The sequence below is a fragment of the Phocoena sinus genome, chromosome 7 (genome assembly GCF_008692025.1).
Source record: "Phocoena sinus isolate mPhoSin1 chromosome 7, mPhoSin1.pri, whole genome shotgun sequence".
Lineage (NCBI taxonomy): Eukaryota > Metazoa > Chordata > Mammalia > Artiodactyla > Phocoenidae > Phocoena > Phocoena sinus.
In genome coordinates this window covers 56,770,396-56,842,484 of record NC_045769.1, presented here as the reverse complement: position 1 = coordinate 56,842,484, position 72,089 = coordinate 56,770,396, and the positions used below count along the sequence as shown (strand labels likewise).

General features: G+C 38.2%; 1 long non-coding RNA gene across 1 annotated transcript; it reads right to left on the bottom strand.

Annotated features, from left to right (window-relative positions):
* Positions 1-14,576: 14,576 nt before the first annotated feature.
* Positions 14,577-58,853, bottom strand: LOC116756683. The gene is made up of 3 exons (XR_004350733.1): positions 58,251-58,853; positions 17,638-17,744; positions 14,577-14,651 (listed from the first exon to the last, which is right to left on the bottom strand). It is a non-coding gene; the product is annotated as an uncharacterized LOC116756683 (long non-coding RNA).
* Positions 58,854-72,089: the final 13,236 nt, after the last annotated feature.

Sequence of the window (72,089 nt, the reverse complement as noted above, 5' to 3'; positions counted from 1 at the left end):
TCAGTCGTGGTCCTGGAAGAAAACAGATGCATACACGAAAGAGAAAGGAAGAGTTTCACGAAGGGATGATTTTCAGTGGAGGGGCAGGGTTAAAGAAAACCAACGAGGGACTTGATGTCCTCTGGAACTGGAACAGGGCAGCGGAAGGAGTTACTGCCCCTGTGCCTGAAGGGTCAAGGGGAAGGAGCTGGGGGGAATTGTCCCTCAGGGGCTCTGACCTAGAGAGTCACCAGCTGTGGCTATGGGAGACAGCCAGCAAACAGAAGCTGTGGCCTTTACGGAGGAACACAGCCACTGCCAACACAGGGCCTGGCAGGGAGGGAGCCCAGGAACAAATACCACACGTTGTCTTGCTCTGCTCTTCGCTGGCTGGATGCAGAGGAGGGGGAGGGGGGAGCCCGGCTGATGCAGGACACACAAGACAGTCCCTCAGAGCAAAAGCAGGGTAGACAAGTGTGGAGAGTGAATGTGCCGGGAGAAACTAAGAACGCAGAGCACAGCAAGAACCCTGGGACAGAAGGATACTGCAGCCCATAAGTCACGCTTTGGACCCCCAGGTTGGAATCCACAGAGTGTGATTGCTTCTAAGCCCACACAGAAGTGGGCAAGTGGGAGGGAGGGTCTTAATAATTTAGTTAATATTCTCTCTCTCTCTCTCTCTCTCTCTTTTTTTTTTGTCAGTTTGGCCTAGGTACTGGTGCTGGTCCAAACACACAGGTGGGAGTCATCTACATTTAGCTAGTGGAGCAAGGGAGGCAGAGGCATGGAAAATAAGACAGGGATGACCGGCTGCTACAGCTCCAGGTAACCCATTAATCTCAGAAACATGTCAACTCTAACACTTGTACTTGGCTCTCAGGATACCTTCTAGTGGGTCGGGTCAGCATTATCATAGTCTAAGCCCTGTTCAGAAACCTGAGGAAATTTAGACAGCCCAATAAGTTGACACCAACTCCCTCACTTGCAAGAGTATTGGCCACATGAATCACACACAAAAAAACTTTATTAGAAGAAAAACAACTACCATTAGAAGAAATTTCTGTTCAAAGTTAAGGAGCCCAGGAAGGCTCCTTCATCGGCAGAGACCACACGTCCCTCACTCTGGGCTAGAGCTGCTCTCACCCGGCAGGGTCACTGACCCCAGCAGGTGTCTGTAGCCTGGACTGTGTTTCCTCTGCCCGTCCCCACTCACTGCTCATGCTGGAGAACACGCAAACAGCCACTGCTGGACAAGGCCAGGGCCGAGGCCACTTCCCTGGTCACTGGGTGGCTCCCCAGAACCTCCTTTCCCCAGCCTTAAAGTTTCTTTTAAAGCTCCCAATCCAGTGGGTTCCCTTACAGCTCCCCATGTTGCAGTGTTTGTCTGCTTGCTTGCTCACTTAATTAGGCTCATTTAGCTTCTAGGCTGTAGCGGAAGGTCAAACCACAGTAAGTCATTCAAGCCAGCCGCCCTCCTAGCACAAGCAGCAAGCGCCCAGCATGAAGTCCAGGCACCTCCACTCTGTCCTGCCTTCCTTCTCCACCAGGCACACGCTCAGAGGCTGTAAAGAGCCTTTCTCTTCTTTTTTGTTTGATATTTCAGACCTGGTGCTAACCATCCATTTTAGCCTTTCCCATCACTAATTTTACCCACTGGGGTTCTTCAGTAAACACAGGTTTTATGGATGCTTTACAAACGTGTTGAGAGAGAATAAAATGGTATAGTCTCGTCTCATCCAGATGCTACACAGCTTGATAGGCTAATAATTAGTTTGACCCAGAGAATCTGAGACCTTCCAAAAGGGCTTTCAGGAAGAGCAGCACAAATCATCACCTCATAATAAAAGCCACCATTTGTTGAGACCAACTAGGTCTCATACATTAATCTGTGGGGGTTATCTGTTTATACTTTAATCCCCATATAAATATGTAAAGGATATACTTACCCTTTAATGCAGCAGCCCAAAGTATTATGTATTCTTATCTCCATTTTAGAAATTAGCTTAGAGTGTCTAGGTAATATGACCAAGATTAACAGCTAGGAAGGTGCAAAGACAGGATTGGAATTCGGGTAGCCTGGACAAGCTAATCTGAGTGCCTGCAATGCCTACTAACCCATTATAAGCCCCTGCTGAAAGAGGGGGCTAAATCACCTCATAATGTAGAGCTATAGGAATATGTTCATTTAAAATAATAACAATGTCAAAGCATGGAATTCACAGTACCACAGATATGAGAATAAATAAGATATATGGGTCTGAGTTTTCACCCACTCACATCTGTGTATTCTTAGATGCATTTCTTAGGTGCATGATTTTCCCGGCATGCTGTATAATTTACGTATTTACTTTTCATACCACTTATGGAACTACTGAAGGTATAGGACAATGACTCTTCTCACAGCTTTATTAATACACTTAATTATTATAGAAATTATTAATTCAGTATTTGTGTTTAAGGCTGGCAAACTCCTTTCCCTAAAGCACCATTTCCAATTTCTGATCTTAAGCACATTCAAAAGATCTTGTGACCACCATCCATATGGGCCCTCCCTGATGTCATGATACATTTCCCTAGCTTTCCTGATATCCCACTCTGATGTGTACTCTTTACTTTCTAAGATCCATAGACATTAGCAGCAGGCCTTGACCAACTCAATTGTAGGAGGACCTCTCTCCTGAAAGACCTTTTCTAAATGTCTACAGCTTGATCCCTTTACTGCCCAAAAGAACACCCTTCCTGCCCCATGGGGGCCTTTCCTCTCCAACCAATCCAGAAAACACCATTCACATTATATTCCATTACTATTGACTATTTACTATTATGTTACACACCATTTGCTTATTCTTTTGTACCCATTAGCATTTTCTTAGCTTTCCCTGAATTATGATACTTTAATTGGTAAAGAAAAGAAAGGAATCAACCATTCAAGAGTATGAAGAAGACATAAAGAAGGTGGCACAGGGTGTTGAGCAGAAGGTACTTGGGGAGTTAAAATAATGGCTGTCAATTCAGGCAACCAAGTACCCTCGCTGCTGACTCCAAAGCTCGTGTATATACTATATGGCAGCACAACCTATGTCCATGCCCTGCCTCACTTAAGGTTCAGCCTTCTGGAGACTCTAGCCCAAGGTCTCTATTACAGAGCTATGCTTGGAAAAGAGAGCAGGTGATGATGAGTGCCAGGGGAAGCAACCAGGGCCGATGTCCTTTACAGTGATGACTAAAGGACGATATTCCTGACATCGTCCTTTAGTCATCAGGAACATCAGCAGGGATGAGCAGTTCCCTTGGGAAGCCAGGCAATAGACAGCCTCCCTTCCCTAGGCCAAGACAGGCTGAGTCCAGAGCTTACAAATTAAGTGCCACACAGGCAGAGCAGATGATGTAAATGAGTGAGGTGACCAAGAGAGCAGCAATCAAGAGTGCACACGTAGGGACTTCCCTGGTGGTCCAGTGGTTAAGACTCCATTCTTCCAATGCAGAGGACGTGGGTTTGATCCCTGGTCCGGGAACTAAGATTCCACATGCTGTGCAGTGTGGCCAAAAACAAACAAACAAACAAGAATGCACATGCAAACTGTAGAACTCCTGCCTAAGCAGAAGGAGCCAGCCACCTCTCATCGCATTGTAGGATTGTGGTCAGTGGTGCCAGCTCCTCTGATTTTCCCAGAGAACTCATAAACCCACATTTTAATGCGAAATATCTCAATTTTTAAATGTTATTGACAATTTTAATATATTTTTAAACTATGTGTGCCCTTGTCTATGGACATGCAGATGTGACCTATGGACTGCAACCCCTGCCTGATGCCTGAACGTTAAGATTAGCTGCTTCTTTCCTTTTACTAGATTGTTCCTTTAAATTGTACCCTCCCTGCAGCCTCTACCCCTCCTCCTTGGCTTTTCCTCTACCTTCTCTTCTTTTCCTTCCACTCACATCATCCTAATTCCTTCAATCCAAACCCTCACTCCCTTCTCTAATGCTGTCCACTTATCTAAATTCCATTATAATGATTATATTAAAAGACCCAACCCCCCCATCAAATAAAGCAATTTATGAAAAATCAAAATGAGCAAAACTTTTAAACCTTGGATTAAAAGCCACCTAGTAGATTCCTCTGTCCTGAGGGAACTTCAGGCGTATTAATAATTCAAAGGTTCATACTTGACTGAACTTATTTTTTTATTCCTATTTAATATTACCTCATACACATGCTGTGTTTTCTCTTTAAGCTCTTGAAGTGAAGAGCCCTGTCAGCTTCCCCTGTTCAAACCACTCCAGCTCCCAAATGCCCCTCCTCCTCTCCACAAACATAGAACTGCTAACATTTCAGACCTCTCTCTTTGGAGTTAGCTGACAGTGGTGCCTGGAGCCCTCCTTGGACCTCCTGGGGCTCTAACCCTCTGTGAGGAACCATGGCCATGGCTGGAAGGTCTCTGAAGGAATTTTCTAGATATTCATCTAGCACTTCAGCAACCCGACACTCCGCCAACACTGAGACATTTTCACCCCTCATTTTCTGGATTAGACCCAATTTCTGGTCATTTTATAAGACTGAGGTGTCAAAACAGGGCCAATCTTGAGTCTAGAGAGAGTAGGTAATTACCTACATACGGAGATTTACCAAATACAATAAAAACTGAAAACGTCCCCACCTGTTCAAAACAGCTGAAACCTCAGGCTAAGCTTTTCATTCCATCTCCGAGGTACAGGAGACTGTGTCCCAGGAAAAGCTTCAGTAAACTTCAATCCATACTGAGGGATAACTACCGGATGTCGGATGTTGGGCACATTCCTCAAAGCAAGGTTAGGTGGGAGAAGAAAGGAGAGACCTGGGGCCATGTCGTTGGTGGGAGGCCCCACCGAGGCAGGGACGAGGTACCTGAGGTGGGAGGCGTGGCAGTCACTGCACTATTTTGCCTGATTTTCCTTCCTACCCTGCTCCCACTTTGCTCCTCCTCCAAACTGCAGCACAGTCAGTATTTTTGCCTGCCACAATCAGAGAATTTGGGGAAATACTTGAACATATCCTCCAGTCATTAACACAAGATCAAAATCCTTAACCCACCTCCCACCCCCAATGACTCCTGCACCACCCCAGCATTTACAACGTTTACACAGACAACTCAGGAGACCATAAAATCTGCTGGAGTGTTACGCTGGTAATTCCTGAATCTGAAAACTTGAGGCAAGTCCTTTCTCATTCAGGAATTTCACTTTCCTCATCCAACAGAGATACAGCTCAGAGGGCACACTCCCATGTTGGGTATAATTCTTTGGGTGAAATGTTTAGAAGAGTCCTGCCAACACAGAGCAGCAATTTCCATGCAAATTCACGCCTGTGGGGAAAAATGCAATTGGTCCAACTATTGTACTGATGGGACACCCCTTTCCCACTCCACTGGGGTGTGGAAACACGAAGGAAGAGATCTATCTGTTTGTTCAGCCTCTGCGCGTGCCAAACATAAACGACTCCTGTGTTGCAAAGGAGGCCTTAGCTCCACACTGCTGCTCAGTGGCAAGGATTGCATAGAAATGAGAAGTTGTGTTCCCCTCCTTCTCAGCGGGATTGTAAGAACAAAGGCAGTGTTTTTCAGAAAGAATCAGAAAAACAAAGCCAGGGCATTTATGTTTTGTGAAACAAAAAAGGTTGGTTAACCATGTGGAGTTTACAAAGAAAAATAATAATAATCTACTCAACTTGGTTAATTCCTGGGGTGACAGTGTTTCAATCCACCCACCTCAATTCCAATAGCCTGTGGCCACGCTGGGGCAGTGATGGATACAGTGGCGCAGAGTTCAAGACCCATAGATTGTTCTGGTCTCTGCCACTAACTATCAAGATGAACTGGGGCAAATTGCAATAAATGAGCTGAAGTAGCTCAGTGGTCTTCAAACTGGGGTGCAGCGACATCTGCCCTAGTGCATGAAGCCTTTCTGAGGGCTTTCCAGGGGAAGGGAGAGCTTTGGGGAATCAACTGCCAAATCTTCAACTTCCACATGTCCTCTTTCCTGAAATGAATCTGCTAAAATCATGTCTCAAGGACTCTTTTTTTCCTCCAATAATCCTTTTCCTTCTTTGCAAAAGAAAAGCACACTCCTCCAATAATCCTTTTCCTACTTTGCAAAAGAAAAGCACACTCTTCACCCACCACAGTCCTACTCGGGTGCATTGTCCTGAGGTGTGAAAACCTCCAGAGCTTCTTCCTGAGGGAGGGTCCTTTGAGAGAAAAGCAGGAGCGTTTCAAAAAGAAACACTGAGGGGAGGTGAAACACTCATGGCAAGTCTCTTTCTTGGCTTCTTCTTTCCCTCACTCTCTTTTTTCCTTCCTTCGTTTCTTACAGTAGGAATCCAGAAGCAAGACGGTTCCAAAGGGTCACATACTAACACATTCATTTGAATTAAAAAATGAAATAAGATGTTTTTTTCTGACAGAAAGTAAGTCCAATTTGGCAGAATGGTTTGACAATAAGGACTAGCTTTGCCAATTAATTTATATGATGGACACTCTCCATAGATTTAATGAGCTAAATCTGCAGCTCCAAAGTTTTGATAAAATACAGTTTTAAATCATGGATATAATGTTCAGTATATCAGCTAAAATATACTTTGTAACTATTTAAATTTATGATAAAAATTTTAGATGTCAACTCACAAAGGATCTTTCCAAATTATTTTACAGACTACATGAGCAAAAAAGACTGAAGCCACTAGTTTAGGAAGGAATTCCACTAGTCTGGAGCTCTTTCCAGGTCAACTGCATGTGGAAATTCTTGGTCTTTTCTCTTTATCCCTCTCTCTGCACCCAGCCATATACCTGAGTCTCCTAGCCTTGCCATAATGCTTTATCAATCACAGTATTTGAGAGGAGACTTTGTTACTAGTGTTCAGTATCCCTTCAGCTACCCCCAAATAAAACTAGCCTGAAAGACCCAGAAAAGTCGAGGGAGAAGCTATGGGAGCCAGGCAGAAAGTCCCCAAAGCACTTTCCATATGTCTTGACCATCTTACAGATGAGGGGACTGGAATGAACAGACTGAGCATCTCAACTGTATCGGTAAAAATAATAAACTGGTCTGTCCCAATCTCCCCACAGCACTAACTTAATATTTACTTCCCACTCATAAGAAAGAGAGATGATATTCAAGGTCAAACAGCAACAATTCTTTTTAACTTTCTCTTTGTAATGCATTTAATTGACACAATTCTCATATTTGTCCACAATGATCACTCCTGGATGTGAAAATGAGAAGAAAAAAATACATAGATATAGAGAGATAGAGACAGAGAGATAGAGATAGAGACAGAGAGATAGAGATAGAAATATATAGAATAGCTCCCATTCCCTTTGCTTGATTTATAGAAGGCCAGAGTGGTAAGAATCTCTATTGTTACCAATAAACCTCAGAAAAGGAGATAATTTCTTCAGTGACTCTGATTAGCTATACTAGCCAGCTGGTTTTGCTTTAGACAAAATTTCTCTAATTTTTTTGTGCCATGGCCGCCTTTAGCCATCCAGTAACGTCTATGCAAACCCTTTTTTCTCCAGAGTGGCTGCACCACTTTTTTTTTAAATTGTAGTAGCACTTAACAGGATATCTACCCTTTTTTAAAATATTTATTTATTTATTTGACTGCACCTGGTCTTAGTTGCAGCATGTGGGATCTTGTTCCCCAACCAGGGATCAAACCTGGGCCGCCTGCATTGGGAGCGTGGAGTCTTAGCCATGGGACCACCAGGAGATCTACCCTTTTAACAAATTTTTAACTGTACAATACAATCCTGTTAACTATAGACACTAGAACTGATTTATCTTGCATAACTGAAACTTTATGCCTGTGGAAAAATAACTTCCCATTTCCCCCTCTGCCAGCCCCTGGTAACCACCATTTTACTCTCTGCTTCTATGAATCTGACTGTTTCTGATTCCCCAGATAAGTCAGGTCATATAGTACTTGTCCATGTGTGCCTGGATTATTTTACTTAGCATAATGCCCTCCAGAACCAGCCATGTCATCGTAAATGGCAGGATTTCCTTCTTTTTTAAGGCTGAATAATATTCCATTGTATATATAAATCTCATTTTCTTTATTCATTCATCCATCAGTGGACATTCAGGTTGTTTCTATATCTTGGCTATTGTGAATAGTGCTGCAGTGAACTTGGAAGTGCAAGTGTCTCTTCAGGATCCTGATTTCAATTCTTTTGGAAGTGGGATTGTATGGATCCCTTTGCAGAATACACATAAGAAATGAGTAAGATTGCAAAAGGAGACAATCATCTAGAAATATTGTTATAAAAACATTTTTAAAAGCAATTTTGTGGCATAGTAGTATTTGTGCTTTTTTATTAATATATTAAATAGCAAGTGTCAGGAGCAAGAATAATATTTATCATAAGTTTAAAGTAGTGATTAGTATACAAAGTATTTTGAAATATCTGCAACGACTATAATATGTTATTTAAAAATTTATGATTTGGCGAAAAATTCACAGATACTGCTGATATAATTGGGGTTTGCTGCTTATATACATAATAAAAGGAAATGTTAAATTTCAGTTAGAATTTAGTGAAAATACTTAAGTTTTTCCCATTCAAATCCACAGATCCCTTGCTCTAGACAAATTATGACTCAGGCAATATTTTGAAGGCCTGTCCACCTTCCTTTTTTGGCCCTCTTTACTCTTCTGGTTGGCTCTTCCTACCCTGTATACCTACCCTATGGTAGTTTTGATAAGCTGATGTGATAGCATAGCTCATGTATAATAACTACCATTCATTGACTGTCTACCATTTTGCATACCTTATTTATGTGCCTTATGACAACCGTCCAAGACATTTGATGGAAAAAATTAAAAAACACAACTGAAGCTCAGGAGGTTAAATAACTTGCCCAAGGCAACAAAGTGGAAGACTCGGTATTTAAAACTCAGGTCTGTATGGCTTAAAACTTACTCCCATTTTCACTACACTCCACTGCCCCCTTCTGGCTTGGAGAAATTTTGCATTTTAATAGGGAGTCTAAAAACCAAATACCTCCAAGAAATAGATTTCTGATGGAATTTCAGGGCATCAGAAGAGAGCTATTTGGAGATAAAGAGTCTTTAGACACTCTTTCAATTTTGCAATACAAGTAATTCTTTTCATCCACTGCCCTACTTCAGATAGATAAGGAACTGAATCAAACCACAGAAATATATCCCTAATCCTCGTGAGGGCTGCACAAATTTCAGAACATTGTGGACAAACAGAACGCTTCAGTACTTTTGAAGGGAAAAGGGAGATTGTGGGGAGGATATTTTACCCAGCTGCCACTGCAAGCATTGTTCTAGATGCATTCTGGAGTTTTTTAATTACTCCAAAGACAGTAAAGAAACTATGATCCTTACTTGATAGAGGAGGAACTGAGTGCCAAAAAGGATGAAGAAAAGGGAAGGAAGGCCTCTCCCCATCTGTACAACTTCCCAGTAGCTTTCTGTTGTTATAAGCAGATTCCCCAAATTCTAGAAGGAAGAAAGTACTGGGCAGGGAAAGGACAGCATCTAAAACATTGTTTCACAGATGAAGTACAAAAACAACTTGAAGGCAGCGCCCTCCTTCTAGACTGTAAACTCCCCAAGGGAAGGGACCGCATCTTTTACACATCTACTCTCCTGAGCAGCTGGAATGGGGTCTGACACAGGAGAGGCTCACAGTGATTCTTTTAACCATACAAGGCAACACTGGCCTGTGAACTTCCTCTGTAGCTCTTTAGAGGATCCAAGGCATTCTGTCAGTATCGGACACCCAGTGTTTTTAGCAGCTTGATTTTCCAGGCAATAAACTTCGGACAATGCTGTATTCATTAATCACTGAAATGATGCACATCTCTATCTCTTCTCGTTATCCTTCTCTCTTATCACGCTTTCTACTATTTTAAGGCAGAACTGGTAAGTATTGTACCCACTGCAACCACTGGATGACAGGCTTCATCTGGCTTTTTACTAATATTTGTCAAGTTCAAATATATGGTATTCTATTGAGTGCATTAGAAAATTAAGATGGATGGGAATGGATTATGTCTAACATCTTTTATACTACAAACATTATAAAAAGTCTCCACTAGTCTCTAACTAGATCTTCTCCCTTATCTAGTGTTAACTCTAAGAAGCCATTTCAACAAATACTTATCAAGCACCTACTGTAAACTTTGTCCTATTCTAGGTGCAAGGAGTAGGGAATACAATGTGATGAGTCAAAGCAGCAGTATAAATAAGCTCTCTGAATCAACCAAGAAGTAACTCATTTTTGCAGTGCTTCCTACTTTTTAAATTGCTTTCACAATACTAGCTCATATTTTTCTTAAGTTCACATCCTCCCCTAGGTGGTAGGTAGAGCAGGTATTATTACCAAGTATTAACAAGTTTGCAAGACTTGCCCAAGTTCTGACAGTGTATCAGTAGGAGAACTAAAGCTAGAGTTCAAACCACAAAGATCTGGCCCAGGACTTGAGTCTCCACTTTCACGATCTATTCCTTTTCCAGACAGACTGCTTTCCTATATAACCAACGTCATTCAATAACACTGTGATACATATTCTGAGACCTCACAATCCAACTCATGATGGAGATCCCTGTTGTTCTACATCTCACCCCAAAGCTCCACATGCAATTATTCCACCAGGTTAATGAGTAGAAATGGTTAATGAACTATGAATTCCATACCTAGGGGTTCCACTTATCTATTGCTACATAAATTATTCTGAAACCCAATGGTTTAAAACAACAATTTTACTATGAGTCATGATTCTATCTATCAGGAATTCGGGCTGAGCTTATCATCTATTGATTCATCTATTCCACGTGATGTTGATGGTGATCACTCAGCTATATTCAGCTGGAAGATGGCCTCAATCACATGTCTGACACCTTACAGGGGAAGGAAAATGGCTGTAACACTGGACTTAGCTGGGACTATCAGCCAGAGCACCTGTATGCGACCTTTCCAGTATGGCAGCCTCAGGGTAATCAGACTTTTTACCTGGAGTCTCAGGGCTCAAGAGTGATGAGGTAGAAGCTGCATGGTCTTTTGTGACCTAGCCTCAGAAGTGACATAGCATCACTTCCATCATATTCTTTTGGCCGATGCAGTCACCAGCTTGCTCAGATCCAAGGAGAGGAGACACAGACCCCTACCTCTCCATGAGAAGAGTGTTAAAGGATTCATGGCCATGATTTTAAACAGTTCCACATGGGTTTCTTATATTAACTTATAATTCCTCCTCTTAGCCAATGGTGGTCAAGAGAGCTGTCTCTGTTCCCATGCCACCCATTTCCTCTTCTCAAGTCACCCAAATTTGCTAGCCTTCTGTCTGTTCTGCACGCTCGGCATGTTCCTGTCCCCTGCAGTGTTGTGTTGGATGGTCATTTCCTGGATCAGGGCCCTCGTTACAAAAGGTTCTCAGTCTTCATCCATGGCTGCATGAGGTATACACTAAGGGACTGAGTCCTCATTACTTTTATTAAAAGGCGCTGGTGCTGGTTGTTTAGTGCCAGGAATGGCTTCTCTCTCCACTAGTGCTACTTTTGTATCGTTCAGTCCCTGAGGCACTCCTGCTGTTTCCTTGTATGTATGTCAGCTGTGCACCAATCTCTGCCAACTTAGAACTGAGCTCTCAGAGTAGGGTCTTTACCTGTCCTAATAGGATGTTTTATGTTCCCAACAGTACACTTGAGACCGAATTGCAAAGTAGATAAGAACACAAGCTTTGGGGTCAAAAAGCTCTGGATTTCTAATCCCTGCTCCACCACTGTGTAATCTTGTCCAAGCTACTTCATATCACTGAGCCTTAGTTTCCTAGTCTGAAAAATGGAGACAAAGATATCTACTTCCTGTCAAAGGGGTTAAAAGGTTCTATGTAGACAAAGCAATTATCACATCACTGGTACTTAGTAAATACCCACTAAATGGTAACTACAGTAATAGTAGCACTACCAGTAGTAGCAATGGTGGTTAACAATATCTGACAAAGGACTATGATGACATAAAGTAAAGGACTCATGAGCATGCAAATGAATTCCTTTTTCTACAGATATATAAACTGGACTTAAAATATGTATGGATATGAGTATAAACATACATACACATGTATAAGTTAAAATATTTATATTTTCCCTAGGTATATTTTATTTATATTTTTTAAATGTCCACATGGGTATTTTCTGTCATTCATTCATACCAGCTTTTCAAGTAACTTTTACCAAGAGAATCTACCTATTTTAAAAAAGCTTTCAAATGCTGTGGTTGGGCTTGGCATATCACAAAGAATACAGCATGATGAAAATGTCTCTAGAGCATCATAAAGAAACACTTCAATATTTAATATGGGTGGATTTACTCCAAGGGCTGAAACAGTCTGCCTATCACCAGTTCAGTTTTGAAATACAGTTCTTGGCTCCACTCCGCAGTTCAGTGAATGTGATCAGTGCAAATTCACAAGATGAATAAATCTTAAAGATATTGAACTAAGTTATTTCCCAACACAGGGGGCAAGACAATCCTGATTAGACGATGCCTGAACTAATATTTCATCTTGGACTAGATGTTGTAAAGTTTCATGTTATTGACTCCCTGTTTGAATCTTCTTTGGAGAAAAGCAATATTCTACTCTGAATTGGTTATTATCACAACACCATCCCCATAGTTAAGATCTGTCAATATTCCTTCATCTGGGAGACGCTTAAGGTCTAAGGTTTTACTGGTCCTGACATGAAGTAATCTGTATCACAATTCACATGCAATTCACATCACTTATACAGTTCAACCTTTCTGAACAAGTGAAAATCCTCCCAACAGAGACTATATATACCTGCCATTCATCTACAACTGTGCAGAAGAAACTGGGTGGAGAATAGAGTTAAGGGCATTTTAGAGGGTCTGAAATTTTACTTCCCAATAGGCAGCAAAGGATGGGATGAAACATTGAAAGTTCCTAGGTTTGGTATAAGTACAGTGTATTAATTTCCTAGGGCTGCCATAACAAAGTACCATAAACTGGGTGGCTTAAATGAGATTTACTGTCTCATGGTTCTGGAGGCTAGAAATCCAAAATCAAAGTATCAGCAAGATTGGTTCCTTCTAAGAGCTATGAGGGCAAATCTGTTCATGGCTCTCTCCTAGCTTCTGGTGGCCCCAGGTATTCCTTGGCTTGTGACAGCATAACTCCAACCTCTGCTTCCATCTTCACATGGCTGTCTTCTCCCTTGTGTGTTTACATCATCTTCCCTCCATGTACATGTACCTCTGTGTCCAAATTTATTTTATACAAAAACATTTGTCATATTGGATTAGGGCCCACCCTTATGACCTCATTTTAACTCAGTTACCTCTGTAAATGCCCTATTTCCAAATAAGGTCATGTTCTGAGGGGGTTAGGACTTCAACAGATGTTTTATGGGTGACACAATTCAACCCCTAACATTCAATATGCAAAATTGAGAGCAAAACAGAGCAAGGAAATGGCACAGCCATATTACAGCAATGTAGGACCAGGAAAAATGCCAAAGTAATACAAAAGATTATCATTCGTGCCTTCCAAAATTCTTTTTCCATTGTTTAGTCTCCTTTTATGCAAGCTACCATTGTTTCACTTTCAATCTCTGTAATTCAAAGCACAGAGAACAATTTGATAACCTTTTTTCCCAGATCTGTCTTGGGATGTCTAGTTCCCAAATAGGTTCTTCTGTTAGGTACAGGATTTCCCTGAGCTTTCTATATTTGTTATTTCTTTAGCAAAAGGGTTTGGAATAACTTGCAGTCAACTGTTCTGTATCATATTTTGCTGAGAATAATAGATGTGTATGGTGATTATCATTAGACTTGAGTTAGTTATAAATTGACAAAATCCTTCCAAACATTGGAAAATTGATCTCATCTTTCTCAGAAGAATGTTTTTCCTCTCTTCACCTCTGGCCTCCAGCTTCTTAGAACCAACACCATTCAGGGAGGGTTTAAATAAAGAATCTACAGTATTTATGATGTTCTTAGGCCATAAATAATGCCTCTGCCAAGGACTGGGCTCTTAGAAATGGACTTTTGCTTTCTCTCAAGTATACTGCAAGGAGGAACACTATGAATCTGGGAATATCTCCTTCCTTTGCCAAAAGTATATGTTTTAAGCTTTGGAACATCCTAAAGGACTAGCCGGCAAATACTGTATGAGAAACGTAGGACAAGAGACCAAGTAATAGAAATCATATCTGAATCCAACTTGGGATATGTGTGAAATTTTGAGATTGTACTCTACAGTAGAAGCAATACCATATAAAGTAGAGCCAATGTAAGAAATGCTTAGACTAATCTTTGTAACTGCATTTTCCCCCTAGATTGGGTGGAGTTTTGAATATTCCAAAGTCAGAAGAGGAGCCACGATTCAAGAGATATGTAAAGAAACCTTGGAAGAAAGTGTCTAGTCTCCAGAACTAAGAGTTAACAGAATTATAACTAATTCTAACAAATTTGAAAACCAAATACCAGAATCAGAGGACCATATAGTGGTATCATATTTTTACCTGAGTAATTGATATTATAGAAAATCAAGTTGTGGAAGATACCTTTGCAGCAACCGCAACCCTAGATTCATGTTCAACATGTGGATTTCTGGATCTTTCAAAGGGGGCCAACATGTGCTAAATGAAAGAAAAAGAAATATTAGAATCATCTTCCTCAAACTTGACCTACTAATTTCAGAGATAAAAGTCACTTAGCTTAATGGTTGTTTGGCTGCTTGGGCTAGAGTAGTGGCTTTAGATATTTTTCTTTCAAGTGAAAGTGTAGCTTTACTGTAATACATTTTATGGCATCTCATAACATTGATATGGTGTAATAACTATAGTTGTGTTATATGATCTCAAAACTAGGACAGCCCTTAGAGATTGTCTATCTTTTCAAAGTAGCTTTTACATACATGATCACTGTATCTCAGGTTACTAACTCAAAAGAATACGGAGGTCCAGAATGGATGTGTGACTTGCCCAAACTCACCCACAAGGCAGAGCCAGGACCTTGCCCTCCATGCTCTCTGCATCCTCTTTTCCATTTCTATTTCACATCCATATCACCTCCAAACACTTTGCTCAAATACTTCAGCATCTAAGTCACAGTTGCTCTCTCTCCCCAATCTTCAGCCATCATTCTCAGTAACAGAATCATCCAAGCTGATGACCAGAAAATTTCTCAACAACTCTCATCCTCAACTCCATCACACTTCAGCCACACTTGGATTTTCTCATCACTAAGAACTGCTTACCTCTGAAACCTCTAGTCAGTTTTCCTTTTCTGGCACAATTCTGGCACGTTCCTCTCACATATCTACTTAATCTGCCTATTGCAATAATCAGTCAGTCAAAAGAATACCAACCGAGAACCTACTGCACCCAGGCCTGGGAAATCAGTGTAAGCCCAGCTAACCATGGGCCTAGCACCCTCTTGGACCTCTTGGTCAGGTAGCAGCTCACTATATACCAGTGCACACCTGCTCTGAAGGCCTCAACTGTCTCCTCAACAATGGATGGCCACCCTCTCTAGCATCCTAAAATCCTTCAGTTCACTGATCGTCCATCATTCCAATCCCCAAATCCAGGTCACTTCATCGTTCACATTCTCTGCTCCCAGACTACCTTGCTACTAGATAAGATCATAAAACTACAATGACTAGTTCCACCACAAATACAAATTCTTCAGCTTGATCTAAGAAGTTTAAATTACTTCAAAAGACCCAGAGAGAACCAAAAAATGGATGGAAGTCTTAAAGATGCAGATTTTTGTTGACACAAGATAGCAATTTATAACCAGGTCAGCTAACCAGGAACAGAATAGTAATGAGCTCAGTATTGCTATTGGTAGCATAAGTAGAGTTCAAATCAAAGGTTCCCAAACATGACTGGCTTTAACACCTGAAGAGAATTATTAAAATACAGAGTCCCAAGTCCTACTTCAGACCTACTGGATCAGAACCTCTGGGAGGCGTATTTCTAAGCTCCCTGATAGATTCTGATACAGCTAATTCACAGGCTGATATTAGGGTCCCACTGGGCTACACTCTTGGCCATACTTTTTTCCAGGACACAATGAGAGGGATTTCTTCACTAAAGAGGAGTCTGGACTGAATTGTCTGCCTTTATATTTTATTTCTTCTTCTTTCTCCTCTACCTGAACCTGAAATCTGTTAATGTTGTCTGTTCTCTGTCCCACATATGGCTCTTAGAACTCAACACACTGATGCAACTCGGGAGCACAATCCCTGCCCAGATCAGCTGTGTGAGTCCAGGGTTCCCGCCAGTCTAGAAATGACAGTGGTGGATGCACATGCAAATCCTACTTATTCCACCTCTGCAGACATGAAGCACCACAACTTCTCTTAATTTTCCCCCTGACAAGGACGGGCTGCCTGCTCTTTATTCTCTTCTGCCCTCTTGCCTCATTTGTAATGACTTTATGTAGCCAAAATGAAAGTTTCTTCATTTCTGCCCTTCTAGCAGAAGTAAAAGCAAGATGAACATCACATCTTTGCTGGACTAAACACTTAAATACATTTGTCGCTGCAGTGGCCTCTGTGGACTCTGCCAAGGTGCAGCTTATGTCACTGTTTTGAAACATCTTTATGGTCAGTGAAAAGATCAGCATTACCTCCAGTGATGGTAAGATTCAAATAGCCAGTTCCAGTAACATCCCTGAAGATAAGTCATAGTCTGATCAGTTGATTTATAATAAATCTCCCCTATGTGTATCTTGATAAAAGCAGACTTTTCAGGATTTTTTTAAGTTCCCTATCAAGGCTTTCCTTTTCATATTTTTCAGTTGACAAATTATATAAAATTATAATTTTCCTCATTTACTATGGATATGATTGACTACATAGTCCTTAAAAAAGTTACCTGCAATTAAAATTACTTGACCCCAATTTCATATACACACGAAAAATAGATAATACTCTAAATGCTATCTCATCTTGTCGTTTTTCGTTGAATTACAAAAGGTTTCACACAGGTCAGCATTGCTGGTGCCTCCTTACTTTCATTTCTGTAACAATCTTCTTTATTATTAATAAGGTGATGGCAATAAAAGTAATAATAATGTCTGCATTTTTTTCCCAAGAGCACAAACGTCTTGGCTCTGAGTACCAACATGCACTAAAATATATGACAGATGCTGTGTATCTTTCTTTTTTTTTTAGCATCTTGAATGTCTTAAACAATTTTCCTTTAGTTACTATGGAAGTTCCTAACAATTCCAGTTACTAAAGGCAAGAGATTGGTAAAAAAAAATTAAATTTTCCTTCTTTCCTTTTGTCCTTTTAACAGAGCAGCCTCACATTTTCGATCTTTCAAGTCTCATATACACATCACAAATTATTTGAAATTTGAATGTTATTAGAGAAATAATTCTGTTTTCTTCTCAAGGAAGAATAAAAACCTAATTTATGTAGGAGTTTTTCTAACAGGAGAAAATGGTCATGACTTATGGAAATGTAAGCTATGTCTTTGAGAAAAAGCTGGACTTCAGGCCCACAGTCTGGACTATTCTCTTCTCACAGATTCATTCACCGTATTCCCCTTATTAAATCAGCCTTTTGGAAATGTTACTTCTCTTTGAGTCATCTGGTAGACCACTTACCATCAAAGAAATAGACTTTGATTTGTTGGTTATTTCTTTCTAGGCACCAAACTCACGAATCCAGAGGCAGCCACAAGACGAATGAGTCACCAGGTGCACATCAAGTTCTGAAGTACAGAAAGATAAGAATGATTAAATAAAAGCTCCCATTTGGTTCAGATTTTATTTTTTATTCATTTCAATTTGTTAAACATTTATAGAACTTTTAGTGTCCTGGAATAAGTTCCCTTGAAAATTGAGCCCGGGCAAGTCTTAAATTCTAAGCTTTACTGGGAGATATAATTCCAGGGCAGTGTGAGTGATAGAAAAGAGAACGGAAGCAGGTAAGATTGGGAAGCACATACAAGGTACTGTGTTACAAAATTAGTCATTTCACAAAGAGACACAGTCTCTTGGGATAAGCTATACAGAAAGCTTTCTCTTGGTATAGTCCATCAAGGGGTGGAAAAGAGAGAGAAATTAACCACTAGCTTCCTCCCATCTATTATATCCCGCAACCATAAGTTGCCATCTAGCAACTGGAGTGGAAGAAGAAATCCAGAGCTCTAGAGAGACATAAAGGCCAGAGAATCTGAGGTGGCACAAAAGAGGTGTCTTGATACATTTATCATGTACAATGAAAGTCCTTTTATAGTATATTTCCTAGTCAAATATGACTATCAAAATTAAAATTAAATATATCCTACCTGTATTTTCAAATCACAGCTAAGAAAAAAGTAACTTTTGATCACTGGTTGCCTTTGAAGAAGACATATGTAATAGTATATAATTTTTTTAGGAATTGTTTTTACCTGTGAATTTCATTTCTAGTATTGCTAAACAATAAATGTCAATCAAAGAAAAAACAGTTGAGGGCTTCCCTGGTGGCGCAGTGGTTGAGAGTCCGCCTGCCAATGCAGGGGACACGGGTTCGTGCCCCGGTCCGGGAAGATCCCACATGCCGCGGAGCGGCTAGGCCCATGAGTCATGGCCGCTGAGCCTGCACATCCGGAGCCTGTGCTCCGCAACGGGGAGGGGCCACAACAGTGAGAGGCCCGCATACCACAAAAAAAAAAAAAAAAAAGAAAAAACAGTTGATTTTTCTAGAGAAGACTGCTGAAGCCCCTCTAGACTAGCAGAATTAAATAAATATTAAACAGAAGCTTCTAAGGAAACATTCAAAAATCAAGTGAGTTCTCTAGGTGGTCACCTATGGGAAGGTGGTTAGGGATGACTCTAACTTCCTTAACAAAATGTGAGTATCATGTCCACTGTTATGGGAGAAGGAGGGAGAAATTTAGGAAGAACAGATTACTTCCTTCATTAGTATGCAAATAAATTATTTATATGCAAATAGTATGAGCAGCACTGTGGTTATAATACTTGGTCTTACAAAGAAATCATTTAAATTCATCTGCCTGGGGGAAGAAAAAAAGCTTTTTTTTTTACTATTCTACCAAACTTTCTACTGAATTATTTGGGCCAGAATAACTCTGCATCTGATGTAATCTGAACCAGTATTGTTGGACATATCTTTAATTGTGATTAAAACACTTTAGCTCAGTCTAATTTCTTTCTGCTTCAAGGGTGTCCAAATGTCCTTAAGGACAGATAACTCCATCCACAACTACCATCACCATTACCATCATTAAGTATTTGGATAACATAATATCTGATGTTAAAGAAGTCATTTATTTGAAAAGCATAGAAGACAACTTAATTCTGCTATGTACCAAGTCTTACTTGCCACGAATTAGCAGTTCAAGGTGCTTACACTGTTAACCCCAAATCTTTGGACTACTTTTATTTTCAGTTCATCCAAAAATTCTCGAAAAAAAATCTATTACTTACATGTGGTAATTCTCTACCTACAAGGAGAATAAGGAGTCTGCTCAGGCCATCCAAAATAGTAATAGAGGACCTTATCTTGTTATAGGACTACTCCACACAAAAGATGTCCTAGTTTGCTAGGGTTGCCATAACAAAGTACCACACACAGACTGAGTGGCTTAAACAACAGAAATTTATTGTATCATTTTCCAAAAACCAGGAGTACAAAATCAAGGTGTTGGCAGGGTTGTTTCCTTCTGAGTGCTGTGAGGGAAGGATCTGTTCCAGGCCTCTCTCCTTGGCTTGCAGATGGCCATCTTCTCCCTATGTCTCCTCGCAATGTCTTGCCTCTATGCATGTCTCTGTGTCCAACTTTTCCCTTTTGGTAAAGACAACAGTCATATTGGATTAGGGTGCATCCTAATGATCTCATTTTAACTTGATTACCTCTGTAAAGACCCTCTCTCCAAATAAAGTCACATTCTGAGGTACTAGGGTAAGGACTTCAACATATGAATTTGTAAGGGGACACAATTCAACCCATAACACTCCCTAACACTCTTGCATTTTGGTTATATGATCTGCAAAGATGGGTTCCACTGGGGTAATGGCAAAGGTCAGAATGCAAGCTCCAGTGTCCAGTCACAGCCCCTGGCTAACTGTGAGACCTCAAACGAGTCACCCAACCTCCTTAAGCTCCATTTCTTCACCTGTAAAATGGGAATGATAATAGTTCCTACCCCACAGGGTGGCTGTGAGGAGTGAACTGTCAACCATGTGAAGTGCTTAGCCCAGTGTCTAGCACATAGTAAGTGCTCCTAATACACTAGCTATTATTAGCATGAATTTTTTAAAATTAATTTTTTTGGAGTATGGTTGCTTTACAATGTTGTGTTAGCCTCCACTGCACAACTATTAGCATGAATTATTAACCTAAAATGATCAGTCTAAACTGAAAAGTAAAGCTCACAAACCCAAGGGTGGGAGAAAACAGTTTCGAGCTTTCCTCTCACCAATTTACAGCCCCCTCTACTTAGGCTGCCTTTTAGATTAAGGTGGACTTTCAGAGCCAAGCTCTCAGGAATGGCTGATTTAGAATTACAGTGGCTGATCTCCACATTATTCCACCTTTAATGCTACAAGATTTCCTAAGAGGCAGAGCTGAGGTCACTGAATTTACTGACCAAATGTCCTACTTTACATGGTGTCCTTTATACTGAGATATTATGCTACACAGCTTTCTTCTCATAATAACTGCTTTTCCATATCTCAGAAAGTCAGCTCTACTCTACATATCCTATTTCAAGCAGTTCATATTTTCTCTTTTGTTCAGCCAAAATTAGAGTACCAATTTTTTTGCATATGTGTGATTGTGGTTGAAGTTTTTTCCCCAAAACCTTCCTTTACAAATTCATTAATATTCATGGAGTTTATATATTAAATTTACATAAGTCTGTGATAAGAGGGAAGTCTCTGCTCCCAAGATTCTAATCTTACATTAGGAGGCTCTGAGGCTTGTTATAAATATTTGTTTTTATTGTTTTGTCTTCATGCTTGGCTTATCTCCTACCTTTTCATGGAGCCAGGAATAAAAACAGAAAGATCCGGGCAGTGGATAGGTCTCTGACCACCCCAATGAGCCTCCTTTCTTGGTGTATCTCAGGAAATGGTGAATCTCAGAACTACTCAGTCTGACATGCTCAAGAGATGTGCTTTCTGGGAGAAAGTCTACAACGTTATTAAAGCATCTAGGGCTAATTTATGACTTTTGTGGTCCCCTCCATTAAAAATAATAATAATAATAACTATACTTTTCAACTGCACTGGTATAAGGATGTATATACTAATGTTATATACTGAAATATTTTCTTCAACCTAAAAGCTTATTTTATTCTGATTTTAAAAGAAATTAAAACAATTTCATGGGCCCCTAGAAGTATTGTGGGCCCTCGGCACTGTATCTACTGTGCCTAATAGATGTCGGCCCTGAAAGCATGAGAGGAGCTATAGTATTTCATTTAAGGTTCCTAGTTGTTGACTACCTTAACCAACACATTATATGGCACCAAAGATGCACTTGACTTTTATAACCCTTCTGTTAGTGGCTACAACCTAAAGTCCTATAAGAAAGAAAAGAAGACACAGGCCTATGGGGCTCTGTATTCCAGCATACAGTTAGAGCAAGGATTACACAAACTCTCTGCACATATTCATACTTATCACATCTCAGTTTTAAATTCTCTCTGAATTTCCTTTATAGTTGTATAAATATAAAAAATAGCATTTGCTGCTTTTTAAAGTATACCTTTCATGAATCAAAGTTACTGATGAAGAGAGGAAACTAACATTTCCTGAGAACATACTATGTATCAGGCATTGTCTTGGGTGCATTCACATAGATAGTCCAGGGGGACAAAGACTATTATCCTCATTTTTATGTATAAGGATGGAGACTAACTAGGTCAAGTAACTTGTCTAAGATAACAGAATTTAGTAATGGTGGAGCTAGGATTCAAATCCAGATCCTTTTGATGTCAAAGTCAATGCCCTTTCCATATACCCTGAGAAAACCATAATTCAAAATGAGTCATGTACCATAATGTTCATTGCAGCTCTATTTACAATAGCCAGGACATGGAAGCAACCTAAGTGTCCATTGACAGATGAATGGATAAAGAAGATGCAGCACATATATACAATGGAATATTACTCAGCCATAAAAAGAAATGAAATTGAGTTATTTGTAGTGAGGTGGATGGACTTAGAGACTGTCATACTGAGTGAAGTAAGTCAGAAAGAGAAAAACAAATACCATATGCTAACACACATATATATGGAATCTTAAAAAAAAAAATGGTTCTGAAGAACCTAGAGGCAGGACAGGTATAAAGATGCAGACGTAGAGAATGGATTTGAGGACATGGGGAGGGGGAAGGGTAAGCTGGGACGAAGTGAGATAGTGGCATGGACATATATACACTACCAAATGTAAAATAGATAGCTAGTGGGAAGCAGCCGCATAGCACAGGGAGAACAGCTCGGTGCTTTGTGACCACCTAGAGGGGTGGGATAGGGAAGGTGGGAGGGAGATGCAAGAAGGAGGAGACATGGGGATATATGTATATGTATAGCTGATTCACTTTGTTATAAAGCAGAAACTAACACAACATTGTAAAGCAATTATACTCCAATAAAGATGTTTAAAAAAAGAGGTTACTGAATCCTTAAAGCATATATTCTCAAGGAAGTAGTCTTAAATAAGGTCAAAGGTTTATATACAAGTATTTTTGCCACAGTGTTATAAAAGCAAAAATGTTTCTAAAACATGGAAACAACCAAAATATCCAAATATAGTAAAGTTAGTTAAGTAAATGATGGTATTCCCAATTCAATAAATTTCACGAAGCCACTAAAAATAATCTTTTTGAAAAATATTTAGTGACATGGAAAATGCTGGTAATGCAATGTTGAGTGAAAACGCTGACACAAAACTGTACATGAGTTTGACCCCAATTAGATAGAGAATTTTCTTAAGAATACTGTTGTGATTATCTTCCCTTAGGAAGAGACCATTAGTCATAATGAACATGTTTTAGTTGATAATGCTCTGCTTTCAGCAAATAAATTAGAGAAAACTTTCATGTATCAGCATTACTTGGCTTAAAGAATGTTTCAATTCCTACTATTAGTTCCCTAAGCATAAGAAAGGAGGTGAGTCAATAATAATTGGACTCCACTTCTCTGAGTAGGTCTTAGGAGTAAATAAGCCAATGAAAAGTAACACGCATTTCTGATGTAGTAACACTGAACCAGTGGGGAGCCAGCGACTGCTCATGGACCCCTTGCAAAGCCAATGTTCAAAAGAAAATGAAAAATTATACATCTACCCCATCTAGAAAGAAAGAAATCACAGTCATAGCAGTAGTTATCTCTGAGAAATGGCACTATGGATAATTTATTTCATTGTTATGTTAATAGGCATGTGTCACTTTGATAATTATGGGAAAATTGTTTTTGTTTAACTGGGTTTGTTTGTTTGTTTAAATAAAGGAGCCAGTGCTTAAGACTGTGGAGTGCAAGAACAGAAAAACCAAAAAAGACTCAGAAATGCCTTCTGATTCAGGATATAAAGGCTTGATAAAATATAGTTTACAGTGTAGTCATATTTCATAGATTTTCCAAATAAAGAGGATTATAGACATTTTAGACATTAAAGAAACCTAGGTAGGTAATTTTCTTGGGCTTTTCCCAAAGACTCTGTGTAGAATAAAGTAGAAAAGTGAAACAGTGCAATCTCTCTAACAAATCTTCCTTAAAATTCTAAGATGGCTTTCAATCAGCACTGTCAGTATAATAATGCAATACAAGAACATTTCAAAATTTCAATTACTAGTCCAAAACAAGCAAAACACAAGTTATAAAAAAGGAAAATACACAGTATTGCTGTGACAGTTCTGAAAGACACTGAGTTCAGGCCCATCCTTTTCTTACGCAAGTTCTCAAATCATCATTCTATAGATCTCGACACTACAGCTACTTCATAAATGCTAATCGGACTATAATGTTACTATAATGATTTGTAAAAATGAAGATGGAGTCTCCTAAATTAGCAGTCTCCACTTTCTGTCAAAATAGTCAACAGGTAAATTTCATTTTGCAATAAAATTTCTATTTCTATTATTTCAGTTGTTAAACCAAATGGTAATGAAATTAAAATTTACAATGCCTGATGTGGCCAGAGTTAACCCAGTCCCGCCCACAGTCTTCATGTGGAATTGACTGTGGCCTTCCTCCCTGCTCCCAACTTTCCCAGGAGAAACGGGCACCTGTGGACCTCCCAAATCTTCTTGTCAACTCTAACAAGAATTTCCCTGGATAATTATGTGAAGCTCAAATAAAATTAAATATAAATCAGACATGCTCTGGAAATCAGAAATACTGATAAAAAGTAACTACTAAGAGAAGTTTATACCACAATCTACAGAGCATTTGTTTCTATTGTAGCAAAGGATGCATAATATATGGAAAGGGGTTAACAAAAAAATTCATATTATATGTTTTTGCAGTCTTTGACATGTTCATGGTTTTTTCTGATCTCACGCTAGAAAGCTTAGTCCTCCTAATTTGTATTTAAACCTTTGCATTGCTAGGTGACCTGAAACTGACCAATTAAGCATCCTGAGGCCCAATGGCCTTATCAGAAAAATTTATTTAGCAAATATTTATTAACCAGTCACTCTGTGAAATGCACTATTGAATAAACAGGTGTTGAAAAATATTCATTTATTTAATCAGTGGCAATTTTAAAACAACTTATTTGTTTTCTGTTGCCCACTAGCCATTCTTCCTCAAAGCCTTCACTACCCAATAATATATGAAAAGTAATAAAATCCAAATGTTAAAAGATCATTACCATAAAGTTTTTAACTTACTCATATTTTCGGATTCTATTTTCAAGTACAGAGCTTGAGAATATATACGGTATAACAATGCTATACTTCAAATCAGTGACGTGTCAATTAATGAATGCTTAGAAACATTTTCCCCCAGTTTTATTGAGATATAATTCATGTATAACACTGTATTCGTTTTACATGTGTAACATAATGATTTGATATATGTATATATTGCAAAATGATTACCAAAATAAGTTTAACATCTATCATCTCACATTTTTACAATTTTTTTTTCTTGTGGTGAGAACTTCTAAGATCTACTCTCTTAGCAAGTTTGCAATGTATGATACAGTATCATTAACTATACTGTTAACCATATTGTTAACTATACTGTCACCATGCTGTACATTATATCTTCAGAACTTATTTCTTTTTTTAATTAATTAATTTATTTATTTATTTATTTATTTTTGGCTGCGTTGGGTCTTCGTTGCTGCTCACGGGCTTTTCTCTAGTTGTGGTGAGCAGGGGCTACTCTTCATCGCAGTGCGCTGCTTCTCATTGCCGTGGCTTCTCTCGTTGCGGAGCCTGTGGCTCTAGGCATGCGGGCTTCATTAGTTGTGGCTCTCGGGCTCTATAGCGCAGGCTCAGGAGTTGTGGCGCACCGGCTTAGTTGCTCCGCAGCATGTGGGATCTTCCCGGACCAGGGCTTGAACCCACGTCCCCTGCATTGGCAGGCGGATTCTCAACCACTGTGCCACCAGGGAATTCCCAGAACTTATTTGTTATTTCTTATAACTGGAAGTTTGTACCTTTTGACCAGCTTTAACCATTTTAGAAAGCTCTTTAAAGACTCTAAATGGTAAGACATCTACATATTCAGCAACATGATATATATATATCAACTATATATATATATATATATATATATATATATATATATATATATATATAGTAGCCTCTAATTGTACTGAAAATCTTATTGTACAAATATGAATGCACCCTGAGTTTCCTCAGGCCTCCCCAGCCTCCATCCAGCAGGACCTCAATACCCTCTAAAGTGTTCTCAAGTCCTCTGGAGGTCCAAGTGCTCTCTGAAGTCAGGTACTTCTGGAATTCAGGTGTTCTCTTGAATAATCTCACAACATCTGTGGTGGCTCTCTCCAACATCTGCTGAGCACTTCCATTTCACCAGGCACTGCTGTCATGTCACCAAGCTTGCACTCTACCAGACCACACTGCTGCTCTTCTGCCACCAGAGGTGCCAGAGATGTGTAGTGAGACTCTATTACTGGGACAGGCATGCCTGGCTCCTCCTTTCTTTAAAATGAGTTCTCTCCTTGGAAGCTCCCCAGTCCCCCTTACAAATCTTCTTTAGGGCTGTCCCATGCATCTACCAAATGTGTCCATGTATATTTAAACTCTAGCCCAGGCTCAAGCAGGGATCCCCATATACATTCATCACCCCACTGAAAAGCTAAACAAAGGCACTAACTTTGGAAGAAGAAAAATACCTTTTTAGTTTCCTCTAGAGAAGGACTCTTTGGTTAAAGTTTTGGGTTTATTATTTTTAGAGAAATAATTTTTTAATTAGAACAAGTTATTATATTTCTTCCTTTGGTATCAATTTTCACCAAAATAATTTAAATTATGACCCTAAAATTCCCATTTGTCCACTCTCCCAGAGTAAATAAGTAAACCAGGCAAACAGAACCAATTATATTTAATGATGTCACAAATGGCTTGCAAAATAATTTAACCATTTTTAATCTTTTGAGCCCTTACAAACAAGGAATGAGAGAGTAGTTTAGGAATGCTCTTTCTAAGATTAGTAACATACACAAGAGTTCTAGTAACTCTCCTCTGTCCCACCAGATAATTTTCACCTGTCTAAAAGGAAGCACAAGAAGAAATTGACAGTAGGTCTCAGGAGAGCTGTTTTTCTCTGCTGATCTCTTCATTCTGTACATTTGTTGCCCCACACAACAGTTTTCTCAGGGGTTATCAATCTTGGCAATGACAGACAGCCTTTTCATTCCACAATTCATTTTAAGATCAACAGTTTTGAAACATGATACCAATTCTTTCCTTATCCCCTCACTTGTTTAACCACCCCCTGATTCTGGTGAATATGCTTGGGCTACTTGTTAGCAAGAAATCCTGATTTCATCACAAAGCAGAATCTCCTTTACATTCTCAAAAAAGTCTTGGTTTGCATTTTGAGAAGCAATAGCATGGTAGGCAAGAACACAGACAATGGAAATAGATCACGCAGACTTCAAATACCAGACTTTCCACATATTATTCAATAGTTGTATAACTTTGGGCAAGTTACTTTAACTCTCTAAACTCCAGTTTCCTCATTTTCATAATGGGGATGATGATAATAATAGGGCCTACCCTGCAGGGTTGTTTTAAGGATTAAGTGAGTAATGGATGTAAAGCAGTTAGAAGAGTGTCTGGTACATAACAAGCATTAGTTGTTGTTATTAATACTTCAGAACTATTCTGTTGAGTACATGAGGAGGCAAAGCAGGCATGACAGGACACCAAACACCATTATCTTACCCTAAATCTAAACGCACTCTCTGGATATTTGATTGGTGGCTATTGAGTGACATTGAGCAAGTAACTCTCTAAACCTTTGACTCCTCATCTATAAAATGGTGATAATTGAAAAAAAAATACAAGTAAATTACTTGGCAATGACCTGACATGCAGTAAACATTAATATCCCCACTCCTATGCAAAATTAAACTAGAGGTCCAGCCCAGTCCAATAAAGCAAGAGAAATAAAATGTATAGAATTTCAGAAAGAGAGGGACTTCCCTGGTGGCGCAGAGGTTAAGAATCCGCCTGCCAATGCAGGGGACACTGGTTCGAGCCCTGGTCCAGGAAGATCCCACATGCCGCAGAGCAACTAAGCCCATGCACCACAACTACTGAACCTGTGCTCTAGAGCCCACGAGCCACAACTACTGAGCCCGCTCGCCTAGAGCCCATGCTCCACAACGAGAAGCCACCGCAATGAGAAGCCCACACACCACAACCAAGAGTAGCCCCCGCTCGCCACAACTAAAGAAAGCCTGCACTTAGCAACAAAGACCCAACACAGCCAAAAATAAATAATAAATTAATTAATTAATTTTTAAAAATACCTCAGAGTAATGCTATTAAAAAAAAAAAGAAAAGCAAAGAATTCAGAAAGAGAACAAACCTATCATTATTCCAGAATGATGTGACTGTCTACAAATATAAATTGTTAAAATAACAAGTTTGTTAAATATGCTAAATGTAAGATAATTATGCAAAGTCTATTGTATTTCTATATACCAGTAATGAGCAGAAAAAAATTAGATGTCATTTCTTATAGCATCAAAAATATGACGTACTGGGCTTCCCTGGTGGCACAGTGGTTGAGAGTCCACCTGCCAATGCAGGGAACACGGGTTCATGCCCCGGTCCAGGAAGATCCCACATGCCGCGCAGCAGCTGGGCCCGTGAGCCATGGCCGCTGAGCCTGCACGTCCGGAGCCTGTGCTCCGCAACGGGAGAGGCCACAACAGTGAGAGGCCTGCATACCAAAAAAAAAAAAAAAAAAAAAAAAAAAAAATATATATATATATATATGACGTACTTAGAAATAAATCTAACAAAAGATATATAAGACCTTTAAGGAGAAAAGTATATACCTTTACTGACAGATATTAAAGAAGACTTTAATTAATGAAGAGCTATACAATATGATACTTTTTAAGAAGGGAGGGGGGTATAGAACCCTAGATCAATGGAACAATATAGAGCGTTCCAAAGCAAATCCACACATAAATTGCCATTTAACATATGACAGTGGTGCTACTGCAGATCAGCGGTAGATGATGAATATTTTTCTCAGTAAGTAGTGGTAGAACAATTTGTTTTCAATATGAAAAAATTAAATTAGACTCCTACCTCACACAGTAAACAAAAATCAGTCCGAGGTAAATTATAGACTTAAATGTGAAAGGCAAGAAAATAAAACTTTCAGAAGACAATATAGTAGAGCATCTTTATGGTCTCAAAGTAGGAAAAGAGTTCTTAAACTAGACATAAAAAGTTCAAATTACAAAGGGAAATGTTGACTACATTAAAATTAATGTCCTCTATTCATCAAAAAGCGTTACAAAAGGTGAGGAGACAAGTTCAAACTGAGAGAAGGTAGTTGTAACACATTATGTAACAGAATGCAAAATGTACTTTTAAACTTCTACAAATCAGCAAGAATGACAAACAACCAAATAGAAAAAATAATCCCAAATAGCCCACAAACACAAAACTAGATGTTCAACCTCATGGCAAATCAGGGAAATTAAACACATGGAAGACCTTTCCAAAACTGCCAGACTTAAGTGTGATACAACCAACTGTTCATGAGATTGAGGAGCGATGAAAATGCTCATAGTCTGCTGGTGAGAATGTAAATTAGTACAATACTTTTGGAAAATAGCTTGGCATTACCTAGTAAAATTAAGCTTGCATATATACTCTGTGATCCACTCCCAAGTATATACCCTAGAGAAATCTTGTATATGGACACCAGGAGATATGTAGAAAGACGTGTATTACAGCATTGTTTATTGCAGTGAAAACTGGGAAACAATCTCAATGCATTCAACAGACTAGATCAATAAGCTGTGGTATATTTTCATAATCAAATACTATACAGCAATAAAAATTTAGTATAGCTATAAACCAACATGAATGGATCTCAAAAATAAAATGTTAAATTAAAAGAAACAAGTCATCAAAGAATATGTATGGTATGGTTTCATTTATATAGAGTTTTTAAATGGTTCAAACTAAATAATACAATGTTTAAGGAACATACAAATAGGCAATGATGACCATAAAGAAAAGTAAGTAAAGGATTAACAAAGTTCAGAACTTTGGCTACTTCCAGAGAAGGAGAACACACAGGGGATTTCTGGGATACGGTAATGTTTTTTTTCTTAGCCTGGCTGCTAAAAATAGAGGAATCCATTTTATTTTCCTTTAACCTGTACACATACATTTTTATACTTTTTTTGTATGCCTGCTATATTTTATAATAAAAATAAGATTAAAAACATTTGACATATGCCTTGATTATCTGAATTTTTCAGACAAAAACATTTTTTCCTGAATTACAAAAATAATTATTCCAGTTTTGTCTTTTGCACTTGTAAAAGGGAGTCACAGAACTTGAGGCTCCTCTCTATGATAAAACTGAAAGAAGTATTTTTATGCATAATCCCTGTTTATTTAGCAATAGGTTTCAATTAAGCAGTGAAGGTTTTTATAGTCACTGAAAGCATGTTAAAATTTATATCACATCCCTTTATTCTTAACAGCATTCGTAATACTCAAGAAATATTACTCTACATCCATGTTGTCTGATAGAAATATAGCATAAGCCAAATATGTAATATTAAACTTTGTAGTAGCCTCATTTCAACATCTGATCAGTATTTTTAAATGATTAATGAGATGTTTTATATTCTTTTTTCATATTAAATTTTCAAAATTCAGTGTGTATTTACCACTTACAGCACATCTCGATCTGGACTAGACTCATTTCAAGTGCTCAGCAGCCACATGGGGTTTGTGACTACCATGCTGGACAGCACCATTTCATAGTCTCCACAGGAATGATCTACTTGGCACCAGCTTTAGAAATTTTTGCTGCTGAAATGGCCACCCACCAAATCCAGAGGCCTGTTAGACCTCCAAACTACAAAGGAGAGTTCTAATTTTAGCTTTAAGTAGAAGTAAGTACCTTATTCACACAGAACAGTAGAACTAGTCAATTTTCTCTTTATATCCCTGAATTTCCTCTGGATTAGGCCTAACAGGAACTTCTTGTAAAAGGGAAATAATAATGCTTTGGAGTTCTTAGGCCCATTTTTCTCAGGAATCTAAAACATTTTAAGCGACTTCCCTGGTGGTCCAGTGGCTAAGACTCGGGGCTTCCAACGCAAGGGGCTCAGGTTCAATCCCTGGTCAGGGAACTAGATCCCACATGCCGCAACTAAGACCTGATGCAACTAGGGCTTCCCTGGTGGCACAGTGGTTAAGAATCTGCCTGCCAACGCAGGGGACACGGGTTCAAGCCCTGGTCCAGGAAGATCCCACATGCCGCAGAGCAACTAAGCCCATGCACCACAACTACTGAGCCTGCGCTCTAGAGCCCGTGAGCCACAACTACTGAAGCCCATGCACCTAGGGCCCATGATCTGCAACAAGAGAAGCCACCGCCATGAGAAGCCCGTGAACTGCAACGAAGAGTAGCCCCTGCTCACCACAACTAGAGAAAGCCCACGCACAGCAACGAAGACCCAACGCAGCCAAAAATAAAATAAATAAAAAATTTTTTAAAAGACCCGATGCAGCCAAATAAATAAATATTTAAAAAATAAAACATTTCAAGAACATTGGTTCACTAATTGACAGTCTTGACATATTCTGCCATTGCAATTCATGTATATTTAGAAAAATTGAGCCTTAGAAAAGAATGGCTAACATCACATATGGAGACAGAAACTGAACCCAGGTCTGGGATTCTGAGTCCCTGAGCTAATATCCCTGGGCACACATACATGTTTCCTTAGGTTATTAGATTTCCTTTTGCTTCCACCTGTCTAATCATTCATGCTTAATTCCTTATATTATTTCATATTTCACTTTACTTCATTTCAATATTCTCCCACTAAATTGGTGGTAGGAACTAAATTTAATATGCTAACTTCATGCTATATAATGTTTCTAAAAGGAAATGTACAACTGGTAAAAGGTTTTGTTTCCTTATTTTTTAAGGACCAGACATTATAATTTTTGTAGAACTTTTGTAGCAATAAAAGCCAAATACTGACTAATTACCAGAGAGCTAGAGAATGAGATCATCAATATTTATGGGATTTTTTTTTCTGACTCATTTTCACTATTTTGCATAGGAAATGTGAATTTTCTTAGCAAGTGTTGTTCAGCAAGTGTATTCATTTTCCAGCAGTAATAGCATAAAGGTGTTACTAATAAGAACCAAGCACTGACTTTCTAGGACTCATTTGTATACTTATATACACACTTATTTTCCTGGTCTTTCCCTATTTTTTAAACTGTATTTTATCCACAGAAGCAGAAAATATTATTTAACTAACCTTCAGTACATTGATTTTCTGACTTTCAGGTTTCATAAACCAACAAAAAAATACATGTTTTAATTAACGACTAGCATAAAACCGACAATTTCTTATTTTGCCAATTATGGTTATTAAAAAAATAATTAAAAGCTACCACATTTTATCACCATCATTTCATTAAAGCAGTGGGTCTCAAAATTTAGCATGCATCAGGATCACCTGGAGGACTTGTTAAGCCACAGATTGCTGGGCCCCACTGGCAATTTCTGATTCAGTAGGTCTGGGTTAGGGCCCAAGAATTTGCATTTCTAACAAGTTCCCACATGATGCTGATGCGGCTGGTCTGGGGCACCACACTTTGACAATCACGGCATTAAAGAGGCCATTTCAGCAGCAAAAATGAAGACAGATCATCTCAGAATAAAGGAGAATCATTTAAATTGAGTAAATTGAGCTTATGTTTCTCATTTCTCCCAAGGTCAGTAAAAGTTTCACAAACGGTAAGTCTTTGAAGTAACATTTGAAAACCAGTGCCCTAGTACACTGTCTGTCTGATAAGGTAGCCCTAACCAGCCATATGTGGCTATTGAACATTTGAAATATGGCTAATCTGAATTGAGATATGCTGTAAGTATAAGATACACACTGGATTTTAAAGATTTACTACCAAAAAAGAATGCAAAATGTTTCAGAAATTTTTATATTAATCTGATGTTGAAATAACATTCTGTATATACTGAAGTAAATAAAAGTTATTAAAAATAATTTCACACTTCACTTTTAAAATGTGGCTACCAGAAAATTTTAAATTACACATGCAGCTCACAGCATAATTTTAACAGATGGCACTGCCTTGAGCAGGGGTTCTCGGTGTGGTCTCTGGACCAGTAGCATCATCACCACTTAGGAAGATGTGAGAAACATACATTCTCGTACCACACCCCAGAATTACTGAGTCTGAATTCTAGGGATGGAACCCAGCAATCTGCATTTTAATAAATCCTCCAAAAGATTCTGATCCAGGTTAAAGTTTGAGAACCATTGCTAGAACAACTTTAATCAAAGTTTAGCGTGCATACAAATCACCTGGGGAGATTTTAAAATTCAGATCCTAGTAGGTGGAGGGTGCAGAACTCAAGATTCTGAGATTTAACAAGCTCCCATGTGATGTTAGATGCTGCTGGTCTTGGGTCATTCTTTGGGCGGCAAGGACCTAGAACATTTACTTTTTATGCATCACCCTAACCAATATCCATTACAAACAAATCGACACACATCTCCAAACTCCAAAAGATTCGAATCTCAAGATTCTAGTTGGGCTGCTCTAAGAGAAAGGAATTGTGTTTCTCTGACAGAAGAAATTTTGTCAAGACCCTTTGAGAGCTATAAATAAATTCTTGCGTTTAATTATTTGCATTATCAGACAACCTGCCATGTTCATCTAATAAGAAAGTATGTGTTTGTGTTCCTATTTTTCCAGTAGGTTAATGGTGATTCAATATATTTAGAGCTGGAAGCTACTTCTACTAGGCTGGAACATTTGAATGAAAAATGGGCACTCCTGCTGCATCTCCCTTGGCAAAGTGATCCATTTAATCAGTACTGTTGTTTATATCTAGATAGTGGGTTTTAATCTGAGTTACTGTCTGCTGATTTTAACCAAGAGAAGGCAAGGAGGATAAGGAAAGGAGAGGAAACTCTTCTCTTGAGCTATGCTGAGTCAATCTGTAGTTTATCCATCATGACAAGAGCTGCTAGAGACAGGGGCAGACTTTCTCAAATTTTCCTTGGTCCCCAGGAGACTCCATCATACATACAAGAAACAGCTGTCCCCATATTTGAAAGAGGTGTTATTTTTCTTGATTTCCTCCTCCTCTGAGTCTCTTATATTTTCCCCACAATTTGCTATAGTAGAAGATTACAGAAAAGCAAACATATTTACAATTGTCTGGAGGAAAAAAAAAGCTTACAGTCCAATTGAAAAGATAGAAAGTGATTATTGTTTATCTTGTATCATGCCATGTTTTTTAAATAAACCAGAACACAGATGGAAAGTTAGGAAACATGTCTCTGAAATTTTGCCAATAGTCTTTGAAATAAAACTAGAAGGTTTTATTTTTTAACCAAAATCTATCTCTTTCATTGTTTATTCTAACTATAGGAAGAAAAACACAGAATTAAATGGGCAAGGCATTTTTAATATGTGATTTATTACCCTCCTCTTTCAGTTTTGACAAAAACCTATAATACATGGTACATAATCCGTGTTAGGTACAAGAATGTGCTGTAGGGACTTCCCTGGTGACACAGTGGTTGGGGGTCCGTCTGCCAATGCAGGGGCACGGGTTTGAGCCCTGGTCCAGGACGATCCCTCGTACCGCGGAGCAGCTGGGCCCACGTGCCACAACTACTGAATCCTGCCCGCCTAAAACCCGGGATCCGCAGCGGGAGAGGCCACCACAGTGAGAAGCCTGCGCACTGCAATGAAGACCCAACGCAGCCATGAATGAATAAATGAATGAATGAATAAATGAATAAATAAATAAATAAAAAGAATGTGCAGTAAAATAGACTTTTGGTATACACACATATACATACATACATACGTACGTATATACCTTTCTGTTTTTTCAACATATGCAGTGACTTAAACCCAATCATTAAATTCAGTTTATAAAATTCTTAGTCATGAGAAGTCAGCCCACTTTGTACCTGGTCCACATATCATTTGAAGAGATAAAAAGCCATATAACACTAGGGGCAATTAAATGAAAAATTTGGCTATTGAGATCTGTGAAGATGGCTCCTTATGTTGCTATAAATATAAAACAATCATTTATTGTTTGGATGGAGAAAGTAAAAACAAGTTCTATAAATCATTGGGTTAACTACAACACAGGAAAATGTTAAATTAAAATGTTTATTGTACTTGAGAACAAACAATTTGTGTCTTTTGCATGAATTTAGATATATGTGTAGTGTAGTAGAATGAGGCAGGTTTTTGTGAAAATTGAATTTGCCCAGAAAGGAAAGTGCCTCGTGGTGTCAGTGAAGAATGAACAAGGCATCCTAGAGGTCTGGACATTTAACAGGCCATCTCCTGGGGTAGGACACTCAGTCTCCCTCTGGTTGCAGAGAGCAGTGTGACAAATTCTCCTTCCACAGACCAGGTTTTGGATCCCAGTTGTTCCAGTCACCAGCATATTGACTTTGAAGAAGTCACTTACCCTCCTTACACCCCAGTTTGACCCTGAACTCAGTTTGACCCTGAGTGAACAGCAATGTTTATACCAGTCATCTCTGGAAATCCTTTTCTTCCTTAGACTCTAGCGTCCTGTGATTCTTAGTTCTTTTCAAAACATGGGGTGACAACATCTACTTTTTAGCATTGGTGACTATATTGAAAATATTATATGTCCAGTACCTGGAACACATCAGTTCTCAGTAACGGTACTGTGCAAATGTGGAGGCAAACTCAGGAAAACCGGGGATGTGACAGGTGGAGCTGCAGAGAGATTCACTGCTACTCTTACCATTGCCCTCCTACCTGGTGATTCTGAGCCTTCGTATTCTGGCTCCTGGGGAAGATACTTATTTTCTTTGATTAAGCCACTGAAAGCTTACATAATCTTTTTAATACCATGGGATTTTCAATTAGTTCAGAAACCAGTGCTTACACTGCTATGCTGCCATCATACACTTTCCTTACCGTCACAAGTCCTAGCTTTCTCCATTCTTTCATTTATTTGTTTATTCAACAAATGTTTAACTCCTAGTATGTTAGATTTTTTAACATAAGAGGAATTTTTATGCCTATATTTCTCTAACTTACCATTTCTGAGGGAGTACTTGAAGCACAGAGCTCAAACCCAGCACAGCTCAGCTGAAAGTTTGGCCAAAAGATGATACCGAGTGCAAATGACCTAACTATAGGTTCAGAAATGTTCCACGTTGCATTCAGAGCAAAATTCCAGCTCCTAAGTGTGGTCCCTGCTGACCTCTCCAGGAGCACCTCTCCTCCTCTCTGCACCAACTATCCTGAGAGAGTTCAAACACTGCCTTCTCCCAGAGGCCTCCCTCATGCCTCTACCCCCTTCCTATATCCACTGCACCTGTCACAGTGTACTCAATTGTCTGCTAAATGGATACTCCCTCCAGAGACCAGTGGGTATCAAACTTTATCTGAATCACCTGGAGGGCTTGTGAAACCAGCGTGCTGGCTCCCACCCCCAGTTTCTGATTTAGTAGGTCTAGGGTGGCACACAAGAATTTGCACTTTCAACAAGTTCCCAAGAATACTGATACTGTTGGTCCAAGAACACACCTTGAGAACCCCTGCTCTAGTCTACCAGTTCCTTAGGGAGAAGAACCCCAATTTCTTCTATTTGGTATCCCTAGTACATAACACAGAGACTGACATCGCAGACATTCAAACAATATCTGCTGAATGGAAGAAATGGGTGAAATCATGAATCCCTTGCCATTTCATTTGGAGATGGAATGACTAATTGGTCTCACAGTATAAGAACCCAAGACAGGGCTTCCCTGGTGGCGCAGTGGTTGGGAGTCCGCCTGCCGATGCAGGGGACGCGGGTTCGTGCCCCGGTCTGGGAAGATCCCACGTGCCGCGGAGCGGCTGGGCCCGCGAGCCGTGGCCGCTGGGCCTGCGCGTCCGGAGCCTGTCCTCCGCAACGGGAGAGGCCACAACAGTGAGAGGCCCGCGTAACGCATAAAAAAAAAAAAAAAAGAACCCAAGACAATCCTCCGTTAGTATCAAGCTCCTCTTAAAACAAACAGAGGGTGAGGGCCACTCTGCTGGGCTCTGAGCTGTAGCACACTATCTAGCACTGCTGAAAGCTGTTATATGAAAATACAAATTTTATTTTTAATACATAAAAATCACCCCCTAGGGGGCTTCCCTGGTGGTGCAGTGGTTGAGAGTCCGCCTGCCGATGCAGGGGACACGGGTTCGTGCCCCGGTCTGGGAAGATCCCACATGCCACAGAGGGGCTGGGCCCGTGAGCCATGGCCGCTGGGCCCGCGCGTCTGGAGCCTGCGCTCCACAACGGGAGAGGCCGCAACAGTGAGAGGCCCGTGTACCACAAAAAAAAAAAAAAAAAATCACCCCCTAGGATCACAGACTTGGTTTGACTAGAGATAAAAATGTTAAACCTTCTCTTCTGTTAAATAACTCCTCTTTGATAGCATTCATACGTGAATAAGTAAAAGAAGACCAAAAAAACACCAACATTAGAAATGTCTTTAGGACCACTAAATTCATCTGAAAATATATTACATGCTCTTTCCCAAGATCAACACCCAAAAACAAGCTGACCAGATTTCCCTGATCATCTGCGAGTCTTGTTTAAAATTCAGATACCCAAAGCCCTCCTATGGAGAATCCAAAATCAGTAGGTACGTGATGGGACCGCAAAATCAGTCTTTTTAACAAGCTTCAGGTGGGGCTCGGATGGTGGTCTTTTTAAGTCCTGCAGGAGATTTTAATGTACAGCTAGGACTAAGAATCACGGCAAGAACCCAAGTAGAAGTTTTCTTATGAAATTATTTTTCACCTGGAACAGGTTAGGTCATGATGCAAAAGGCCAGGATCTCAATCTGGAGCGTGGCTTTATTGCCCTTTGGTTTCCTGGAGGCAATAAATGTGTAAGGCATTTCTACCAAAGATCAAGTTTTGCGTCATAGCTCTATGGGGCTTGAGCCACTCCAACAATAACAATAGGGACATCAGTCAAAAGGCCTCAGGAAAAGGGGAAACTTGTCACAGGATGATGCCAATTATCCAATTATTCTGAACTCAAAAACTAAACCTTTACTACTTGTCTTATGGCATCAGAACCAAGGGTATGATCTGGAGAAGTAATTAGCATATCAGAATCTTATGCTGGGACAATGTCAGGGTAAAACAAAAGTAGGCTCTGGAATGTTACAAGGGGTGGAACTAGAAATAGTCTTGCACTTGAGTGTAAATATGGTGGTGTCAACAATTAACCTTCCAATGAAAAAAAAATTTTCCTGTTTATACGTATGCTCTGGTGGAAAAAAAAATTTGATGTCATTGGTTGTTTTGAAAAGAACTTCCTTTGCGCTAAGTTTATTTAAGGTGAATTAGAGCTTTAATTCAGAAAGCAAGAATTTCTATCTTCTTTTAAATCAAATTATCTTGGAATCACACTTGCTTTCCTACCTCTCTTCACTCTCTTGCCTTCATGTTAAGTCCCAAGAATAAAATCCAAGCATCTCACCAAAGCACTCTGATTAGCCTCTGCTCAAGGGTCTAGGGGAGGCTAGTCAGGCTATGTGAGGTCTGAAGCACTTTGGATCATTAAATTGTTTAATACGAGCACTAATTTTTACTCTTGTGTAATAAAAGTAAATGCTTTCCAAAACGAACAGAAGACAAGAGTAGAAAAGTATATTGGCTTCCAGGAAGCACACTCATGAGGACTTTACAGCTAAGGAGTCATTTTTCTAAAAAATAAATAGTGTTGCGAAGTGCCATTCATTATTAGTACATCACCAGCACACAGGAGTCACTGAATAAATGTTTGATGATATTAGCTTCCTTTCAATAAATGCCCAGGTCTTTCATTAAACAACTATCACCAAAAAAATATTTCTTACATAAGAATGATTTGAGGAAAGAAAGGCTACAAATGTGCAAACTAAAGTTCACTGCATTTTTAATAAGAATTTCAAGCACAATAAAGACTTTATACCCAAATATATTTACAAAGAAATAGATGTGATGCTACATTAAAAGTTTACCACACTAGGTTCATTTGCCTCTTTCCTTTTTTCCCATAAACAAACCTGCAGCCTTCCCTTAAAAAGGACCAGGTCTGAGATCTATGTAATAGTTCCAACTTTTATTTCTGCAAAGTCTTTGGGCACCATTTGGTCCCCTAGATCCCACTGTTCATGATGGGAGCCTGGGCTGCACAGGCTAAGGGAGGGGACCATTGCAGCAGACTCACATCTCTGCTAGGTCCACACACCCCTGACTCCCCACCCAAAACCTGGCCAAATTCATCCTTAACTCCCTGTGTGACAGATAAAATAGTCATAATATGCAGATAAATCTACACCAAGAAAGCAGAAATAAAAACAGCCTCTCTCTCCCCTATCACCTAGATTCACAAGGCTATTTAAGTTTTTTATATTCAGTAAAATTTTAAATTCCATTCCTCGATTGCACTAGCCACATTTCAAGTGCTCAATAGCCATCTGTGTCTAGTGGCCATCATATTTAACAGCAGACACAGAAAGGTCTATTGGGCAGAACTAGTCTCCAGAGGGCAGGGAAATAATGGTTCCTTTACCACTTGAAGTGTCAACCAAGGAGAGAAGGAAGAAATAGGGCAGTCCACTATTTCTCTAGCATATTTTCAGTCCTACAAATCCACCTCCTTTTTCTTCCCCCATAGATTCTACCCTTTCTGCTCCTCAAATTTTTCCCATGTTTCCTGAGCACAGAGGAGGAATGGGGTAATAGTGTGTGAGAGTTTTCAAGGGCAATTAAAAAAAAATAGCAAATACATCTTGTGTTCAAAATGTGGTGCTATGCCTGCATTTGTATTGCTGTCCCACACAGTAAACCAGCTCACTGGGGTAGCTTCAAAATGGAAGTTGCTCTTATAATCCCTAGATGCTCAGCAGGGGCACATTTATTTGGTTATAATTGTTTTTGTCATACAATCATCATACTTGTTGGTGGTTGGAATTCATATTCATGCTGCATCAGTAATAGCCTTGATAGTTTAATTTCAAAGTGAAGCTATTAAAAACAATAGTTTTAATATTAATGAAGACTGATCTTTCTAATTCTTTTAAGTAAAAAGCTGGTTGGCAACAATCTTACACATATTAAAATATTAAAAAAGAATAATGACTAATAGTAATGAAGTTATTTTTTTCTTTATGCATGAAAAGCACAACCCTTTTATTTCCAAGTCACATGGGTGGAGCTGAAGTGACTGGCTTTAGCAGACATTAGTAACATTCCCCAATATTCAGCCATTCTCCACTTCAGGAAGTACTGTACTGTCAGGTCACATCTCAAGATGGTGAAATCGCCATCTCTCTAGGAGATGACTACATGGAGCAGAATGCCCCGCCCACTGACACATCAATCTACATTGGACATGAAGGGTGAGCAAGCAATAAACCTCTCTTGTTTTAGCCACTGATATTTGACATTATTTTTATTGCAAGCACAACTAGCCTATCCTTACTAGTACACCAAACCATAACCAACATAATCTTTCTCTGCTGTCATAGCAAACTGTTACTATTACTTAGAGATATGAAACCAGATTTTTCGATGTGTTTATCAGTTAGACACCTTTAGAAATACCTTTTAGAGTTTTTCTGAGAGTGGGTCTCCAGTAAAACTCTGGATCTCCTCCTACAAAAACACATTGCACCCCCATTGCTGGGAGCTGTCCTTTCAGTACCGTTGAAATCTTATCCCTGTCCTCTGACACCTGTATTCTATGCATGTAGCTTGCTTCCATGTGAATCCTTCTCTGACATGTTTTCCATCCTGTGCTTACTGGAACTCTATTGAAGCACAATACATTGCACGGTTACTACTCAAATATATGAAAGTGAAATCCTGGGAGGAAGGACTCATGTGACTTATCCTTTTTCCCCATGTGTAGCACATTATCTAAGTAGTAGACAACTACTAACCGAGTGAATAGACAGATGTATTTACAGGTTTGTTCATACCTTCTCTAGCCCGTCTGTAATCTCCATTTTTATACCCCTCTTCCAGCACCATCTCAAATATGCAAGCTTGTAAATACAATGTACTTGTTATACAAACACAGCTTCAAGGCAAGTCCCTGATGCCCCATCCTGCCATTGCAGTTGTATTACACTGTAGTTAAGCTCACGACCTCTGAAAACGGTCAGCCTACATTCAAATTCTGGCTCTGCTACTTACCAGCATTACAGATACTGGGCAAGTTGCTGAACTGCCCTAGGCCTCAGTTTTCTCATCTGTGAAATGGAAATATAGACAGTACTTCTCTCACAGGCTTATGAGCATTCAATGCCTGTGAAGCACTAAGCCTGGGGCCTGACAGAGTCAGCCCTCCCTCCATCCCACCACTGTTAGATCTAAAGCTTTGCTGTGCTCAAGGTGCCCCTCAGGCCAGCAGCCCCCAAATCACATGGGTGCTTGTGAGAAATACCACAGCTTAGGCCCCAATTCCAGCCACCTCAACCAAGATCTGCCTTGTAACAAGGTCCCCAGGCAATTCACATGCACTACTCCAGAGTATTGTCTGGTTGCAAAATTCTCTAATTTAAAATAATTTCAAAAGGTGTGAATGATCCTGTTTTCTTGGAGTAAGAGTGCTTAAAGCAGTGGTTCTAATCCTCACTGTGCATCAGAATCACACGGTGAACTTTTAAAGAAATCACATATGTGTGGGCCCAAGCCCACCTACCCTAAACCACCTCAACCCCCTAGAGACTCATTGCATTGGTCTTAGGTGGGTGGAACCAGGCATTCTATTTTTTTTTAAAGCTTCCCAGATGATTCTAATGAGATTGAGGCCCACCAGCTTAAAGAGACCATTAAATTCTGACAAGGTCTTTGTGGTGACTGGCCTCATCAGGAAGAGAAACTGGGTCAGTAAAAAAGCCCATCTGTGACTTGAGGGAAGGATTGCAGGAAGCCCGGTCAGGTTTTTCAGTCTTCCTCTGTTCTCCCCTCCGCCTACTCCAGCCCTTCACACCCCTCTCCTCAAATCATGACCAAGCTGCTTGGACTCTAGCCTGTACCTTCACCCCCCTCCCCCCTCTGTCTGCTCCATCTCATCCCCAGCTGAAGCTACCCTTGGTTCAGGCACTGTCTGGTGACTCAGCTCCAACTGCTCAGTTCCTCTCTGCTTGTTCACCCACATCTGATGTTTTGGAACCAGGGCTGGTCCTTGATCCTGACCAGATCTAGGAGAGACTCTCTCAGGGTCATGGTTCTGAAAAAAAAAGAATACAAACCCTTCCTCCCAAAATAGAAGATTTGGGGGATGCCCTTCAATAGCAGGATGGGGCATCAGGGTGAATCTGAATGCACTCTTAAAATCTGTGCTGCTGTCATCAGTGAATTCTCATATAAGACTTGGATATCTTAGGATACAGAAAGGCAGCACTGCAGTGCCCACTTCCTACCAGGAAGACACATACTTCTTTTTTTAACTGCAGTACAGTTACTTGAGTTCATGGTAGATGATCATCTGTCCCTCCTACTCCTTTCTACTACATACACACTCCAATGGGTTTGATACATTAACTTGATTTGTCTGAATCCCTTTAAATTATGTCATGTTATTTTCTTTGTGGCTATTTTAAATGCGTATAAATAGTACTATGCTAAAGATATCACTCTCTTATACAGTTTTCACTGAACACCATTTTTTTAAATCATAGGATGTTACTGTAAATCTATATAGACATCTTCTAACTACTGCAAAATCTGCAACTACCACATTTTATTCATTCACTCCCTTTGTGATGGACACATAGGATGCCTCAAACATCCCGCTATCACAAACAAGACTGTGATGAACTTTTTTGTGTGTATCCCCTACTGGACTTATGGCATAATTTATCTGGAATATATACCTAGGAGAGGTCATAAGACATTTACAAACTTTAACTAAATACTGACAGATTGCTCTCCAGGAATGGCTATACAGTCCAGACTACCATCAACAGTACATGGGGGTTTCCATTGCCCATGCTTGTTACTGTCCACCTTTTAATTTTGCAAAATGATAACCTGTTTAAATTTGCTGTTCTCTGATCACTGTTAAGTTTCAGCATGTGTTCACATTATACTTGTTATATTTTCCAGTATACCCTTGCAAAAATAACCTATTCATATATTTTCACAATTTCTCTGTTGGGTTTCTTATCTTTTTCATGTTAATTTGTAGTAGGCCTGCAAATTACAATTCTTTATATTAATTATTTGTTTCCTTTAAACACTGCAAATATCCTTTCCCAGTCTATCATCTGTCAGTCAAGTTATCTGTCATCTTTCTACATTTTCAATGGTAAATAATAAGAACTTTTGGTAAAATGACATTCTCTTTCCTTTATGGCAGAATGGAAAAATGTGAAGGCCTACAGCTTTCATAATTGCAAAAGCATCCCTTCACCAAACTATGAGACACAATGGCTCAGCAGGGAGCCTGAAAAGTAAATTTGAAGTTCTAGTTCCCAGATGACTAAACTGGTGATTAAGGAATGCTTTTGCTGTATTCTATTATTAAGTTGAAGCCATTTTTTATTTACCCCACCTTGTTCCACAAAGGATCTGAGGAAGCTTACAAGAAAACAAGCAATAAAATTGAAAAATATAAATAACCAAAAAATCAGGAACAAGGAAAACACAGAGCAGAATAGAAGGTCAAGACCAGAAGGAAACTGAGAATGCAGATATGTAGGCCACAGGGTTCCACAAAGTTATTAATGTTGAGCCAAAAATTTGGCTCTGAGCTTCTTGGCAACCAGAGGGAAAAGGGAAAAGGGAATACAATCAGGCACATTCAATGATATTCTCTTTGTTGATAAGAAAACATACAAGTTTCTCAGGGAAAGATAAGCTTTTCCTGGCCCTGAGTGCCAAAGGAATTTCTCAGGTGGTCTTCAAATTAGGGACAGTTCCCTCACCAACATCTCTGTGGTAAAGCCATGTGTCTTGTTTCTTGTAACAGCTCTCAGTGAAAGCTAATGGCCCCCAAACTATCATCACCTAGAACATGGAAAGTAACCCAGTCTATCATTACCCAGTTAAATGTGAGGAGAAAATGAAGAGGAGAGGAGGAGACCCCCAAAAAATTCCATCCAAGCACGTAGTCTTTGAGAGTCCAAATTAGTATAAGAATCAAATGAAAAATATCTGTTAGAATTAATGACATATTAGTTAAGATAACACAAATTGCTGAAACAGAAACCCTTAAAATCTCAGAACACTGAGATTTGGGAAATTTGGGAATAGAAGTTTATTTGTTACTCATGTAAATCCAAAATGAGAACCAGGCTCCTTCCATCTTGAGGCCCTGCCATATTCAACACATAGAGAAAAAGCACAGAGAATCATGTATGAGAGGTTTTTATGGGCCAAGCCCGGAAGTAACAATACATCACTTCTGCTCACATGCCACTGGCTAGAACCTAGAACACTTTCATCCACAAATGATCACTTGTGTCTTTCAAACATTTCTTCATAATTTCAATTTTCTAAATCAAAGTTCAGCAAGCTACAGCCTTCAGGTGAAGTCTACTTCACCACCTGTTTTCATATGGCCCATGAGGTAAGAAAGATTTCTCGATTTTTTAATGGTTGAAAAAAAACTTAAAAGAGGAATAATGTTTTGCAACACATGAAAATGATATGAAATTCAGATTTCAGTCTCCATAGATGAAGTTTTATTGGAACACAGGCACACTCATTTGCTTATATGTTATCCATGGCTGTTTCTGCACTACACAACAGCAGAGTTAAACAGCTGGAACAGAGAGCATATGACTGGCAAAGCCAAAATATTTTCTATCTGGCCCTTTATAGAAAAGGTTTTCCAACCCACCCTTTAAACTGATAAGAATTGATAAGAGTTAAACAAGAGGTACTCCTAGGCAGTGACCTGCAACACAAATATTCCTGACTGGTGGTTGAAGTGAATCTGTAGGCATCAGCAACCAAATGAGCTGATGGTAAAATTGATATCTTTGGGAAACATTGAGGAGTCTGAACAAGATTCTGGTCAGTCCACTACATGCAGAGTTGGATCAAGGAGAACCTATAGGCTGAGCCAGAATTTTCTCTTAAGAAGCATTTCTGGATCCACACCAGTTCAAAAACAAATGATTAATTAGACATTTGTACACAGGCAAGTAAGGAAATACTTGCTTTCCAAACACTTGCTTATTTGGAAATTTGTTTACCAAATTTCTCATAGAAGAGAGTATGTCAACAGAATTGTTAGATATTACACTAGTGTGGTTTGGTTTTTAATAATTTAAATAAATTTAAATAAAATTTAAATATTTTAAACAATTTATCATTTTGTTATAGAAAGGTTACTGTTTTCTGAGGCTTGTAAATATCTTAATTCCAATAGTGAAAATGTAAAGAATATGGTAAATAGCTAAGAATCATATTTTATGAAACCAAATATCAAGAATTTTGGGGAATTCCCTGGTGGTCCAGTGGTCAGGACTCAGCGCCTTCACTGCTGGGACCCGGGTTCAAGCCCTGGTCTGGGAACTAAGATACAAGATGTGTGGCACAGCCAAAAGAAAAAAAAAAGAATTTTCTTTATAGGTAGTTTCCTGATGACTATATTAGCATAACTGTATTTGTTTCTTAATTACTCTAGAATCGTATCAAGAACAAAAGTAACTCCTTTTTATCAGAATGCCTTATCGACCTCAAATATTAACTGACAGCATTTCTTTCTACTGAAATTCCAAAACATAAATAGGTTCACAGGAATGTGTGTTGCTTGTACAAATACAAGACCAGTTTAAGAATTTAAGAAAGAATAAAATGTACCAATACATCAAAATAAGCTTTAAAAAAAAAAATCTCAGCATTAATGTCAATACCCACCCACCCCCTAGCCCTGCCCTTGAGCATCACAATGATATAAAGCATAGCCTCAGGACAAAGATTTTCCTTTAGCCACTATGGCTGTAGTCACTCAGAGCAAACAAAACTCCCAGTCCTAGGGACCCAGGCTACCTGAGACCAAGACACCCCAAATTTGGGAATGACCACAGAGATCATTGTTCCAGCAACCAATAGCAAACTCCTTGTTTTATTTAAGAGGAAACTGAGCACAGACTGGGTAAGATCTGCCCAGGCAACAGAGCCAGTGAGCCATAGCATTGGCATTACAGCCCAGCCAACCACCCCCCATCCCGTGCTTCTTCTTCGACACAATTCATCCTCTTATGCACTGGCTCCCTGGAGCCATCAGATCACAGTCTCAAGCAAGGTTCATGTAGCCTCCTTCTAAGGTAGATATATTTGAATCCAATACCACTTACTGCACGAACGTCTTCCCAATGAGACCTATAAAGCAGAGGCTTTGTCTGCTTTGTGGAGCCCCAAAGAGCCCACTAGACCTGACTAGTGTCAGAACACAGAGGCTGGAGACACAGAAGGTAAAGCATCTGGATTAAAAGTTTAAAAAGGCAGATTATGTGGATGCTTGGGGGTGTATATAATCCATCCAAAAGTCAGTTCATTTTTCACTTTTAACAGAAATACTTGAAGTTAGAGCTTCATATGAGTTACAGACAGAAGGGACTGAGAAGTTCTACCCCTCTATTTAAAAAAGAGACAGGCAACCCAGTGTTGTGGTTAAGAACTCACACTCTGGAACCTGATGGTCAGGGTTCAAATCCTGACTCCATCACCTTCTTTTATGTTAAGTTGATCAAGTAGACTATCTCCTAAAGCTCAATATTCTCATCTGTAAAATAGGGTAACAATGACATTTACCTCATTCATTTCCTGAGGATTAAATAATATAAATACTCATTAGGGATTTGGGGGGAACTAAGAAAGAACCTATCATTTAGTAAACACTTGATAAGTATTAGTTTTTTGTAGTATTGATTAAGACTTTAAGGCCAGGAAGGCTATGTGACTTAGCCAGTATGACAACACAAAATATGCTGGAATTCCTAATCTTCCTACTCCACACCCAGAGACCCTACTATGCCATCCTCCTTCTTGCAAGTGTTTTGATTTAGTAAATGTTTTGATCTGGTATAAACATGAGCATACCTATAAACATTCCTTAGCATTAAAGCAACAGCTGAGGCAAAAGCAAGTGCTTTTATCAAGAATAACAACCAATGTGATACACCTTAATGATCATCTCATTAGATGCAGAAAAAGCCTTTGACAAAATTCAACACCCATTTATGATAAAAACTCTCTGGAAAGTGGGCATAGAGGGAACCTACCTCAACATAATAAAGGCCATATATGACAAACCCACAGCAAACATCATTCTCAATGGTGAAAAACTGAAAGCATTTCCTCTAAGATCAGCAACAAGACAAGCATGTCCACTCTCACCACTATTATTCAACATAGTTTTGTAAGTCCTAGCCATGGCAATCAAAGAAGAAAAAGAAATAAAAGGAATACAAATTGGAAAAGAAGAATTAAAACTGTCACTGTTTGCAAATGACATGATACTATATATAGATAATCCTAAAGATGCCACCAGAAAACTACTAGAGCTAATCAATAAATTTGGTAAAGTTGCAGGATACAAAATTAATGCACAGAAATCTCTTGCATTCCTCTACACTAACAGCAAAAGATCAGAAAGAGAAATTGAGGAAACAATCCCACTTACCATTGCAACAAAAAGAATAAAATACCTAGGAATAAACCTACCTAAGGAGATAAAAGACCTGTACTCAGAAATCTATAAGACGCTGATGAAAGAAATCAAAGGTGATACAAACAGATGGAGAGATATACAATGTTCATGGATTGGAAGAATCAATACTGTGAAAATGACTATACTACCCAAAGCAATCTACAGATTCAGTGCAATCCCTATCAAATTACCAATGGCATTTTTTACAGAACTAGAACAAAAAATCTTAAAACTCATATGGAGACACAAAAGACCCTGAATAGCCAAAGCAATCTTGAGGGAAAAAAATGGAGGTGGAAGAATCAGACTCCCTGACTTCAGACTCTACTACAAAGTTACAGTAATCAAGACAATATGGTACTGGCACAAAAACAGAAATATAAATCAATGGAACAAGATAGAAAGCCCAGAGATAAATCCATGCACCTATGGTCAACTAATCTATGACAAAGGAGTCAAGGATATACAATGGAGAAAAGACAGCCTCTTCAATAAGTGGTGCTGGGAAAACTGGACAGCTACATGTAAAAGAATGAAATTAGAACACTCCCTAACACCATACACAAAAATAAACTCAAAATGGATTAGAGACCTAAATGTAAGGCCAGACACTATAAAACTCTTAGAGGAAAACATAAGCAGAACACTCTATAAAATAAATCACAGCAAGATCTTTTTTGACCCACCTCCTAGAGGAATGGAAATAGAAACAAAACTAAACAATGGGACCTAATGAAATTTAAAAGCTTTTGCACAGCAAAGGAAACCATAAACAAGATGAAAAGACAGCCCTCAGAATGGGAGAAAATATTTGCAAATGAATCAACGGACAAAGGATTAATCTCCAAAATATATAAACAGCTCATGCAACTCAATATTAAAAAACAAACAACCCAATCAAAAAATAGGCAGAAGACCTAAATAGACATTTCTCCAAAGAAGACATACAGATGGCCAAGAGACACATGAAAAGTTGCTCAACATCACTAATTATCAGAGAAATGCAAATCAAAACTACAATGAGGTATCACCTCACACCACTTAGAATGGACATCATCAGAAAATCTACAAACAACAAATGCTGGAGAGGGTGTGGAGAAAAGGGAACCCTCTTCCACTGTTGGTGGGAATGTAAATCGATACAGCCACTATGGAGAACAGTATGGAGGTTCCTTAAAAAACTAAAAATAGAATTACCATATGACCCAGCAATCCCACTACTGGGCATATACCCAGAGAAAACCATAATTCAAAAAGAGACATGTACCACAATGTTCATTGCACCACTATTTACAATAGCCAGGACATGGAAGCAACCTAAATGCCCATCAATAGGCGAATGGATAAAGAAGATGTGGTACATATATACAATGGAATATTACTCAGCCATAAAATGGAATGAAATGGGGTCATTTGTAGAGACGTGGATGGACCTAGAGGCTGTCATACAGAGTGAAGTAAGTCAGAAAGAGAGAAACAAATATCGTATATTAATGCACATATGTGGAATCTAGAAAAAGTGGTACAGATGAACTGGTTTGCAAGGCAGAAATAGAGACACAGATGTAGAGAACAAATGTATGGACACCAAGGGAGGAAAGTGGGTGGGGTGGTGGTGTGATGAATTGGGAGATTGGGATTGACATATATACACTAATATGTATAAAATAGATAACTAATAAGAAGCTGCTGTATAAAAAAATAATTAAATTAAATTTAAAAGAAAAAAGAATAACAGAGGACTCCCACAAGTATGGATGCAACTTGCATCACATTTTCTAACTGAAGGCAGTGCTGTGATACTGCCCACATTTTCATAGCCAGCTATGGTGATTTTGCTGTTCCCATTAGTGTTACTCTCACCACCCTATGAGAAGAGTGATTCCTGCTGTCCCCACTCACAAATGAAAACTGGGGAACTGAGTTGATCACAGAAACCAATCTCTCCACAAACCTATACTTTTATAAAATTACACAAAGATTTAGCTAGGTATCAGCTTCTTCCAGGAAACGTGAACATTTAGATTCTTATATGACTGAGAAAGAAGGCCACTTTGCATGCCACAAAAGACCAAATGTAGCCAAACAAGTCTTCTAGAATCAATTTGAGACAGAAAGTAATTCTATTACCATAAATTAGGGTAGCATGCTCTGGTTCAATAATAATTTTTTAAATCTCAGGCTGTCTTATACACTAACGAAATTCAAATAAGCTATATTTTATTTTTATTTTGAGATGAAAGGAAAAAGGACAATAAGCTTACCTAACCTTTGGTAGTTTAAAAGAGGATATTTAAAACCTTTCCTTGACAAGTGCCCAAAGATGTAGGAACCAGGTTATTTGTTACAATGTTGTTTGTAATGTATAATGTATAAAGTAGATAACAACTTAAATACCCAATTAGGGGAGGATAGAGTAAATAAATTATGGTATATCACCATACTAGTATACTATACAACCATCAACATTGGTTATTAGGCATACATTTGTCATGTAAAGATGTTTACATTAGTGAAGAAAAGAAGTTATAAATAGTAAACCATTATGACTCTATTTTAATAAAAATATAAGTGAAAATGATATTTTACATGCATAAGAATACACAGAAAAGAAAGTTAGAAGGGCACACCTTGAAATAATAATAAGGTTTATTTCTGGGTAGTAGAATTATAGGTTGGTTTTTTTTTCTTTTTTTGTATTTTCTAAACATTTATTCTAAGGTTTCACTTGTTAAAAAAAGTAATAAAGCTTTGTAGTATATCAGAAAGAGCTTCATCCAAAAAGGTTAATATTAAGAAACTGTTTTCAGCCATGTGGTCTTGCCTTCTGCAGTATACTTCATACCAGCTAAGTGAGAAATTGCTTTATTTTCCTTCTGTCCCTGAGTAAACTGAATTACCAACTAAAAGCAGAGGCAGAAGTCTAAGAATCAAAACACAAAGTTTCAGGATTTCAATTCCCATTGCTAGATTTCAGTTATTCATTTATTAAATAAATATTTATTATGCAGCTAAAATTTAAGGAACATAAGAATAAATCATGTACAGATCCTCCTCTAAGAGACCACAGTTACTAAGAGGGATCTACTTAAATTTAAAAAGAGATAATGCCACAAGAAATGTATGTATGAAGGAGAGGTTTCTTTTTACTCAGGGAATTAGGGAAGTATTATTAAACAATGAAAAAAACACACAATTGAGATTTGGTACTAAAAAGCTGAATTTCTATGGTTATTTGATATAATTACCTTATAATAATGAACTCTATATAGTTCTAAGTGAAAAAAAGGAAGCTCCAAAATAGTATGCATGTTTAATATACACATTTTACACACAAAGGCCCACACATACACCTCAGAAATATGTATACCAAAATGTTAACAATCCTAATCTTTAGATAGGGGTGTTACAGGTGGTTTGTTTGTTGTTTTGTTTTGTTTATCAATTTGTTATCTGTTGTGTCCTATTTTACTACAATAAACCTGAATTATGTATTACATACCAATAAATGTAGAAAACCTGCCCATGGTGACAAAATAAAAGCTTGCATCATGCCATGATTAGTGCTGGACTATGAGGGGCTAATGTGGACACGTCACAGATTGTGACCAGGATGAATAAAGCTTGTCCACTTCTCAGATAGCCCTTGCTCTGATTTTTTCCACCTGACAACACTGAATGACAAAATTATTGTCTCTACTTTGGTTGTAACAATCAGAGAACTGAGTAGATGCCTAAAGACTGAATAAAGGACCAAAATAACCAGAACTCTTGAGGGTTTGTGCAATTATCTGATCATGAATAACCAATATGACTTCACAAAGAACTTGTCCTGTCTTGGTAATAGACAGCCATCTTCTTACATGGCAAAGTGGCAGGCCTGGCAGGTCACAGGAAATAAATTAATGAAACCTAGCTTGACTTTAGGAAGGCTTTTGATCCTGTCCTATAAGACAGGCTGGGAAAATATGACCAGGAGCAGACAACTGTCCATTAGCTAACTACAGCTTTGGCTATCAAGCAATAAGCAACACATTTAAATGTAGAAGATCACAGATGATGTTTTGTAACAACAAACTGAACAACGGGCACGCGAAAAAGGGTGTTCAGAAGGTAAAATAACAATTGAAGATAAAACTGTACAAACATCCAGAAGCAAAATTCAGACCTCAACTTAGTATGAAAAATGTGCTGCAAGTATACCTGGATTGTGGGAAATAAAGTATTTGGATAGAAATCAGACTACCAATAGACACTGAAATAGCAGCTTAAAATACTGTTCTGACAATGGATATGGAATTAAGACTATGACATACAAGTGCACATTGTACACACTCACATTAGCAGTAGCACATTGTATTGCCATTATTTGTTGGCAAGTCGTTCTCTCCCTCAAGTTTGTTTTTTCCTTGCTGTATTCCCAGCACCTAGCAGATTCTGGCAAGAGGAGTCTTTCAATAAATCCTTAAGAACAAATGAAATCATCTTCCCATCTTCCTCAGTATACCCCTCTAAAGCACTAATCTCCCCCCTAGAGTTCTGTAATTTTAGATGGATATGAATAATTCGCTGACCATTCAGGGGAGAAGTTAGAAATGCTGGGGGGTTGATAAATGAAATGGGATTGTTCAGTTTATAGAACTGAATTATTCAATTTCTGGAAGAGAAAGCCGGAGGTATATTAGTTACAATTCTCAAATTCTAAAGACATCTTACACAAAGGATATATCTTTTTCCACTAGAAATGTCCCCAAATGGCTGGGTCTGAGACCTCGATTAGGGAAATGAACCATTAAATATTGTAATGGATAATAAAAATAACAGCAACAACAACAAAACTAAAATATATTTTGCTAAATGCTTTCACAAAAGAGCTAGCTCTCTGGTTCCGGTGATGAAGGCTACACATGAGCCCCTGTGAATTAAGGAGCTGGCCTCTCGAAAGCAAGCCCCTTCCAGAGCCAGGACCCCACAATTTCATGATAAGTATGAGTAATCAGCCATCATCAGAAGCTTTGCACAATTAAACTGAAAATGCAAAACTCAATTTTATTTTCATGATATTTATGTTCAAGGTGTCATAGAGGTCTATATCAATAGAATATAAAATACACTGTGGATGTATAGAAAGCAGATTTCTGGAAAATGCCATAATTATTTCTTTATGTATATTTGCATAGATTTTGATTCTTTTTTAATTAGCTGGTTATTTATTAATTCAGAATGTTCTAAATAAAACCTGATATTAAACATGATATAATTATTTCAGTTTCAAAATAAAACTAATGTGTTCAGTATACACAGTAATATACGGTTGTAGTGAGAAATAGTGAGAAAACAACCCAACCCTTGTTGATTCTTCTGACCTATTTATTGAAGGTTATATTTTTCTATTTTTTGGCCATTGTTTTTATTTGCAATATATAACAATTCTAATAACCCATTTGTCAACATAAAGAGCCTTTGGGTTTCTTTTCCTTTCCAAAAAGCAATGAAAGGGTCCCCAAACCAATTGATTTAGCACCAAATTTAAATAAGCCCAGAGACCCTCTCACTTTTCACATTGAATAGAACAAGGTCAGACTGGGCATCTTCCAAATGTAAAGGCTTAATTGGACTAATTCTTTCATGATAATAATGTATATTTAAGATAGCCACTAAAAATTTTCAATGCTAATTTAGTAGATCAATTCCATTAAATGCTTTGAACTTTTCACCATTTGCTAATCTCATCTATTAAAGCTGCTGTTTTGTTGAAAATCTGAAGCTATAACTTAATATCAAACTACAAGTCTAGCCAGACCTAAGAAATACTTCCTTATATGTGAAATATAGCCTTAAAGGATCTTAAGTTGTGTTAAATTGTAAGAGTCTAGCCATAAAATTTCCTGCAGCCAAAATGCAGAGAGATCTTATCAGTCTACTGGCAATTGACATTATGGTAAGAAGCTTGCAGGGTTTTTTAAAATTTCAGAAATACATGTTTTTTGTGTCTGAGGCAAAGCTTTAACATCTGTGATTATTGGTTGTAGACCAACCTTTACACAACTACAAGGTTCAGATTTTAATATCAAGTACCATGTCATTTCGGTAATAGTTCGATTCAGATCAATAAAAATATCAAGATTTTGCTCAACATTTTGATGAATGACTTAAGCAATATAACTCATTAATGTAAAAATAAAAATATATTTGTTAATTAGATAATGAAGAATTTTGAGAGAAGAGACTCCACACCACTATCAAATATCTACCATGCCTCATTTGTTTGGAACTAGACTTCTAAGGCTATTTTTATTCCCTGTGATTTACCACCAGTATCCTCTGGGTGATAGTTGAGGAAACAGATGCTGGGAATCTCTCTCTGCTCAGTTCCTGAGAATTCTGACTCAAGGCCGTGCCAGCTCCCCGCTTTGTACTCGCTCTTGCCGAGGGTGGTGGAGTAAAACGTAAATGACTGCCTGATTTCCAGTCTCTCACTGCCAGTTTCCTCAGAGTTTCCACTTACGCATTTGACTCCTTTACCAACTTCGTTTGAAGTTCCCATTCCAAAATCCTGAACGGCATGTTCCCAGGATACATTTAAATTTTTTTTAACTCATTCAGTGGGGATTTTCCAACTGAATTAAAAAATAAATTGAAAACTGGGCAGGGGGGTGTTCTTTTTTTTTCAGTTTTCTCTTCACTGTTGATTGGGATTAGTGATATGTGCAAAGGGAAGATGCAGGGGAAAAAAATTGTAAAATGTTCCCTTCCAAGCTCTAAGCACATTTTCTTCGGAGAACCATAAATCTGTTACTTACTGAGAAAGGGTTTGAAAGAAAATAGATCTGCATCTATTTGGAGATTATACTTAAACTGTTAATTAAAAAATTAACATTTATTAAATGTCCACAAAGTATAGAGCTTTATTCTTTCTTAGTGAATGTAGTAGGCTAATAAGAACATGGGGATGGTAATCTAAGCAGTTTACCTTAGCTGTTTACCTAAGTAAATACCTTTTATAATGGATTTATAACAGAAGCACATTACAGATGGAGAATTCAGTTTCACAAGGCAGCGGTTTCTATTAAGTCTCTTATATTACGGAGAATTCACTGGCCAATCTATGTTTTTACAAAGCTTTTTTAAGAAGCTTACTTTATTTTAAACAATAGGATCTCTATTGGTGATTTTTACAATTTAATTTTACGTAAACCAATGGGATATCCTTATTAAGCACCACTGAATTACCTAAAGGTTTACTTATTAATCTTGTTTTTTAGTGTGGTTTAATGATAGCCTAGAATAATTGATTTAGGCTATTTTTACATTAGGAAAACTTAGCAATTTTTATTGTATTTCAGATAAAATGAGTTTAAATTGATGAATTAGATCTCACAACGTAACTGCAACACCTGTTCTTGGTATACATCTATGTGAGACTGAGGCAACAAGTCAATTTACTAATTTAATGGAAATCTGTCTGTTCTTGGGTGTGGGGGGAAAGGTGTTGGTTTACTAGCATATAGATCAAGCAACCAACTAGAGACTAAATTATTGCTTTTCCATCATAAAGACACCTACCAATACTCAAATTTGCACCATATGATTCTCTGTGGAAGACCTCACAGGTAGATTGGGGCTCAGTGCCTCCTCACTACCACCAAATAAATATTTTTACCAGCCACAAATATACACACACACACACACACACACACACACACACACACACACACACATAGTGCCATATTAGTAACATTCTAACAGAAAATGAGGCCCTTTGAATAAGGAAAAAATTTGGTGAGACGCCCATAATGAGCAAAGAACCTTAAAGTGCAAGAGATTCTCCAGTGGAAAATCCTCACGAGCCACTACAAAACAGGCAAAAAGTGAACATAAAAATTGACATTAAAAAGTCCATTCCCAACTTAGAGGGGTGGGATAGGGAGGGAGGGAGGGAGGCTCAAGAGGGAGGGGATATGGGGATATATATACGCATATGGCTGATTCACTTTGTTGTACAACAGAAATGAGCACAGTATTGTGAAGCAATTATACTCCAAATAAAATGTATAAAAATAAAATAAATAAAAAATCCATTCCCCAATATTTTGCACAGATATTAAAAGAAAACTACACACACACACACACACACACACACACACACACACACACACACACACAAGGAAAGCATACATGATGCTGAACTACTTTTGTAGCTGTAGCAAAAACTGATGTTTAACAGCAATACTCCTGGGCTCTATGTATGTACAAAACACCAAAATAACCAACTGATTCAGCCAGACATTTGAGCAAAGAAAGTCCATCAAACATGCTGGGTGATCTAAACAACTATACACCCACCCAGGCAAAGAGGTAAATTCATCACTTATGTATAAAGGAAAAAAGGGTCAGCAATATGTTTATGGTGAAACATACTAGACAAGGGAAAAAAAGTTTTTTAATGACTACCTCAGCCCTGGTATATGAATCACAAAACTAAAAAATTCCTCCAATATACATAAATACAGTTGCCTAATGTAAGAGTCTCAGCGCCAACAAGGGTAAGACATACTTTCATTTTAATGTACCCCTGATACCATCAAGTGGCCTAATAAGTGTAATACTGAAGTCAGTTCTACAGCATCTCAAGGGTTAAGTTCTGTGTTGTAAATAATTTTGAAAAAGTATCCCAGTAAGAATCAGGCTTAGGCTAGTTCAGCAAGAAGAACTGTTCCATAATGAGGCTTGGTCTGGACCAGTCCCAGTAGAATTAATTTTGTGCAGTAGAACACCTAGATAAATTAGTTTTGCTTTAAATATTGAGTCCTAAAAGAGTTAAAAGAGGGAGAATATCAATCAATAATTTTTAGATTAACTACTTTGTATATGACAAAACAAAATTAACTTTGGCATTATAACCCCTTCTTCTGGCATTTCAGATGAACCCCAAGTTTAAAATAAATAATTGGAGATTTAAAAACCAACCAAACATGTGCATTTGTTTCTTGGTACAGAATACTAACTCACTGCCTAGTTTGTAAAAAGAAAAGCTTACTCATACATTTAGTAAAATTACAAATATGGTTATTATATTTAATTATTAAAATAATCACTTAAGAATTAAGATTCCTGAAAAAATATAGAAAGATTTCTATAGGGTTTTTGTTGTTGTTGTTTTGCGGTACGCGGGCCTCTCACTGTTGTGGCCTCTCCCATTGCGGAGCACAGGCTCCCGACGTGCAGGGTCAGCGGCCATGGCTCACGGGTCCAGCCGCTCCACGGCATGTGGGATCTTCCCAGACCGGGGCACGAACCCTGTCCCCTACATCGGCAGGCAGACTCTCAACCACTGCGCCACCAGGGAAGCCCTATAGGGTTTTTTTAATGGAACTACTGAAGCAGTTAAGCTATAAAAATAAAGTGAAAAATATCTCAACTAACAATGCTAGAGTCTTAAATTTTTATTTTAATAGATTAATCCCTCCAAAGTCTACCTATTATTCTCCTTTTATAAAATTGATTTCTATGGAAACATATGTGTAGAATTTAAATCATGTCTACAAATGTCAACAAATTTAAACCAAAACTCCCTTGTGTTTCAATGGCTTTTTCTAGTTACACAACTACCAAAAAGTTAAGTACAAGATTCATTTCCCCGGGAGATGAAGTCAGGCTTTTAACCTGGCCAACTGCCCATATAAACAATCTTAAATGTTATTTGGTCATCATTTGGTAATTAAAATGGCAAATCACAACCATACTGAATTTACATCCATGTGCCAAAAAGTTATTTAGCAGATAACTAGAGATAGAGGAAATGTCTCTTTAACAGATTCTTTTAAGAATACATCTACAGGAAGCATCAGGTTTTCAAACAATCATAAAAAACAAGAAGCAGTTGAACAGTGTCACCCAGAGGTGAAAAGTATATTACTTCTAGAGATTTATATGGTTAACCATAATCTGCTTTTCAGCCATCATTTTTGTCACTTTCAGGTTTTTCACGAGTAATGTACCAGAAATCATTATTTTCCTAGTTGCATATTGAAATACCATATTTTAATGAATAAATGTTTTATTTTAGAAAAAGTACTTTACTTCTGGGTTAAACTGTATATCAATTTTCCCCCTTCAAAACAATAAACAAACTGAACAACCAGGCAAAATACTTTCTAGAATTGAATATAATGCCCCTTGTCTATTTCTAGCCTACAAAAATTAACTAATACATTTTTAAGAGAAGGTTCTGTGACTACTACACAATTTCCATACACCCAAAATTATGTTTTTTCTAAAAATTATGCTGAACTATTGTATACCCCTAAGGCAAAATTATAATCCTAGGGAGAGTTTTAAGAATTCTGTATTGAACACTTCCATTGTTATGACAGAAGAGGATGGGAACGGGTATAAGAGTGCTGGGCAAGTACAAGAAAGGGAAATAATTCTGTTTTATTCCACAGGAAGTTTGAAAATAACAAAATCTATTTTGACCAAAATTAAAAGGAGCCTGCCGATTTTTAATGAAAGAAGTTCCATACCATTGAACCTGCCAACTAGCAGCTGCATTAAGCACTTGGCTGCCACTGAATTCCTAAACTAAACTGCAGAAAAACACCTCCTCCTGCGTCTAATCAACTTCAGGGAGCTTCAAATAAACCTTAGTTTGTGGGGCCAGAGCAGGTCAAGTTTTTTAAGAGCCTCAGAATAGAGTCTTATGTTTGCTCTTGAGCTAAAAAGCACACCTGTACTTCGTAGAGAGCGTTTTCCGGGCCAGTTATGCTTAATCTATCAAGGATTTTCATCCGTTACTGGGTTTCCATTACCTTTTGTCAGACGTTTTCTCCAAGATCCCGCTGCTTCTTTTTAATCACCTAAGTAGCAACACTGATGTGACAAGCTCCAGAATAAGGCTCATCCTTTCTATTCTGCATCTTCAGCTTAATGATGAGAAATGGGCTTCCATAAACTTGTAAAAGGCAGGGGAATGCTGCCGAAGTCATTATCCACCACTTTGAATTGGAGAGAAGAGATCTGTCCCTTTTAGAATATTAATAAAGTATAAAATAATTTTACAAAGCCTTCAGCATTTCGTATGTGAAATAAATGAAACTGCCCAGTGCTATTTCAAAAGAAAAACAAAATAACCTCATGTCCTACTCTCTGAAATCTACATCAGAATATATCCTCAATTTTGCATATCAAGCAGAGTGTTCAACTGCCTGACAGAAATGAGAGGATTACTGCCTGCATGAAAGCTAATATTAAAATAATCTCTCCCATTTAGATACCTTCTTCTTGTCTCTTTTTCCCTTTCCCATAAATAGAAGTGTCGTTGCCTAAATCAATACTTTGGCATCAAGGAGTAGCTTCTAAATCGCCAGCATGCTATTTGCCCGTGAGCAGGCTGTGGACTACAGCTCATGCCTGTCTGCCTGCTTGTGGCTAAGTCTCAGAGGGCAAAATTGCAGGCTTTCTCATACTCAAAACCACACCATCGTTGACCATATTTGGTGATTCCATTACAGTAACAATTTGAAGGAGCACCAGGCTTAACAGCATTTTGGAGCAGACCTTAAGGAAGCTGCTACACATGGATCCTATTGACCTCTCCAGCCACTCTTTGACAATCCACAGCTGTTCCCAGATCTGCCGCCGGCGGAGGCAAGACACAGCGGCAGATCTGGGCGCCATCTAGTGGATTCTATTGATCTGGGGAGTCGTCAAGAGAATATGGAGGTTATATAAAATTTGGACAACAGTTACTACAGCCAAACTATAAAATAAATTTTTCTTCAAACTACAATCGAAGCAGTAGGAAAGGAGGCATTTCTAAATATAAAGGAAAAGAAGAATATAAACTCAAATGACTTATAGGAATTTCACAACTGGTTTTTCAATATGAATCTTAAGTCTTTGAAATGTCAAGTACTTCATTATTTATACACTTATTATGAAAAGGAAAATATGAAAAGTTTATTTTGCCAAAATATTACCATTTTCCTATAATCTGCCAAATTGGATACTGTACAGTTACATTTTACCTTAAGGGTTTATAGTTTAAGCCAATCCAAATGGAATTGAAACTTATTTTTCCTACTACCTAATATATAACGAGTCCTAAAGATGCTGCTCATAAAATACTCCACCAAGTATTTCTCCCTTCTTCAGCCCAATATCACCTATTCGTAAAACCTCAGAAAAGAGGTCTTACTGTTTCTCCTCTCTGCTCTTTGCACACAAATACTTTCTGGATGACAGAACTTCAACTTTCTCCTTGGCAAAGTTATGTCTACTACTCAGTTTAATATCAGATTCAAAATACAACTCCTGGAAAGCTGTACTCCTGACTGATCCACCATCACTTCCTACTTTATGTTTCCAAATGTATTTTATTTAGCGTTGCCACTTGTCTCTGATTTCCTAATGCTTATCTCTACAAATCGTTCTTTTGTGTGACCCACAACCTCTAGCACAGTACAGGAGCCTATTAAATGTTGAATAATAGCTATGACATAAGTAGATGACTATCTGTAAAGATCTTTTAATAAATCCTCTGGTTATTCTGCCCTTCTGGTAGGCTAAATGTATCAACAGTATCTAACATTTATTGAACTTTGCTAAAGTAGACACTATGGTAAGCAATTAATACATTTTCTTATTGGATGCTCACAACAGCCCTATGAAATAAGTACTGCTACTGTCCTTATTTTATAGCTCAGGAAAGCTGAGTCTGAAAGGTTGAGAAATTCACCCAGTTGCTATAGGTAGTAAAAAAGGTAGACCTAGAATCTGATCTCAGTCTGTCTCCAGAGCCTATATGCTGAACCACTCCACTATACTTTGCCTATTTTGTTATTTGTCTATGTTATTAAGTATATGATACACTGTGATCTTATTACTGGTTGTATTATATTTGGCTGATTCATTTTGCAAAAATTAAGTAGTTATTTGATCCCATGCAAAATCAGTTATTTTAGATAGATACTGAAAATTATTCAAGTTGTTCGTATTTTTTACCATGTTTGTTCTTCAAAGAATGAGCTTACTATAATTAAAAGATCTGTACAGAGGAAGGAAAAGAAATTACTTTGCTGATCAAAGGACTGATGTAGGAAAATATGCAAGCTGACTGCATTTAGCTAAGATTGCAACAATGAAGTGGAAGAGCTAGGGGAAATGGGAGATCTGGTAATAACTGTTTCTTTGTTTTTTCAGTTCACCTGACCTCTTTAAAGATTTTAATTTAGAAATGCCCCTCAGTCCTCAAGCTTGGCCACATGAGTAAGAAATCAGGAACCCCACAGGAACCACCTGTGGGGTTTCATTTCAAGGGAATTGGAAAGGGCTCCCAACCTCCTAAAATATTTTAAAATGTTTAAAAATTGCATTCTTAGAGCTTCTTGCCTTCAATTTAATCAAGAAAAGGACAGCATTCGTCTTAATCGCTCAAAACTAGAAAGAACTCACATGTCCCTAAACAATAAAATGGATAAATAACATGGTAAATTCATACAATGAAATATTATTCAGCATTGAAAATTAATGCAGTAATACCACACACAACATGGATGAATCTCAAAGTATAATTTTGAGCAACTGAAGCAAGACAGAAGAATACACGTAACTCCATTTACCTAAAGTGCCAAAACAGTCCAAGCTAAACTATGTTGCTTAGGGATGCATAACTAAGATGAGAAACACAAGGAAATAATGCCACAAAAGTTGGGCTAGTGGTTGCCTCTGAGAGGAGGGGGAATGGGATAAGGAAGGAGACCAGGAAATTTCTGGAGGTCTGGCAATACTTCAAATTGTACACTCATGCTGTGTTCACTTTTCCGTTTGTATATTTCCTACAATGTAACATATTAAATGTAAAATTAAAATTACACTATAAAAGTGTAAAATGAGCACATCCAATGATCATTCCAAAAATGCATCAGGAAAGAGAACACATTAAGCTTTATTTATTATTTGTACTTCTGTGAGAATAAGTTTATTAGTTCTATGACTGCAGGCAGATTTGGGAAGAAAGGAGAAAAGAGCAAGCATGAAGACAACTAAATTCTAGACAAATGCAGTGGTTGGAATGTGAGCTCTGGAACGAGACGTGAATTTGGCCTAGAGCCCTGCTACTTGCCAACTGTGGGCCTTGGGTTGGTGTATAAACCACTCAAATCCTCCATTCTCCACCTACAAAATGAAGACCATAGTTATATCACAGGGTCACTATGAAGCTTACACAATGTACTGCTTTCCAGTAATTGCCCAAGAAGTGTTTTTTTCTTTCCCTGAGATTGGAAGCAGAGGAAGAAATCACCACAGGGAGTAGAAAAGGTGAAAACGCAGAGACTGCACTCACAGTATTTCCTTCCCACTCATCCCTGGTCACTCCTCAATCCCACTGGCTTCTTCCTGAACCATTCACCCAAAACTGCTCTAGCAAGTCACCAGGGACCTACCTTCTAGTTACTAAATCCAGTGAACAACTTTTTCTCTACATCATTTGACACTGTTGACTGTTCCTTACTCCTTGAAATTCTTCTCTTGGTTTGCTCTACCACTAACAGCTGTGGGAGACTCAGTAAGTCACTCAACCGCAAGTTTGTTTTCTCACCTATTAAATGAGGGTAAAAGTAACCCATGGCTTTCTTGTGCAACTAAATGAACTAATGTACCTAAAGCACTTAGCACATTGCCTAGCACAAATAAGTATGCAATAAATATTAGCTATTACTATTAATGCACAATTAAGACAGTTACTCCACAGGCTATAATTTATTATTCATTATAATGCTCTGTACTTTTCAGAACTAAGGGTCACCTAACCTTTAAGATTAAGACCTCAATAATGAGAGGAAGAGAGAGATTTTTTAAATATATAAATATACAGGGGAAAAAAGCTAAAGAATACACTTGTATACTTTAACAGTATAACTACCTTGCTTATTTTATAACTGAAAAATATCTGAACTAGAATAAATTAAGTGAAAATATAAGTAGATTCCAATCAGCAAATGTTAGTGTTTTCACAGTGGAATCCATATCTTTTATTATTAAATAATAATATTAAATACTCATTAATCATATATGTCATTCACTGGTAAAATGTGCTTTCAGTAGATAACATGAAAAATCTGACACCACAAAACCTTTGCTATTCCTATTTTCTGTGCTTAATATTGCAATTCAAATTTTGTTAAATTTAAAATTATGGTTTTGGGCTTCCCTGGTGGTGCAGTGGTTAAGAATCCGCCTGCCAATGCAGGGGACACAGGTTCGAGCCCTGGTCCGGGAAGATCCCACATGCCCCAGAGCAACTAAGCCTGTGCGCCACAACTACTGAGCCTGCGCTCTGGAGCCCACCAGCCACAACTACCGAGCCCACGTGCCACAGCTACTGAAGCCCGTGCACCTAGAGCCTGTGCTCCGCGAAAAGAGAAGCCATTGCAATGAGAAGCCTGTGCACCACAACGAAGAGTAGTCCCTGCTCGGCACAACCAGAGAAAAGCCCAGGCACAGTAACGAAGACCCAACACAACCAAAAAAAATAAAATTAAAATAGTTCTTAAAAATAAAATAAAATTATGGTTTTGAAGAATGCAGTAAGAACAGAAAAAAGGAAGTGAAAGAAAATAGAATTGATTAGATAGAATTCTATGAGGACACTTGTATGATCTTTATAAATATGAGGACAAGATCTTTGGAAGATGTTCTTGATCTTAATTTATATTATAAATATATTTGTATTTTTAAATGTCATTAATCTAAAAGTAAAGGGTCTGTTTGTTTTAGCTACAAAACTTACTTTCCCTCTCTTAATTGCCCCCCACAAAAAAAAAGACACCAAACATAAACCACTTCATTCAAAACGGAGACTCTCATGACAATAGGATTAATGGGACAACCATTTACCACACTTTATTCTTCATGCCCAGAATGACATTGGTAAGATAAGACATTTTAAAAGTCAATAGCACTTATTTTGAAGTTTAAACTATCATGTTAAAACAAAGTCATTTCCTTAAACAGGAAATGTATTAATAATGGCACAAAAGACAGTACAAGTCTCACTATTGAGTACAATGTTTCCCTTCAAAAAGAATATGATATCCTTATCCTCAAAGAGTAGTAACTCTTTAAGGAGTTGTTTAAAAAATAAATACAGGGGAAAAAATCTTGGCACCTTTCATCTCACATTTGCATATATTTTGCTGAGTTCTGATCATTTGATTTAACTAAAGATTTAAGTTGAGACTATCTGAAATTTAAAGTTGCATCAATATTCTCTAGTTCTCACCAATCAAACAAGTTCTACTTGCTTTATACCAACATGTCCCAAACCACCATATTTTTGCAGGTGATCCATTCTATTAAGCATCATACCCCAGAAAGCTCTGCAAAGAATGACTTATTAAGATACATTTTTACAGACTCCTAAAGGTTTTAGACTTACTTATAGAACAAGATTTTAAGTTGGAAGCATTTGGGGCATTATTTAATTTGTATTTTATTTGCAATGACTTTGGATTAGATAGTATGGGGTGGGAGGATTCCAAGCCATGTAATTGTACCTGGATTCAAAGTTATGAGGTGTCACAAACAATACAGTTTAATTACCTATTAGCTAAAAGTACATAATCTTATATTCTGTTTCAATTCACTGCCTAACTCATTTCACCAACAGGCCTGACTTCCCCACTCTTACCTAGATAAAATTTCCCCATTTGATTATAAAGCAAAACTTTAGTTTTAGTTTAGCCTATTGACTGAGGGTGTGCGTGTGTGCACGCGCATGTGTGTGTGTGTGTGTGTGTGTGTGTGTAGTCCTTTGTGTGTTGACCAGCTACTGTTCAATCAAAGGCATTGTCAAATACATCCTGAAATATAATAAACTAGATTCTGTCTGTCCACTTCAAAAAATCCATCTAGACACATAGAAATTAAGGAGTTTGGGTCAAACATTCCAAACTCTTTTTTCCAAAGTAGCAGACAAACAGATTTCCTGGAGCTAACGGAGGCTAGTATGGCCACTCTCTCCATGGATTGAGTCAATTCACTGAGTCAGCATGTTTGCGAGTAAATGGTTACTTGAAGACTGTGAACCCAGTGGAAGCCCCTTATTTCCCAGGCTGAGGTTATAAGTTGGTCTCTGGAAACAAATGGTTCTCTGCTTGCTAATACTAACTTTCTAAGATGAGACATTCCCAAGTCTCCAAAATTGTTGTTTTGCTTTTGAATCAGCACTCTCAGGATCCAGGATGCAGATTATTCCCTTGAAAATAACTTTTTACTAAAAACTGTTTTGAGTAGTGATTTAGAAATGCTTCTTCTTAAGTCTCCTTTTTATGAGCAAAGAGGATCTTTGTTGACCAAGTAACAGAAAGCACAAAGATGGACTTTTTACTTTTCCATAAAGTTGAAGGCTGCAAAATACACCAACATGAAAGGCACATCTTTTTTAATGTGAATTACCTAAAAATGTGATTTTAACCAAACACTGAGCAAAAGAACGCATGGTAACACCAAATCCACCTATCTACTAGACCTGGATTCATTTGAGTTGAGTGGGGGGAAAAAATCCCTCCATTAAGTTGATTTAATAAAAGCCAAGAAATAAGCCCTTGAGCAGAGCATGGGTGTAAGGATGACTCAGTCTTCCACTGCTTCTTGAACTGTTTCGTGGGCAAAGATGTTTGTTGTGATGGGGATTTAAGGGATCCAGGAGTTCCTTTTTCATTTAAAATACAAATAGACTCCCCAAAAAAGAATTTTTTCCTGTCCCCAAATATCTTCCCTACTAATGTGTGAAATTTCACCAGTATATTAAAGTAAATAAAAGAGCAAGTCTATATTGTAAGGAGACAGAAGCCCTAACTGTCTCACAGTTATATCCCCAGGATGAGATCAGTGCCTGGCACAGAGGCTGATAAATATCTGTTGAATGAACATAGTTCCTGATATTTTTATGCAAAGGAGAGTTTTTAAATGTTATTTGTTTAACATTGTTATTTGTTATTTGTATAACATTTGTTATTTTAAATGTTATTTGTCATACTCATATATGAGTATGGCTGAATTTGCAAGCTGTATAGGACAAGGGGAGGCCACATTTGGCCTATGGGCTGTAGTTTTTGGATGCTTGATCTAGACCTTAAGCTACTGGTGACCATTTCCCCCAGGGATGTTGATTTTAGTTGGTTTTTGAACCTCTGCCTCTCGAGTCATTTTTACTAACTTAAAACTCATACACACATCTCCCTGTGAGATGTGTGTATGAGTTTTACATCAATTCTCTTTCCAATTAGATTTATGCTAGAACTTAGAGAAATTATTGAAAAGCTAAGAAAGGGGGGACTTCAGGTTAAACAAAGTATACTTATTATTTCAGAAAAATGGAGATGAGGGCAAATTTCTGATTTGTAACAATTTTTTGGCCAGTCTGGCTACAATCTAATAAACGACAGGGAGAGAATAAGTGTTCTCTTATGAATTTGATTACATAATAATGGATAACATTCTTCACCATCAAAATTTTGCGATCCAAAAATCAGTGGGTGGTAGTGTGTCCTTGTCTTTATAAGTTCCTATAAATCCTAACTCCAACCTTATTTAATTAAGCGGTTGGGGTGGGAGTGGTGGGGAAACTGACAAAAAAATTAATCCAGCACACAGATTTTCACTACCACTCCATATTATCAGATTTCACAGTAAGAATATTTATTATTGGCATTGAGCATTAATACACTAAAGAAGGACAAGTAACTGATGCCGGAGATATAGTTTAATCTTTATGAAAATTATTACAAGAATAAAGGTTTTTTCTTCCCCCAGGGGCCTGTGGGCCTGTGTTAATTTGCACAGTTTATAATCTAAAGTCTGAATAAGGCATTAGAATAAGTCAAATGGAGAGCTGTGTACTGTAGTATTATGCCAACTATTAAATTACCTTTGAAAGAGGGAAAAAATATATGGCAGGTTTCATTTCAACACTAGAAATTCAAGGCAGTAGGATTATGTTAAATTCAGAAAAGAAAATTGTTTGGTTGCATCTTTGTTAGCAACCTGAAAGCATCCATTGTGTTACTTCAGTAATGCTATTGAGCTAGTTTTATTAAGGCAAATTTATAGCAATGTTAGAAATTAATACCACTCTTATTTCCTCCACTGCCTGATTTTATTGAATGCCATGGGGCATATTAATCAGTAAAGCCAAGTAGTGCATGAAATAAAAGTATAAATTAACCTGTAACATGAATATAAAAGGGGCTTAATAAAATAGAAATAAATAACACTTTAATGATAATCAACCTGCCCTGTCTGAGCCAATCAAAAATTGTGATAACACAAAACACAGGGTCTAAAGAGCCCTATATATTTACATAAAGTTAGATGGAAGTACTCATTGACATGGAAGTCAAAGATGACAATTACGGCTGCATAAGCCAGAAATGATGAGTCACTTGAATCGTGGTACTATTGGTTCAACAGATAAACACATGTACTGCATTAAAAGAGTATGAACACTAAGCACAGCTAATTATTCTAAGTTCTTATTCTTTGTGAAATGGTTTAGAAGAAAATGATTGTCTTATTGGGCTTTCCTCCCCACCCCTAAACATATTCTGATACTTTTTAAAGTATAGTATATGGCCTTTTAATTTATTGATATAAATTGTATTTTATATCAGTTTTTAAATATTATATTTTACTAAAATTTTTTAAGTCTCTTCTCTGTCTGTAATTAGGACTCCCTTTAGCTTTTTTCATGTTATTGTACTTTCTTCTTTCTGGACAAAATAAAATACACTGCTAATATTAATATTAACGTCGTATGTCTATAAACTATATATATATATATATATTTTTTGCGGTACGTGGGCCTCTCACTGCCGTGGCCTCTCCCGTTGTGGAGCACAGGCTCCGGATGCGCAGGCTCAGCGGCCATGGCTCACGGGCCCAGCCGCTCCGCGGCATGTGGGATCTTCCCGGACCGGGGCACGAACCCGCGTCCCCTATATCGGCAGATGGACTCTCAACCACTGCGCCACCAGGGAAGCCCCTATACATTTTTTTTAGAAAAAGAAAGACAGTACTGAATACTTACATGTAACTGGATGACACTCTAATCTATTCCCCTCCAAAAAGTGTTTCCTATGAGTGCATATAATTGAATCAACTATGGTATCACAATGTAATACACCTACAAAATAAAATCCAAACCTTACTTAAAACAAATAGAACAATATTCTCAACTCCTGATAGAAAAAACTGAAATAGCTATAAGCTTCAGTCTAATCTAGAACTCTGCATTTACATATGCAATCAAAAGGAGATCATGGAGGTAAAGGGAGAGGCTTATAAACATGTTATTTTTATAAACATCTGCTAACATTACCAGATCGATGGAAGAACAAAACAACCATTTGGAATAAAATACACTCCTCAAATGCACAATGTTGCTATTAATATTCATGGAACAAAAATACCCATACATAGCTCTACTCAGATTTGTTCTCCCAGACTTTAGCATTGACTGTATTAATCAAGGAAGATGATATAAAAACACTTTAAATCATGTTCTAAAATTACGTGAACAGTGACTTTTAAATTATAACTCCTTTATGTTGCTTTCTAATGCTGATGCTAAATCAATTTGATTAAATCTTTAAGGGTCCTGTACCCTGTCACCAAATCAATCTCCCTGGAATCTTATTCCTATTATGTCTCCCTCTAAAACCCTCCCTGGCTCCCACTGCCTCCAGAATAAAGCCCTAACTAATTAGCTGCACACTGAAACTTCACAGATAGCCTCCCACTCCCCTGTAGTTACCCAAAGTTCCTATGTGCCAGTCTAACAGGGGCCCCTTTATGATCTTCTTTCTGCCTAAAGTATCTTTCTCTCTCATCACTACTATAGTCCCACCACCAACCCCATAAAGTTCTTTCCAACTTCAAAGCTCTGCTCAAATACTACTCCTCCCTAAAGTTTTCTGAGCACTCTGAGATTGCAGATTTTAATTTCAACATGGGGGAGAACCAGAAATGTGGATCCACAGAATTGTCATCCCATCATAGTTTTTTTTTTTTTTTTTGGCCACACGGGGCAGCTTGCTGGATCTTAGTTCCCTGACCAGGGATTGAACCCAGGCCCCGGCAGTGAAAGAGCCAAGTCCTAACCACTGGACCACCAGGGAACTCCCCATCATAGAATTTAAAGTCTTATACTGTTTTACAAAAAAAACCTAATTCTTTCTTAATTTTTTAAAACTTGGGGCTTTCTTGGTGGCGCAGTGGTTAAGAATCTGCCTACGAATGCAGGGGACATGGGTTTAAGCCACACATTAAGAGATAATTTTCCTGACAGTATGGGCAAAATCACCAATTCAGGTATGGGAGTATCACTCTTGAGTTCCTTCCCCTCCAACAGAGCAGAATAATCTAGGAAGGGCTACAATATATAAAATGTATGTCCAGAGATATTACAGTGGCTGATTTAGAAAGTAAAAAGTCATTCAGATATTGTGAATTATTTTACGGTAGTGAAAACCTACTAACCCAAGGACCTCATCAAGCATAAGAAAACAATATTAAAGACCACTGGGCTGGGACCTCCCTGGTGGCACAGTGGTTAAGAATCTACCTGCCAACGCAGGGTACAAGGGTTCGATCCCTGGCCCGGGAAGATCTCACATGCCGCGGAGCAACTAAGTCCATGTGCCACAACTACTGCACCTGTGCTCTAGAGCCTGCGAGCCACAACTACTGAACCTATGTGCCACAACTACTGAAACCCGCGTGCCTAGAGCCCGCGCTCTGCAACAAGAGAAGCCACCGCAATGAGAAGCCCGTGCACTGCAACGAAGACCCAACACAGCCAAAATAAATAAATAAATAAATGTTCCTTTGAAAAAAAAAAAAGAACACTGGGCTTTTGTATTTTATTAACTTACAAAGTGAAAATTAAGTCTGGGTCATATTAGAACACCCAGTGATTGTGGTGGGACCTCCCCTCATCATCACAATCTCAAAAATATGTCAGATGGGGCTTCCCTGGTGGCGCAGTGGTTGAGAGTCCGCCTGCCGATGCAGGGTACATGGGTTCGTGCCCCGGTCCAGGAAGATCCCACATGCCAAGGGCCAGCAGCTAGGCCCGTGAGCCATGGCCGCTGAGCCTGCGTGTCCGGAGCCCGTGCTCTGCAACGGGAGAGGCCACAACAGTGAGCGGCCCGCGTACCCCAAAAAAAAAAAAAAAATATATATATATATATATATATGTGTGTGTGTCAGATGGTATATTTTAACTTCTATGCTTTATTTCAGGGGGAAAAAAAGTTGGGGGGAGAGCTGTAAAGGCCAGAGAAGAACACAGAGATTACATAAAAATTTTAGCTGATTTCATTTTTCAAGAAACAAAAAAAATTGTAGACAGAATCTTTCCCCGGATTAAAGACAGAAAAGAATACTTACTGCCAAATTCTTGCCTATCAATTATTCTTAGCAGTATCCTAATAATTTCATATGATTAAAGAATAAAATTGGACTCTCTGTAATAGTCTAGCACATGGAGATTATCTGTATTCTAACCATCTATGTTATAAATGTACATAGCTTGTAAACATCTTTGTTATAAATGTAAAACAACAACTATAATAATTATTATAATAATAATCCAGCCAGAGAAACTGCAGAGTATAAAACAGCATGGTCTTCCCCTGCTGTTTCTACTTCTAAACTTAACTAACACTTCCAGTTGCCAGGGCTTGGTGCCCTGACTTTAAGGCTGATTCATAAACAAAGAGTAAACAAAAAAAAATTAAAATGCCATTATGCCAATAAATCAGTGGGTCGAGGGGAAGAGGAGAAATGAGACTGTCGATGCATTGAGTGTAATAAGCAAGCACGTACATGAAGATGAGCATTGCCTGGAATTCCAAAAGCTACGCTAATGAGCTTCTGGGGAGTGGCAAGGCTGTCCTGCCACCGCATTTAGATTAAGAAATTTTCCAAGTCCGACTTGCTGTGGAACTTTATCAAATCTGAAGATCATATAATGCCCTTTGGCAAACTGGACACAGGGCTGCAATCTCAAATCTCTGCAAGTGAGACATGTAGACCAGCTCAAGCCCAAGAGGGCACACTACAGAGACTATTTTGGAAAACCATAATGACATTGAACAGGAGGCTAGCTTAACATCTTGTCCAAGTGAGGTCCCAGCCTCCTCCGTGATGGTTGCTTGGAGTTCTGAAGGCTAATGAGGGGAACCATCTGTAGTACTTTGCTGGCAGATGTGTCCCCCCTCATAATGTGTCCCCCCTCATACTGTGCCAACGTCTCCTAATGGGGAGGTCTGTAGAGGGCTCCAGTATCACTCTGTGAGGGAAGATGGTGCTATTTAGCAACCGCGTTATCTAGAGGCCAAACCAACATTTAACTATTCGTAAATATGCATTTTAGTACGCCTTGTCTCTTCAAATATGAATATCAGAATGAGGTGTGAGTGTATTTATTTGCAAATTTGTTTTCATGTCACATTCAGGGACACCCACGATTAAAAATGATATCCTACCTTTATTCCTTTTGTAAAAATTTTAGACTATTTCAAATGAAAGGAGGATCCAAATTGAGTGAACTGGTTATTTGCTAATAGCACTGTTAAAAAGTCATCAGCGAAATCTCCAAAGATGAAAAAAATATATATATATTCAGGTATATTTTCCTTCCTTCCTTATGTTCATTTTGCAATATAATTTCTAATTTTATAATATCAAAAAGTAATGAGAAATTAAATTCAAATGATAAATCAAAATATGAGTAAATTTTGAATTATGATGGAATGACATTTCAAAGCATTTATTTGGCAGCATATGGGAAGTTACATAAGGATTGTAGCAGGCATCAAAATATTTTAATGCAACCATTAACAGTTCTAAAGATAGACCTAATCACAAACTCAGCATTTAAAATAAGTACATACATACTTGCATACTACAAAGCTGTTTTAAAAGAGCATAAATTATTTTATCTTGCTGTAACTCTCAAAATTTTATGGCAGTTAAATTCTATCATTCTTTTCAGTTTCAATTAATCTACTGCCATTGAAAGAGCCTTGTATATATTAATTTTCTTTTTCAAAAAAATAATAATGCTCCTTTTCAGATACTGATTTGAAACTCATTCAATTATATGAATAAGATAAAGATTTTCTCAAGAAAAAGATAAAAGAGACACAGAGGAGACCAGATAGAATGAAAATTTTAAGATTGTTAACCAAGGCCTTATTATTCACCAAAAGTTACAAGATGCTTAAAACCAAAGAGAAAATATCTACATTTTAACTTGGCTAACAAGGTTAGGCGAATTTTTAATATGAAATATGCAGCTTTTAGAAAAAGTGTAAAATAAGCTTAAAGTAGTAGTTTATGTAAATCTCACAGAGCAGAACCATGACCAGCTATTCTACCATCTATCTCACATAGAGAAGATCTTAAATGCATTTCCCCAACAGCAGAGTAACATAAATTAGACTGCCAGGTAAGACTGACAATTCTTCCTGCCTGAAACCTCCTCTTAAATTAGATCTGCCTTCCAAAAATATTATTATAAGAAATTCCAGTTCAGATTATTCTTTTTCTCTATAACTGATACAGATATAGACATACAA